At 38.4% G+C, this 72,089-nt stretch overlaps 4 gene segments (V, D, J or C); all 4 read right to left on the reverse strand.

Moving 5' to 3' along the window:
- Positions 1 to 10,755: 10,755 nt before the first annotated feature.
- LOC115819448 (immunoglobulin heavy variable 3-30-3-like) lies at positions 10,756 to 11,216 on the reverse strand. The segment is given in 2 exon segments: positions 10,756 to 11,066; positions 11,162 to 11,216. Coding segments are annotated over 2 exon segments (366 nt in total).
- A 19,319-nt stretch (positions 11,217 to 30,535) lies between these two features.
- On the reverse strand, positions 30,536 to 31,060 carry LOC115819449 (immunoglobulin heavy variable 2-26-like). The segment is given in 2 exon segments: positions 30,536 to 30,888; positions 31,015 to 31,060. Coding segments are annotated over 2 exon segments (399 nt in total).
- Positions 31,061 to 40,231: 9,171 nt separating this feature from the next.
- Positions 40,232 to 40,675, reverse strand: LOC115818027 (Ig heavy chain V region 914-like). The segment is given in 2 exon segments: positions 40,232 to 40,533; positions 40,627 to 40,675. Coding segments are annotated over 2 exon segments (351 nt in total).
- A 21,423-nt stretch (positions 40,676 to 62,098) lies between these two features.
- On the reverse strand, positions 62,099 to 62,568 carry LOC115817967 (immunoglobulin heavy variable 3-30-like). The segment is given in 2 exon segments: positions 62,099 to 62,397; positions 62,526 to 62,568. Coding segments are annotated over 2 exon segments (342 nt in total).
- Between the last annotated feature and the right edge of the window lie 9,521 nt (positions 62,569 to 72,089).

The following is a 72,089-nucleotide window of genomic DNA, read 5'->3' on the forward strand; positions in this document are numbered from 1 at the left end:
AAGGATACAATAACGTGATGCGCTTGCTGAATGTTATGTGTATCGGAGCCCATCTGGCTGTGTGCTCAGTGCAGAGGTCTGGGCATTTAGTATCGTTTTCTCGTTCTTGTTTGGACACATTTAAAAACGTGTGTACTGTGGACAAGGATCAGTTTCAAAACTGACAAAAAAAAAGGAAATTACCCGGATACATGTAGACAAGGCCACAGACCAAGCCAAAAGCTACATGAGGATGGCAGCACTCTCAGATAAGGGGGAAAAAATGGTGTTATGATGGTAATGGTGGTGACGTACTCAACATCGCGGTACACCTCCTAATACCGCGGTATGGCGGTCATGTGATTATTGTTGCAGCCCTAGGTGGGCATTTCTTTTTTATTTTCGGAACCACCAGAGGGTGCACTGAACGACAAGTTGCCAGCCATGGAGAGTGGACACACACATACACGCAAAACAGTAGAGATTTCAGATTCATTTTTCCTCTAACTGTAATGACTGGGTGGATCATTTTAAGGTACCTGAACCTAATCGTGTGTTCTGCTGACCTGCTGCATCAGCTGGGTTTTGATCTACCCTTGTAATTTGAAATTCTTCTAGCTTTCACTGTATTTTAGATTTTGTAATGAAACAGGAGGTTGTTCACCCATATGTCTTTTGCTGATTCTGACTGTTCATCACCCAGTCAAACAGTCACAGTGAGTACTTAAACTAAATCTATCAGTTAAATTATTAGTTTTAAAAATTCTGCGGTGGTATGGTGGATTACAGTCATAAAACGTCCTGTTCATTTCTCATTCCCCTAGTCACAGATGTTCCAGAAACCTTTAACTGCAGTCATTTTGCTAAGAGAACAAACACAACAGAAGTGACCTTCACACTCATCTGTCTGACATTAATTCCTTTCATTTTAATTCACTTGTCCCAGAAAAGCTCCTCTGATGTCTTATCCTATGATGACTTTTGAAAGCAGTAACTCTGAGTCCTGTTGAAAGAACAGAGGTCACTTTCCTCAGAGTCCTGTAAACAGAGTACTGAATTACTACATGAAATAAACCAGCAATGTTTGTCATGTAACATGATGGAATTAATGTTGTTCTTTTTGTTTCATTTTGCATCTGACAACTATAAATGGTACTGTGATTCAAATGGACATCAATATTTCTTCCACAATAACTTTTCTAGTCTTTTGAAAGTATTTTTGTACGTTAGTCAAAGCATTGGAAAAATTTTCATGTAGATGTTATTTATAGTCTATTCTGACATTTACTGACAGTGCAGGTGTTTCCTGTGGGTCATGCTTCAGTTATTCTGAACTGAGTCTCATATTTCTTAACAATGTTCTTAAAGTAAAAGATACAATTTACAATAACCTACTATGGGTAGATTAAAAGTAATGGGTGTGCAGTTATGAACTTCTATATAATTTAACATCAGTAATTGTACTTACAGGAAGGACTGCTACATTTTCATACATAATTGTACAAAGTAATGAAAATAATTAGAGTACACAAAGACAAGAAAAAACTGAAATTACAAAAATGATATTGATGTTGAGGGATTTTTAAAACATGTCCCATATAAACACAAAAAGAAATATGAAAGAAGAAAGTGCATAGTGTGATCTCAGATATTTCTAAAACAACTTCACATTAGAGAAGTGAGAGATAAAAAGTAATATAGTGAAAACAAGTACTGTTTGTTTTTAAAGACAATGAATTCCATTTCCCAGCAAGGCACTTAGGAACCAAGCCATAACCACATTTAAATGTTAATTAAAGGGTTTGGGGGGGAGCATGACAGTTAGACAACATTTTTGGTATTTCCCTTCAAGTAAATGTGCGGCAAATCAAATACTTTGTGCAAATATAATCTATAAAATTGAAGTGAAATGTTTATGTAAATGACTTGAAAACAGAACTGAGGGACTTCACCATGCTTTAACGCTGTGACTACAGCCAGCTGGTTTTAAGTCCAGCGATGATCCAGCAGGAATTGAATTTAATCATTTATGGTGGCAAGGCCATTTGGTTAATATTATAGATATTGGTTAGATATTGGGCATTTTGTATCTCATTTACGTGCTACTTCATTTACGTGCTACTCCACTGCACTTATTTCTCAAAATAAAAATGCTGATATATCTCTACAGAGTCTTTGGAGGGAGGAGGGGGGGACAATTAGGCCAAAAACCAAACTCAGGCTTAAGATCCTTCCACAAATAAGGACACATTTTTCATTGGGAGCAATTGATAAAAAAGATAGTAGAGCCCTATGGCTTTATTTTGCTAGGCGAATGAAGCCATAGAGCTCTTCTTTTAGGAGGCTTACTACTTGCTCTGAGTTAACTAATTCTGAGTTTTCACTAAACCCGCTTTCTGGAATACCCCCCAGGAACGTTTAGACTGTTGTTTTTAAATGTAATTGGAAAACAGCTACTGTCACACAGCTAGCCCTGAGTGAATAACAAACTGTTACATGATCCTCTCAGATATGGTCACTTTGTTTTTTATCAAGTGTGTGAAAAATCAAGTGAAATTACAAGCTGTCCATTGTGATGGAAATATTATGTTGATGAGTTTTGCTTTGATTATTTTGATCACCATTTTGTTTATGCATGTTTTCTAGGAGTTCCTGCTACATTCTAAGTTCCAAAAGACTCCTCTCATTGCACCGATTTAAAGGCACACATGTGAAACTCATATTTTAATGCTTTGCCACTCTCCAAATTATACCCATTTTCTGTCTATAAAAGAAGGGAGAGGACCAAAACAGGGAAGTGTCCTCTAACTGTCAGTGCTGCTTGGATGAATGCTGTGCTCCATGTTGTCTGCAGTCTGCAAACTTCAACAAGAACAAACATTGTGCACTGAGTATTTCCTAAGGGACTGTATATCTGACAAAATAACATGTGACTGAAAGCCATATGGAATGATGGTATTGTTTACTGAGGCTTCTTTTGGTATTTTTAATTAAGTGTAACCCACCCGATGTCACTAGGAACGCTTTCACCACAGGTTTAGCTATTCAATTAAATGAATAAAGGGAGAGAGGAGGCTCGTGTACCAGAATTAACTCACTTTAACAAATTACTATTCAAACTGAATGTGGGCTCAGAATTATATTTATTTATAATACAAAACACAACAAAAATGACAAAGAAAAAAAAAAGGAAAGAAATTAATACAGCTTTATAGAGTAAATCATAAGGCGAGCTTCATAAGGCGAGCTCCAACAGGTCAGCTGTGGCTAAGAACCCCCCAGAGGAAAGGCTAGGGATTACACTTGGAACATAACCTGCAATAAGGCAACCACATGGGCAATTCACCATACCTTAAAGGAGAGCCAAACCTCTCTAGCAATTCACTACACACCACACAGGAGCCAAGTCGCAATGGCAAATCACTACACACCAAACAAGAGCCAAATGGCAAGGGTTATTCAGTACACACCAAACAGGAGCCAAATCACACAGGCTATTCACTACACATCAGACAGGAGCCAAATCACACAGGCTATTCACTACACATCAGACAGGAGCCAAATCACACAGGCTATTCACTACACATCAGACAGGAGCCAAATCACACAGGCTATTCACTACACATCAAACAGGAGCCAAATCACACAGGCTATTCACTACACATCAAACAGGAGCCAAATCACACAGGCTATTCACTACACATCAAACAGGAGCCAAACTAGTCACTCAACTCACAGCACACTTAAGTGCAAAGGCCTAACGTACTTCCCCCTACAAGTCACCCCTCAGCCACAGCATAGACCAAAAAAATAAGGAAAAGAAAAGAAAACCTCGCCAAAATACAAAACAGAAGATGGAGGTGGTTTTACAGGTTTGTAGTTCTAGTATTGCAACAGGCTAAAAGCTAGTTAGCGCCTGGTAGTCTGCTAGCCTATCATGCATTTCATAATGTAATACCGCGGTGGGAAAAAACAGTGGTTACATCAACCGTCTTAATTTCCGTAGTCTGCCCTGGTTGTCTGGTTAAGCAGGGCCGACGCGAGTGTTGGTAGCCTCCATAATCTTCTCAGTTTCCCCTCTGTTCCAACCTCGCCTCAAGGAGACTTTTGAAGACGCTACTTCTCCCTGATATTATAATCCACTAGACCACAACCCCGTCTTAACTGGCTATTTTATCACCGCCGGCACAGCTATAAACATTGATGCTTTTTCCTCGGCGTTTGCCGCGTGAAATAAGATTTAAAACGAACAAAGGGAAGTCCTAAACGCTGTGAACTACCGGTGTCGTGTCATGTCACATGATCGCAGTAGAACCACCTGACACACGTAACACCTACTGCTAGGCACACCTCCCCCCGTCACATAAGGTACAGTGCAGTTTGAGCGGAATTGTATTCCAGGTCTCTATCATGCTTCTGGGGCTTCCCTGTTCACCACAAGGGGTTGACCAAACAGTAAGCATGCATAACCAGGTCAGGGACGTGCACATGTTTGTGCTACTGTTACCTGGGCAACAGCCCATTTGCCCTCTTTTGACCAAGCTGACCCTCTGAAGGATTTTGATAGCTGGGATTAGCCATGAGTAGCACTAGTGCATCATTGCTGGAGTTAGACCAAATTAAGCCTACATATTATTTTAGTTATTAGTTAGCTATTAGTTATGCACACACAGGGCCAGCATACGCATGAGTTTCATCATAGTTGTTGTTGACAAGAATGATATATTAGTAAGACAGTTCCTGATTGGTTGGGAGGGACAAGTTCCTTCAAAGGCGAATGTTACCTAGCTAGTCAGAAGAAAATGTTTGAGCAATGGTGATGACAATGACTGCAGATTGCTGTTGACTGGCTTTGCAGGCTGGAAAAATAACCAGTGAGCTTTCACTCGCTAGTTTGACATCTATGTAACATATGAAATTGGTCACGGTTTTTGTTCGAGCCAGCTAGTTAACTAGGTAATAGTTACATTTCAACATAAATTGTGTTAACAGTTAGCATAAGGTTAAATTAGAATTAATTTACACATTTTGCCACAATCTGACATGTGTTTTAGCAACAAGTGTTTTAGTGTGTATCAGGGTTTCTGCTAGGATTTTTTCTTGCCTGTCCAGTGTCTAGAAAAAATTTATTTTACTGGAAATAAATGTGGCCTGTAGTGCCACTGTCCCTCCGAACGTCTGCACGTTACTGAACCGGGTCCTGCTTCGAGTTTGTCTTGTAGATGTTGTAAGTGCCCCATCCGTACCTGGTAGCATAGTCCAGTCTGCACATGCGCTAAAATCAGCACATGCTCCGAATTTAATGTCTTTTACAACACTGCCCGATCCGTTCCATATGACATTTTACGTCGCTTTAATGGAATATGGTGTAATTAGGTGAACTGTTGTGTGTGTCAAAAAATGTATATCATTTAAGCAGTGTGTTGGTGTATGATCACATGTCTTTGATAACGTTTGAAGAAAAAAATCCTTATGTAATTGATGTTTACTTAAGTTAACTGTATAGTTGTTCTGACAACACTTGTGATCTCCCGAACAGTGAAGCTAGCTTCGAAAGCTAGCAAGATGAGCTTCTGCTCACCTTGTGAAATCGGTGACACATTAGCTAAGTGGCTTGCTATGTAGTCCTGTTATTTTTCACTGTTAGCAGACAGGTTAGAAATTTAATGGGTCTAAAGTTGTGGGTGAAATTCTCAGCCTGGGCCAAATGAGACTGAGTCCCAACGCCACACGATACCTGTTCTGAGACAAAACAATAGGAGTCTAACAATGAGTCAGATGCAGTGTAAGTTTATTGTAGAGTTCAAAAGGCATACAACAAACTGAGTCAGGTCCCGGGGAGTGACTGACTCCTTCTCACAAAGCACCGGCCTTTATACACGTTTTCTCAAAAAAGATACACATTACTTTGTCTCTTTGTATGTGGGGCACCTCGGCCAGCCCATCTTCAAAGACTCCTCTTATCGCCATTATTGTCTAGTTCCTTGACGTTTACCATATTTACTGCCCTGCTAAGCGGTGGAGCGAGATATAGCACAAACCAGGAATATTTCACCTTATTTCACCTCCATATATTATGACTGACCACAATACTCTGGCAGAGGCGCCAACCTTATCGGACACATGCTTTCCTCTATAGGGCCGCACAGGCCTTTTCTTTCTGAACAAAGAGAACTTGATGTTTCTTGCAATACAAAGGATTGTATAGTTATATAGCTGTTAATATAAACGATTACATTGATTCACCCCTATAATAATGAATACATTATGGTTACATTGTTTATCATGGTTACTACAGTGGTTAGCTTAAAGGAGAGTAGTATTTTTCCAACAAAGTCTTTACGGAGACCACATACACATGCATTTTATCGAACTGAATCGAGTGTGAGTCAAGCAGTTATTTTACTACCATGGGCGTTATTTTGTCAATTTTCCAAAATCCCCTTACTCATAGGGATTTATTTAACAAACCGGAACTTGCAAAAACAATAATCTGCAGCATACAAAATGACGACTGTCACTTGCCCGCTCTATAACACAGATATAGAAACGTTTACATAAACTCTCTGACGTCTGCCAAGTGTCCAGTTTCCATTAAAATGTTCACACATGCATGGTATAAATCAGGCAGCAATAAGTCCTGTTTCTGATCATGCAATGACACGCATGTGCAGAACGGTACTCAGTGTCTGCCGTCAAGTGTTCTGTTCACACATGCGTGGTACAAATCGGGCAGGAATAAGCTGCGTTTTCAGTTACGCAATTATGTGTGTGTGCAGACCGGATATGGATGGGGTGCTTACAGAGGTCACTGTATGTGGTGTGTTAATGGTAAAAGTTTTTTGTTTCTCTAGTATCACCACTACCGTTTTACTTACCGTAACACTTACTGCCAGATATTGAATTGTGTTTTGAGTTTTAGGCATTGATGTTTTAGTTAGCTTTATACTTTGGAAAAAGGAATATTGAGACCAAAAGAGAAATTCTTTATTTTGTTTTTATACTGAGAATATTTGGAGGTTGCATGAGGCACTGAAACTTTATCTTTCTTTCTTTATTGTAAATCAAAATCCATTCTTGAATCTATCGGATAAAACCCGAAAAAACGTATTTGTTGGTTTTGAGTGTTTATTGCCTGCCCACATGCTTATACACATTAAAGAAATGCATGTCTGCCTGCTTCAGTGGTATGACTCTGACGCAGACATAAGGTCATCACTGATACCTGTTATTTCTCTCCAAGTTACTGGGCACAAGAGGACAGCAACCTCTGTGAGGGGCATCTCAATGATATATGCTGAGACAAATCCTATGAAGCCGACCCACTTGCACTATCAGCCCACTACCAGATACTGGACTAGGCATGTCCCCAACTAAGAATTTACATAGTCGAATCTGATTGGTCAAGTCTTGCCTACCACAGACTAGTCGTTGAATACTGTTTTTTTTGTTTTTTTTTTGTTTTGTTTGTTTGTTTTCTCATTGATCCATATTCTCATTTATGACATTGGCTTCTACTTTTTCCACACCAGACAAAAGAACTGAAACACCCAATTGAACAATTTGTCTTCTTCACTTGGCATAAGAATTTATTTTATAAAGGGACATTTTCCATCCTCTTTCTCGCTTATTATTTTGAAAAGTCTGTGTTATCATGACCTTATAATGATAGTGAATATGCCCATTTAGAGTATAGAAGGCCTAAAGCTTTAAGTAAAAAAAGTAACCAGAGTAGGTAGGTACAAAACGTTTTGTGTTTTTTTTCTTCCACACACAGAAACAACTTGATAATTAAATGACCAAAACTGAAACGAAGCCGCCGTCAAGTGTCGGCATATCAAACTAAAATTAAATCGGCTAAAATTGCCTGCGTCCACTGCTCCTTTGACTATTTTCAAATTGTGTGCGAGCATACCATAAAGTGCAGAGCAACATCCATGTGAAAAAACGTAGAATTAAATGTAGAATTAAATTAGCATAGAATAATCCTACTCATATAAATATAAAATAAATACAATAAAAAATAACATTATGAAATGAAAGACAGAATCAAGTAGTTCGTCAGATGGCACATAACAAATAGTTTTTACACCACAGAGACCAAGCTCTAAGCACTGCAATGGGTAGCCTATCCAACTCTATGCTAAAGAAGTTGACAGTGTCCAAAAATCAAGAAAGAACTGGCTAAAATGTTTTGAAATCACTCTAGCCTACCTGATCAAACAAAAATAACCAGTCTTTCACCACACCTGTGTCTGCTTGATTCTTTTCAAACTGTGTGTGAGGAAAACCAGCTTGTTCACATTGCCTGGGAGAAGTGCACTCTTTGCTTTGCAGACAATAAAACCTGCCTTGCAGAATAGAATATCCTCTCTGATGATGTGGAGGTGGATGGGATGCTGTGGATTCTTTATGCGCCCCTGGACAGCTTTAGGTATCTATCCTTGTTCTTTTGCCAGCATTCCAGCGGTCCTATATTGCTTTTTGTGTTGTCCTTCATATAAGCCTTCATCTCACTGCCCTATTAATATGGCTCTTCCTCCTTTGCATAACTGGACAGCAGCATTGCCATCACCTGGTCTTTCTCTCTCTGTTTTAGAGGGCCTGTGGGCTCACGCTCCTCCGGCAAGTCACTGCCAGCACTTTCCTCCTGGAAAGGCCTGTCAGCTAGACTCTCAGCTAGATTTGCCACCACTGAATAAGCCTCGTCCCTTCGCTCATCAGTGAGAAGAGAAAGCTCCTTGAAATGTGGGTCAAGAACGACAGCTTTGATAGAAATGCTTCTCTCCAAGAATCACTCTTTGAACTCCCATCGTCGGTCAGTCTCCTCGGGCAGTGTAGTCTGAAGGGCTTTAATGACCTTGCTCTCATTGTCATGCACCACTGAATGTCCGCCCCACTAGTATTTAGGGCCATTGGTCACAACTGGAGATTAATTTCTCCAAACAAAACTAATACTTCATTTATAAATTTTTAAAATCAATAAATTTCGAAAAGGAAAAAAAAAAAGGCCACCACCGCCAGCAGTTGAAGAGAAACAGGGAACATTTTTTATGCTAATGCTGAGCTAGTGTGAGCTAATTCAGAGCTGCTACAATCAGAATACAATTGTCAACTGAGCAAAAATTAAAGTTTTAAAGTCATGTGAAGTTGGGAAGTATTTAAATTCATTAATCAAAACTAAAACAAACTTACACTGAAACATAAATATGAGGATTAAATAAAAAATATCTGAAATGTCTATCTTCTTCTTCTTCTTCTTCTTCTTCTTCTTCTTCTTCATCTGCTTCCTCTTCTTCTTCTTCTTTTAATTTCCGACAGACTAGGCACAGAAAATGCATTGATGCCTCCTGGCGATTAAAGACAACAACGTTTAACAAAGCTTAATGTGGCTTAATGTACCAAGACTGCGATCAATGATCACCAAATTTCTCTCGGACATCTCTTGTTAGAAACGCCTCCTCCTGTCAAAAAATCAAAACTCCTCTCCACTGACACCCATCATACGGAAACAGCTTAACGTGCCTTAATGTCCCAGAACAATGATCACCAAATTTGTCTCACACCTCACATGTAATAAGCACCAGTTCTAATTAAAAAAAAGCAAAATTAAAATTCAGTGAAAGGAGTAAAGTGTTGGAGATGATTTATGTGTTTAATTGCATATAGAGCGGGGAAGTGAGATCCGATCTCAAGTGGTCATTCGAGACACGGATTCTAAAGCCAGGTGTAAACAGACGTACTTAGCCATTCACTTGTGATCGGATCCCCAAAATCGGATCTTAATGCAAGGTGTAAACAGGGCCTTTGTGATTATAAAGGGTAGAATGGTTTGCCCTCCATATATTTAAAAGTGACAGCGACAGCAAATGTGTCCCTATTTTGTTGTTGTTGTTGTTGTTTTCTTAAAAGAGTTTACCTTCAAAAGAAAATAAAAAAAATTGTCAGTTCTTTTGTGTGCAGAAGTAGAAAAGCAGAGTTATAAGCTGGAGCTCAAAAAATAAAAAGGAGTATTTGAAAGAAGTGTTTATTCCATTTTTGTCATATTGGTAAATTATTACCTCAACTAAAAAAAAAAAAAGTGTCTCATTTTGCCAGAATATGAGATCAAACTGTTTCATTCACCACTGTCCTAAGTTTTGTCATTCACAGTGTGAAGGGGCATAAAAATCCTTTTTGTCTTTTCTGTTTCTTTATCTTTGAACATTGTGTTAATATTTTCTTTTTCTTTTATCTTCTTTGTGATTTTTATAGAATGACTTCGAATCATATATGACAGGTGAAAACTCAGTATGGTCTGTTTTTCACATTATGCACAGGAAATATAAAATGGTCATATTGGATGACATCATTGAAAGTGAAATTTGTATCAGACTCAAAGATATGATGTTGTTACCCTTTACATTTATAATGTATTGATTGCAAATAACAAAAAATAATATTTATGACTGAACTGTCCTGCATTTGACATCTCTTTAGACAAAGATTTTATTTCATTTGGACTGAAATCAGTGAATACACATGTTATATCAGTTCACATTTTTGCAAATGTTAGAGTGCGAAGATTTCATGGTTGATTTTACAGTTCATGGTTAGAATGTTGATGTTCATGGTTGAATAGGTGGAGGAAAAGGGAGTTAAATAAATGAATGACTATGTTTTGTTTTTGAGGTGAATTTATGAGTCCTAAGGGGGAAACATGTAGTATCATACATACAAATCTCCACCCACATCCTTCCCCTTTTAGTTTTGGTACAGCTGATTGTATAAGTTTAATCACAGTGAATCTCTAGCACAGTAATAAACTGCTGTGTCCTCAGTCTTCAATTGGTTCATATGAAGGTAGAAATTAGAGCTGTCCTTGGATGCTGTGAAGCGGCCCTGCACTGCCTGGGCTGTGCTCTTGATGCTATCAGAATAATAGAAAATGATCCATTCAAGTCCTTTTCCAGAAGCCTGACGGACCCAGTGCATGCTAGTGCTACTCACACTAAATCCACTGCAGGCACAGGTGAGTTTGTGGGCTCCACCTGGAGACACAACCACTGACTGTTCAGACTGTGTGAGAACAATCTGACAATGGACACCTGTAGGAACACACAGACAAATTTATTCAAAGAGCAGTAACGATATGATCATTTATGAATTTTTTACAACTATTTCACCAGAGCCAAGAACTCACAAGCCATGGCTGCTAACAGCAGCAGCAGTTGTGACAGCAGAGAAAAAGAGAACATTGTTTATGCTAGTTAGAGCTGCTCTGGAGGAGAACTTTCAGACCCTTGCTATTTAAATAGTGAACATAATGAAGAACTCAGTAGATTTGCATTAACATATGGGTGTCAACTATTACGCATATGAGCACAGATCAATGAACTGGCACAAACAGGATTTGTGAAACTGTAGGACTTACCAATGAAAACATCAGTGGCTCATCTGTTTTTTATTAGATAGACAACAAGTGCCCCCTTGTGGTCAAGAAGAGGCACTGTAGACAGAGTGAAAATTTTTCTTGACTCGTCATACCTACCTCAACAATTCAGCTTTAGTAGAAAGAGCTGTGACTCATCCGTTTTCTCCTGAAAGTTATACAATACTATAATCTTCATGTGAATTTCACATAATTTACTCATAGGCTCACATCTACAACTGACACCTATGCCTTACTTCTGCACTACTGAGGAGCACAACACAAGCTGTTTCAACAGAGATTTGCCTGAGAGGTCTGCTGTCTTTGTCTTTCACTGTGATTCTCCAGCACAGTAATCCACAGCTGTGTCTTCACTCTTCAGACTGTTCCTCTGTAAATACAGCTTACTGCTGGAGTCATCTCTGGAGATGGTGAATGGAGTTGACAGAAGCTACTTCGTAAATGTTGTTCACACAGACAGTGATGAAAAGGGACATGAGATGATAAAGGACTGAAACAAACCATAACTTTACATTGTCCTTCTAGAGACTTAAATAGAGACAGTGAAAATTTCTTTGAAAACAGTATGGAATCTGTAATGATTCTCTCATAATTCAAAGATAGATTATCAAAATCCAGCCATGTTTTTATTTGGCACTCATTTTATTAACAACAACAACAACAACAACACTACGACTAGTACAAGCACTGCTACTAATAAGAAGAAGAGGGAAGAAGAAATAAGAGGAAGAAAAATAAAAGAAAATGATGAAAGAAAGAAGAAATAAGAATACCCTCATCATCATAATCATGTACATGTAAACTGTGAAGAGAAAGGATCACCTCAGAAATGATGTGTGTGTGTGTGTGTTTAAAATATTTTTAAAGTGCAGGAATGAATAAATTGGATTAGAGTAGATTACAGATGCATTAAAGACTTTGCTGTTGAAAAACAAGAAAGTTATCATAAGATATTTAGACAGGGACATAGAATATATAATGTGATGAATTTGCTTTTAAATGAATGAATTCACTGCAAAGTGTAACTGCAGTTTTCATTTCATGATAAGCCAGTCATTTCACACACACATTAATGGGAGCCAACTAACACAAGTTATACAAAATGCAGTTAGCCCAGACAGGTGGTGTCTGTTCTGCTAATACAAAATGTTTGTAATACAGCAGGGAAAGATGTATTAAAATATGGTTGGCAATCTAGCTTTGTGACAGGCTAAATGTACATTGTGTAAGGTGTGGGACAGTGTGGAGGATGAAGGTGTTGAGAAAACACTTTTTAGTGCAGACAAACGCTCAAGTCAGTTTAATCATCATTAATCATGTAATGTAACTATTTAATGAGATCAGTTTTGAACTTCACAATCAACTCAGATGGGGCTAATTAACCTTCGCTGTAGCTCATCTTAGTGAAGGAAAACACTGATTTCAAACCTCCCCTACCTTGCGGCCATACCCACACATAGGAAAGGCTTCGGGAGCCAATCCTAAGGAAAAATCTGGAGCTGGGGTCCCTAAGGCTACGCGAGGCTGTATACAGCAATGATCTAGCAACACCTGCAACTGCACTGAAACCAAGTGCATCAGCTCTTGCCCTTCCATTGGACCATTTCAACGATGTGGAGAGGGGGGACTTGCTGCATGGGGAACAGCCTGTCCTCCATATACACCAACCCAGGCTTTGCACACTGGAGAGACCACTCCAGCTTCATAATGCGGCATCGACACAACACGTGATGCAGCAGTCTACCGGTTATAAGTGTCCAACTCAACTGGTATAGAGCTAGACGCCAGGGGCTGCTTCAAACAGTAGGAGAGGTCATTGCGTCTCACTGGGCAGCGTCCACCTACCTCAAGCTTTCCATTAACCTCACTGGGTGTGTGGGGTTTAGGGTGAAAACCAACAAGCAGATCGATAATGTGCACCAGGCAACAGGAAAAAGAAAACATCTGCCCTAAAGTTGGGCACTTGGAATGTCAGGATAATGACAACAGATTTCTCCGATGACCTGCAAGAAATAAACAACCTCATAAGACGGCAGTCATCGACACGGAACTGAGCAGACTACAGATGGACATTGTCGCCCTCTAAGAGACCAGGCTCTCAGGATCAGGATCTATGAGGGAGAGAGACTTGTTTTTCTGGCAGGGGAGACCACCAGATAAGACCAGGGAACATGGAGTGGGATTCAGCATGGTGGGATGTCACCCCACCCAAAGAGGGAACTGAGCAAATCTTGTCTCTCCAGCTCCACTCCTCAATGGGGTTAATCAGTGGCTATGTGCTAACACTGACTTCCTTGGCAAAAGCTAAGGACAAACTCTAAGCTGATCTTAGGATTGCCATCAGAAGAATCCCTGAAAAAGCACCACTGTTCGTACTTGATGACTTCAATGCCAGTGTGTCACATTTCCTGTTTGGATCAGTTTGGCACTGGGAGGATGAATGAGAATGGGCAACACCTGCTGGAACTCTGTTTTCATCATGGTCTTGACATGATTCGTACTAGGCGCTCCAGCCTACCCAGTGTCAAGCTCACATGCAGCAACCAGGGCTCTGTGATACTGACACTCCTTAGTGTGCAGCAGGGTGAAACTGTGAGCAAAGAAATTGTATCGCACGAGAAAGGAGGGCAGATCTCGCAGTAACACTAGAAAGACCCACGACCAGGAGAAAGTGGAGGAATTTGCATGTGCGCAAGAGGAATCTCTTCCGGGCCCATCAAGTCCTAACACCTGCAAAAGATGGGTAAATTTCAGGGATGTTCTTTACAGTGCTGCCATGTTCACCTCTGGCAAAAAGACCAGCAAGTCAGCAGATTGGTTTGAAGTGCTCTGTGTGGTAATGATACTGGTCATTGAGGAGAAGGGAAATGCCCTGAATGCATATGTAGCAGACAGGACTACGTCTGCCTAGTAGGGGTAGCAAACACCTAAACTCTCTGGATGGATGGAGTGCAAAAGAATCTGTGTCCCTCCCCCCCCACATCAATTTGCTTCATGCTCCGCCCTGCCAAATGGGATGGGTGGAATATCTTGGGCCCCAGGATTTGTCTGAGTCAGTGTTAAACTGAAGTATGTAGTCTGGGTCAAGTGCAAAAGGTAGTGTGTGTAGCTTACCCAGTACTCCCCCCTCTAAAACATCCTGCAGTCAGAGGGAGACGCCCCTATTCCAGAGAAGTTAGTCTCTCTCACTATGAAAACGGAAAAGTCACTTCTATTGCCAGAATGGACTGTAACACAGTATTCAATTTATTTATACCAATAGTTATAATTCTCTCCCCCCCGCCCCATCAAATACAAGTAGAAATTTAAGTTTAACACCAGGTTGTGGAAAACATACCAAAAAAAAAAAAAAAAAAAAAAAAAAAAAAAAAACAAACACACACACACACACACACACACACACACACACAACATAAAAAAAAAGGTCTAGTTTTAACTTCTCAAGACCACAAATCACAATTTCATTCAAGCTAGAACAAAAATTGTCGACTACACACCTCAGTATTTGCACATTCGAAATGTCTTCACGTTTGTTTGGTCTGCCAAGTGAACATTCGCCCCTTAAACTTCAACTTCTCTGACGGCAATAACCTTGTTTCCCAGTATGCAAACAATTGTAAAACAAACAATTCAAACACGTATTAAACCAGCTCTGCGATTCCAGTGCACGTTCGCCAACCCTCCATACAGATTGAAGGGTTGTATACAGTAACTCGGATCAACCTTAAACCCTTAATACTGCGTGAATCCGTCACAACCCGTTGTCACGCTGGTAGAGTGGTGCAGGACCCAAGTGCAAGACACGATGATGAAAGTGACAAAAGGAGGACTTTACTTACAAAATGAAGATAAAAATACAAGTGCAAACAGGAACCAAGCCGATAACAAAAAGGTGCAACAAAACAGTGTGTTCAAAACACAGACAACGATAGACAAAGGACAAGGCAAACACAAGGGCTTAAATACAGAGGGAGAACTAAACAGGGCAAAACATGATTGGTACAAACTAACGAGGTTAATAAATGAGACAAACAGGAACAGGTGAGGGGCGGAGACAAACACAGAACAGGAGCACAAAGACATATCAAACTAAAAGTCCAAGATGAGGTGCAGGCTGTGACACCCGTCACCATGTAATCAGTGAAAAGAGTCCTTTTCAGTCCAAGAATTCAGTTCAATTACAAGTATTAATGCTCTCGGTCCATGAAAAAAAAAAAAACAGCAGAAAAAAACAACAGTTCTTTAAAGCAAAGAGTAGTCCAAACCGCGTTATGATTATTAAACATACGCAATTCCTTCTCCCAGAGTTTGCTTAATATTCAATCAAATGACTGTCAGTCTTAGCCTAAATATCTTCTGAGTGTATGCATCGTTTTTCGGTCATTGTAAGTCTGCTGATAGGTTAAAAGTGTCTGCTAAATGCCAAATTGTAATTGTAATTGTTTAGTCTCAACATTGGTAGGGACATTTATGCACATTTGAATGCTGACATGTTTGTGCAAAACAATTGTTTATTGCGTTTTCCTCAATTCAGTTTTATAGTATTAGAGGATTATCCTATAGCAGTGGCGATTCAAGCTTGTATGGTGCTCTGGGGGTGACCCCCCGCCAATAACAACAAAAGCACCATTCTGCATTAACTGCAATCTTTATTCAGACTTTTTGAACAACACTAATTAATAACCATAACATTTAAAACTATAAATATAAAAATTTGTACAAAAATAATACTAATAAATATCAAAAAGCAGGAACAAAGACAAATGTCCATTTGTGTTGGTTTGGCTCTCGAGCATCAATACACTACCCATACCCCAACACTGTCAATCAAGAGTCAAGACTAAACCAACTCACCTTGGTGGTGTGCAGACCAGCGGAGAGTTTCAAAGTGGGGGGCAAGAACAAGGGGAAAGCCCAGACCTGTGGGGGGGTCTTCCCGTAGGGAATTTTTTCTTAATTCTGGCAGCTAAATGCACCATTGTCCCGCAGTTTGAGACAGAAATGGAAAGTCTAGAGGCAGTGGTGTTAACAGGATATCATAATGTATGCAAAATTGCAACATCGCAACTTATAAGTTGATGAAATCAATACTGTCAAAACACGGAAGCTGGAGCTGGAGCGCTGGAGCCTTCAGTGGGACAGCACCAGTGGGACAGGAATGTATTTTCAGCATCTAGGGTAGCCTACTTTAGATGGAATTACAAAGAAATTGTGCATCACAATCAAGTAATCTCTGTTGGTCATTCGGGTCCTACTAATTGCCACACTACACCACACTGTACCACACTACACCACACTACAACACACGACACCACACTATGCCACATTGTACCATACCACACCACGCTACACCACACTGTACCACACTGAACCACACCACACCACACTGTACCACACTGTACCACACCACACCGCACTACACCACACTGTACCACACTATAGCACACTACACCACACTGTACCACACTGTACCACACTACACCACACTGTACCACACTACACCACATTGTACCACACTGCACCACACTATACCACACTGTACCACACTGTACCACACTACACCACACTGTACCACACTATGCCACACTGTGTACGAAAACCAGTTGGCTTGAAAACCATTTGGGGCATAACACCAGGTTCTGTGCGAATCCACTCCTGACGCGCACTAATAGTTAGCTAACGAAATGCTGAGTTAACGTTACTGACAAAAATCCTTTCAGAAATATATGTTTTAATCTTGTCAGGTAAACACAGTAATATTTGTAAGGTCAGCGGATTCACGTAGGACGTGGTCCAAGTAAGATGAGGGGGGTGGGAATCAAGTGGTGACGATGGTCATCCAGCTGTTTCACATTTCAGACAATGCTATGTAGTAGAAGTAAAATTAACCTAGCCTACAACAATATGACATGTTTATCCTTTTAAGGCCAGTCTGAGTTAACCTAGTGCCTGTTTAACTGAAGCTATACACTGTATTTTATAGAGGAAGCATTTGGTTCAACTGTGTTTTTATATGCTTTGCAGCATATTCCACAAGCTTTTTATTCTACAGGTTCTACAAGCAAATCAGTGCATTCAGTAGGTTGTTTCAGAGCCTTTAGACTCTGTAAATGCATTGTTGCGACAATACAACAATGCGATGACATTAAAAAGAAAATGTACTTTTGAATACTTAAATAATTTTAAGTACTCAAGGACTCCAGTACTTTAACTCAAGTAAAAATTGAACTGAACAACTTTTACTTTTATTGGAGTAATATTTGACCAGGAGTATCTATACTTTGACTCAAGTAATGGAGTTGTTTACTTTGTCCACCTCTGACTGTGGTACAGTGGTACCGTGTGGTGTAGTGTGGTACAGTGTGGTGTAGTGCGGTACCGTGTGGCGTAGTGTGGTGCAGTGTGGTACAGTGTGGTGTACTGTGGTACAGTGTGGTATAGTGTGGTGCAGTGTGGTGTAGTGTGGTATAGTGTGGTGTGGTGTGGTACAGTGTGGTATAGTGTGGTGTAGTGTGGTACAGTGTGGTACAGTGTGGTGTAGTGTGATATAGTGTGGTGCAGTGTGGTGTAGTGTGATACAGTGTGGTATAGTGTGGTACAGTGTGGTGTAGTGTGGTACAGTGTGGTACAGTACAGTGTGGTGTAGTGTGGCAATTAGTAGGACCTGGTCATTCTGATTTCTAAATCAACAAAATACACTGCACAAACATTGTACGCTTCGCCATTCCTCTTAAACATTATCATGTTACTCACCTTGCAAAACTACATACATAAAAAAACTATACTACATACATACTATATACAGTATTATGAATGAATTGTGGTTTATTTGGTAGCACTTTGTAGTGTGACTGATTTTATTAATTGCATTAGTACTGTACCAAGATAGAGGTGCACTATTTGATGGACTCCCCCACTCCCCCTACCTCGTGCTTCCAGTGGGGAGACCTGACTTCAACCGAACGCTGCCCCCCTCCCCATCTCGTACTTCTGAGTGGGAGACCTTCCCAGGCAGTAGCCTACCTCGCTCACAAGCTAGAATCAGGGCGCCCACTCCGACAAGGTTAACTGAGCCACACGGTTACATGGTATGTTTGATGTAACACGCAAATGAGCAATAGAAAACCGATCGCGCAAATGTCACCATTCCGAATTTTTTGTACAGGCGCCCTGTGCCACCCCTGGCAAGATGATGCCCATGCCTAAATCCACCCCTGTCCTATAGGATAGGATAAATTTATCATTTATTTTATTAATAAAATAATTTTCATTATTTTACAAAATAGTATGGTCTCTTAAAATAGATAAACACTACATTAAAACTTCATGTAACACTCCAGAATGTAGTGCATATTTATTCACACCTCTGTACAATGAGTAAAAAGAGCAGTATGAGAATATAACAGTTGATGGAGTGTGATAAGTTAGCAGTAGTTTTACATACTTCTGGTTAAACCAGACAAGCTGTAAAGCAGGTGTGTGAGAATCAGTTAGTTTTACTTTTATACCTGGACAGAACAGACGCAGCCATCGTAACCTTCGCTCCTGTCTGCTACTGTACGCACATTGCATTGAGCCATCAAAGTGGGAGCTCAAGCTACTTGGTGGTTGTTAGAAAAGAACTCTAACAAGAAAGTCAGAATTGCGCAGGGGGAAAAGTGAGTATTGCGAGAAAAAAAGTAAGAATTGTGATAAATGAAGTTGGAATTGTGAGAAATAAAGTCGGAATTCCAAGAAATAAAGTTGCAATTAAGCAAACTTTTTTTTTTTTTGGTTAATGTGGCCAAAACGGGCTTCCACAGACTTCTGTGTGTCCACATGACCCTGCACTTGTATAGTCAAAAACAGTAAAAAAGAAAAAAAAAAAAAACACTATCTGAAACTCACTGGGCCTCATTCACAAACACCTTCCTAATTTTTTTTTCTTAAATTCGTCCTAAGAAAAAGTCTATGTCAGATTTATGACGTGTTTTTAAAACTCAGAATTGTTTGCATCTTTGTTTTTATGATGATGAATCCCATTGTCCTCTTAAAGTACCTGAAAGCACGTGCCAGTTGTTCCTAATTAGCATAGGTAAACGCCCTGCCAATCCCCATAAAAGGGCATAAGACTGCATGGTAATGTGCACATACAGAAGTCGATGGAAGCCCGTTTCTGCGACAAAAAAAAAAAAAAGTTTGCTTAATCGCAACTTTATTTCTTGGAATTCGCACTTTATTTCTCACAATTCTGAGTTCTTTTTAACAACCAAAAGTAGCTTGAGCCATCACTTCCGCTCCTGCTTTAATGGTTCAATGCAACGCTCATACAGTAGCAGACAGGAGCAAAGGCTACAATGGCTGCGTCTACTCTGTCCAGGTATTTTAATATTTATCCGCACAAGACAAGAGTACAAGGGTAAAATTAACTGATTCTCACACACCTGCTTTACAACCTGTCTGGTTTAGCAGTAGTGTATGTAAAACTACTGCTCACTTGTCACAGTTTCCATCAACTGTCATATTCTCATATCGCTCTTTTTGTTCATTGTACAAAAGTATGAATAACTAGGAGGGCACTGAGAGAGCGCAAACCCCCGCCAAGGCCAACAGTCCACTCCTTTAATTGCGGTGCAACACGCCATTCTCTGTAATTACGACAGGTTTGCCCATGCACGACAAGTTCAATTCATTTTGCCATAGACACCGGTGTTATGAAAGTGGAAAGTAATACACGGATCCACCCCGTGACTCGGATCTGCTCCTTCCTTCCTTGGCCCGTGCTACACCCTACCTCCAAGTTTCATGAAAATCGGCCTGGTATTTTTTCCATAATCCTGCTGACAAATGGAGAGACAAACCAACAAACAAACCAAGCAACAAACTGCACTGAAAACATAACTCCCTTGGCAGAGGTAAATATGCACTACATCCTGGGGGGTATTCCAGAAAGCAGGTTTTTTTTTTTTTTAAGCCCGCCACCACCCCTCCAACACGGGAGTCACATCGTACTTTCTCTTTTTTTTTTTTCTCTTGTTTCTTTTTATAAATTTTATTTGATTAGTCTACATACTTGTGTACAGAGGAGACAGGCGGACAGGCAAACGAACAAACATGCTGTAGAATGACAGACAGACAGACAGGTGAGCAGGTAGACAAGGAGACAGACAGAAGGACAAAATCAAAGAATGGTAATAAGGGAGTGAGGGATAAAGAAGAAAAGTAAAAAAGAAAAAAAACCCCAAGCAAACAAACAAAAAAATCTATATGTGGGACAAGACAAAGGGGTGATGCTATGATGGGGGAAGTAACAACAATAATTATAATACAGAAACATAGTAAGGTTTGGGGGTTTTGGATTGGTGGGCTGATCACAGAGGTATCCCCGAGCAGACAGAGGGAAGGAGAGAATGGGATGTTACAGTTCATAAAAAGTGATATTCTGTCGGTAACTTGTTTCCAAAAGTGGTAAGCTGGAGGGCACAACCAGGTAGAGTGGAAATAATTGTCTGGGGTGTTCATTGTGCAATGTGAGCATATGTCTGAATCTAGGAATCCCATCTTATACATCTTGTGCTGGGTGATGTGTGTTCTGTGGATTACTTTATATTGTATTAGTTGAAGATTAGTATTGTTTGTCATTGTGAAAGTGTTTCTACAGATTAGAGTCCAGAGGTCTGCATTGGTAGAGAGTGATAGGTCTTTCTCCCAGTCTTGGATGGGGAGGGATATTGTTTGGTCCGAGGGTGATATTAGTTTGTATAATTTGGAGATAGTTTTCTTAGTATTATTTATTTTTTCCATTTCTTCCACTAGTGGGGGTGGATGTACGTTGTTGTTAATTATATTAATTTTGGATTTTAGAATGGATTTTAATTTTAAGTGTAACGCCCCTAGACCATACGCCTGATACTAAAAGGGCATCCTGCGTTCTTTTAATGATTGTATAAATTAATTTATATGCCACTGTTAACTTAAAAGATAACTTTCTAACCCTAAACTCTTGTTCTACACTTATCTTAACAATAAAATCCAGAAACCAAACGATTTAAAGTTCAATGCCAAGCAATTTACTTATAAACGTTCAATACCAAACACCCAAATTTTGTATTTCAGAACTATTAAACAAAATTACCAATACCTTAGCAATGATCAATGATCTAATAACATTTTGCAGCAACACAATACATGGGCATAACATTCATTAACACATTCACACGCCGCGGACTCACACACACACACACACACACACACACACACTGATTAGACCTAAACCGGCAAATGACACTAAACAAAACCGTTGCAGGCCTGAGACGTTGCTCGGGTTCGCTGTGGCCCAGCACAAAATGGCCGCTTCACTCGGTAACGAGCAAAAAGAAAAAAAAACACACACAGTGCCTTATTCCAGCACAGTCTCGGGTGGTTTACCAGTCCGACAATGTCTGCATGTCCCACGTAGCAACAGCAACAAGCACAAAAATCCCGCAAAGATCCAAAATCCCGATGCAGTCTTTCCGCGAGTAGCAGCAAAGTCCTCCATAGCAATCCTCAACATGTTAAGCTAAACGGCAAGGCCCCGTCGACTTAATTCTTACCAACAACAAAAAACACGATACTATCTTTCTTGCTCTTTATGGGTTTTCTTTTCGAGTAACCAAAAACTAAAAGGCAGTATTCGAGAATTACAACGTTGTTCACGTTATACCTTTATACTTCACAAACTCAGGCTCTCTCTCGCAGTTGCGCTCCTGCTCTTCTCTCTCTCTGCTCTCTCTCTCTCTCTCGTCTATTCCATGACCTCGGGCGTCATAGGTATTAACTCTACTAATTATAAACTATATTTCTACACTGAAATAACAAAAATACTAGATTTTATACATTCACACAACATATGAAATCACTACATCCGAACAAATATTAATAAGAACTAGGAACACATATACATACACACATGCAATGCATATCCCAGAATTCCCAACAATGACCCAAACGAATTTTCCAGACAATTACATAATCTAAACTTATTGCCAATTTATTCATGAACTCTCTTTATGAAAATGAATTAACTAGTTCTAATGAATAACTAAGAACTATATCAACTTTAAATTACCTACTAATTAACTAACATTAATGTATCTAAAATACATTTTCCTCACCACGCTACATAAGTACCGAAAGTATTGCTCTTTCCCTATGTTATACTTTTGCACCAGGTCCTGGAAAGTGATGAAGGTGTTATTCCGAAAGATGTTTTGAAGCTGTGTGATACCTCTTTGTTTCCAAGTGGTGGAGTGGAGTGGTGATTTATTGAGTGAAAAGTCAGGGTTGTGCAATATTGGGGTGTATTTACATGGTGACATTGAGAATTTAAAGATTTTATTAATTTTCCACCAAGCTGTTAGGGTTGTTGAGATTACGGTATTTTTGAAGCAATCGTGGTGTTTTATGGAAGTGCTAAGGAATGGCAAGTCGGAGATTGAAATTTCATTGCATTCTGACTGTTCTATTTCAATCCATGGGTTATTCTGTTGGTTGGGATGAATCCACTGAGATATACTGCAGTTGATTAGCCAGGTAATAATAGTAGAAGTTTGGTGCTTCCAGTCCTCCTTGAGATTTATGTTTCTGTAAAGTTGCTAGTTTAATCCGGGGTGGTTTATTTTTCCAGTAGAATTTAGTTGTCATGGAGTTGAGTGAATTAAACCAGTTAGTAGTGGGTTGAGTTGGAGTCATTTTGAAGAGGTAGTTCACTTTAGGTAATATGGTCATTTTTACAGTTGCTATTCTGCCATTTAGAGAGAGTGGTAAATTTGTCCAATGGTTTAAGTCATTTTCTATTGATTTTAATAGTGGAGTGAAATTAAGGCGAAACAACTCTGACAGCTTGGCGGAGATATTTATGCCTAGATATTTAATATTACCTGAGGAGGTGAGTGGCGTGTTTTTCGCTGTAGCGTACGAGTCAACACCGCAGATGGGTAAAATTGTTGATTTTGTCCAGTTTACAGTGTAGTCTGATATTTCAGAAAATAAATTGATAAGCTTCATGGCTTCTTGCAGGGAATTTCATGGGTCTTGGAGGCAAAGCAGTATGTCGTCTGCGTAAAGGCTGAGTTTGTGGTGTGTGTTAGGAGTTTGGATTCCTTTGATGTTGTTATTTTGGCGTACTGCAGCAGCTAGAGGTTCAATGAACAGGGCGAAAAGTGATGGTGAGAGTGGACATCCTTGCCTGGTCCCTCTGTGTAGCATGAAACTCTGTCATGTCAGTCCGTTAGTAGAAACTGTGGCCATCGGTGAGTTATACAGTGTTTTTATCCATTGAATAAACGATTCCCCGAATCCAAACTTCTGAAGTGTTTTGAATAGAAATGCCCGGTTTACTTTATCAAATGCCTTTTCCGCATCTAACAAAACAAGTATTGTTTTTGTTTTACTTTTTTGGGATATATTGATTAAATTGAATAATCTGTGCATGTTATTTGATGAATCTCTTCCTTTGATAAATCCGGTTTGGTCTGAGTGGATTAGTGATGGGGTTACTCTTTCAATTCTGATGGCTAGCGCTTTACTGATAATTTTGAGATCCGTATTGATGAGTTATTGGGGGCGGTAGCTAGAACATAGGGTTGGTCTTTGTCAGGCCAGTAGTACTGAGAGGAGTGCTGTGTTCATATGTGGCGGGATTTTTGAGTTTTGTTTAATATCAACAGTCATTCTAAAGAAAAGTGGGGAGATTGTGTGCCAGAAGTGCTTAAAGAACTCAGCAGGGAAACCGTCAGGTCCTGGTGCTTTATTATTTGGTATCTGGTTGAGGGCATTATAGAATTCTTCCAATGTTAATGGTGCGTCTAGTTCATTTGCTGTTTCCTTGTTAAGCTGAGGAAGGTCAGTACTATTGAGGAAGGAGTGGATGTCTGTCAAATTTGGTTCATGATCTGAGGCGTATAATTCAATGTAAAATTCCCGAAATGAATGATTTATATCTGTAGGTGTTTGCATGGTTTCCCCTGCTGAGTTCTTTATGACCGGGATAATGGATTTGTCTTTGGCTCGTTTTAATTGGTTTGCCAGATATTTACCAGATTTGTTGTTGTATTCAAAATTGTCATGTTTTAGTCTTTGCAGTATGAATTGGTTTTTCTTGTTAATAATAGTGTTCAATTGAAAATTGGTTGTTCTTAACTAAGTGAAAAACTCAGTGAAAACTCAGAGTTTGTTAACTCAAAGTAGTAAACCTCCTAATAGAAGAACCCTATGGCCTCATTCTTCCAGCAAAACAAAGCCATAGGACTCTTCTATTAGAAGGTTTACTACTTGGTCTGAGTTAACAAATTCAGGCTTTTCACTAGACTTGCTTTCTGGAATGCCCCCAGGAGTGTTACATAAACTGTTAGTGTAGTGTTTTTTTTGCTTTTTAAAGACCATAATGCTTTGTAAAATAAAGAAAATAAATAAATAAATAAAAAATACCGTAATTTCTGGACTATTAAGCGCACCTAAATATAAGCCGCATCCACTGAATTAAAAAAAAAATATATTTATTTTGAACATAAATACGCCGCAGATGTCTATAAGCCGCAGGCGCCTACATTGAAACAAATGAACTTTACACAGGCTTTAACGAAAGACAGTGCCTGTAACACGGCTTGTAACAAAACAGTAGCCTACCTCATCCATATTTATGATGTCGTGCGGGCCGATGGAATGCTCCGCTATCTCTGCATGAGTGAATTTGCGGAAGTTTGAAACTTTTTCCTCGTAGTCGGGAGGGAGCTGCTGACACAGAGTCGTCCGTGCCCTGATGGACAGGCCTTTACGTCTCATAAATCTGAGACACCACGATGGTCCACCTCTAAAATCCTCAAACTTCATTGCGGTGGCGATTGTTTTGGCTTTCAGTCGGATCTGCACAGTTGAAACACCTCGGCCGTCTGCTCTCTGTGCGTTGACCCAGTCTTCGAGCTCATTTTCTAGTTCGGGCCATCTGCTTTTCTTCCCTCTGAAAGCTTTTGTTGTCTTTTTGCACTGAGTCAGTTCGTCACGCAGCTGTTTCCAACGTCTTATCATCGACTCATTAAGGCCAAACTCCCGCGCAGCAGCTCTGTTTCCTTTTCCAGCAGCCAGATCAATCGCCTTCAACTTGAAAGCTGCATCATATGCATTTCTCCATGTCTTTCCCATGATAAGGGTGTGTACATGACAAAATGACTACCTTAATCAGAATGATTCAGTGGGAGTGCGCTCGATTTAATGTGAAGAGTTTCATTGGATCACCTTAATCCATTCGGCAATTTCATTGGTCTAATGTTATGGAGCTCAGTTTTTTGGAGGCATGAAGCTTGTGAAAAATCCATAAATTAGCCGGTTCATTGTTTAAGCCGCGAGGTTCAAAGCGTGGAAAAAAAGTAACGGCTTATAGTCCGGAAATTACGGTGTATATATATATATATATATATATATATATGTGTGTGTGTGTGTGTGTGTGTGTGTGTGTGTGTGTCACACACACACACACACACACATATATATATATATATATATATATATATATATATATATATATATATATATTATAAATGACAAAAATATTATTATAATTTAAATTCTATAATATTATACAACTGTGGAATTAAAGAAAACACAATAAACAATCAAACATGTGCATAAGAGTACTCAAATGTGCATAAGAGTGCTCTTGAGTGTGCATAGATTCTGTTCTTGCCTAAGAACAAATCCCAAATAAGAAAATATTGGTGAATGTCAGAAAAATGTGTAAGTGGGTTTTAAGATCAAATTGTCCATAAGAACGGTTGGTGAATGAGGCCCAATGATTATAAAGGGTTGTAGTAGAGGAGGAATCTGCATAGTCTGCCCTCTAGAGGTCTAAACAGAGGAAATGAGGAGAATCTCTCCTGTTCTCTTTCACTCACTGGTCATTCACGAGAGTTCAATGGATATTCTGTTGGGGACATGACTAGATTTCATCAGTCATTAAACATAATGAACTTCTCTTTCTTTTGCTAAGATGCCTCTCTGCTGTGTCTAAACTTTATTGGGGTCCCACTGTCACTCTGGGGAAAGGCTGAAGTCCTCTCACAAACTGTCAGACAGGACTGAATTCAGGAGAATAAAGAGTCTATGGACAGGGGCTGCATTAAGATAATGTCACTGAATTTGGACTTTCATAAATATGAATAGTCTTGATACACAGAACATGAACAGTTCAGTTTCACTAAATGCACTGATTGGCCCCTTAATTAAAACACATTATTTTCCCAATAAAGTCAAAGCATTTTCTGAGGTGACTCTACAATGGTCAAAGCTGGTGTATTATTTGAAGTTTAACATCCTTTGTCATAGGCAGAGATGGAAAAATTAAAAACTAGTCAGTGATCCAGTAGCTCAGCTCACCACATGCATTGTTAACAGTGTTGGGAAGGTTACTTTTGAAATGTAATAGGTTACAGATTAGTAGTTAACCTGTTAAAAATGTAATAAGTGATGTAACTGTTTTAATTACTTCATCAAAGTGATGTAAGTTATTACATTTGATTATTTTTGATTACTTTTCTAATAAATGTTTTAAACTGGGCAATAAAGCTGAAAAGTACTAAGAACATACATTGCAACCAGTGTAAACCTCACAACAGTAGTCAGCCCTGACTACTGTCAAACCTAAGTAACCAAGATAAGAAAATATGTTGGCTTATGCTTTATGGTTATGCTTTTTACAAACTCTTACATAGACGTTTCTGTCCAGGACAACTGGTAATTTATAACTTTGTGGCTACTTGGCACAGTAATACACAGCTGTGTCTTCAGTCTGTAGATTATTTCCTTGTAACATTGTGTTACTGCTGGTGTCTCTTGAGATGCTGAACTTGTTTTTCAGAGACATCTGTCCACATGTTGACAAAAACTACATCTCAAACCTTAATGTCAGCATGGACTGCCATACAGCTTTAATTTTAGGGGAGCTGTTTCATATTAAAATACTTTCTGCTATATATCTGTGTGAGATTTTCTATGTTTTTAGCCGTTAGAAATGTAGCCCTATTGGGAGTAAGGTTATAGTTTAAAGTTGATGCATTTGTAAATAGTTAAAAGGTTAAAAACATTCAGTGTGATATCTTACATTCCGTGTGTATTTTGCGGAATGCATGTAATTTCATCGTTAAGTTCATGGATTGTATTGTTTACATGGTGTGAAATATATTTGTTGTCTAATACTAAATTTATAGTGATGGCAATGCTGTAATATTATTTTATATGGTACACAGAGAATGTGTAATTAATTGTGAAATTTGGCATTATTTTTAATTACTGAACCAATCAGAAGTGAGTTGGAGGTCATGGGGTTAGCAGTAAGTGGATGCCAGAGAGGGGGAGAGAGGACGAGAGCACGTGGAAAGAGCTACTGTGTGTGAGTCAAGACATAGCAGTGTAAATACGTTACCCACGTATTTAATGAGTATTTCAATAATGTAGGTGCACAACCCATGGACTTTGAGTTATAATACGAGACTGTCGGACTATGTTGAACAATTCTTCGGCGAGGAGTCGTCGTCCTGCCAGCCCACCAAATGAGGGCGACAACTAACTTTTCCTCCTGCTTTCAACACAGGATGGAGAGAGGAGTCGGCCGCGCTGCTGCGTACTGGAACTGCGTGTTTGTTTGGGGGTTTTTTTGTGTTTTTTTGTGTTTTTTTGTTTTCTTTTGCTCAATAGAGTGAAGGAGCCGCTATAGTGTAGGCTACTACGCACACAAGCTACATACCAGGCCTGTAACGCACTCGACTGGGGTACTTTATTTTGCCGGCTTCTTTTGATATCGGGCCTATCATTTAAGTTATTGATATTTAACCTTATATTTCATTTGAAGTGTATTTCACTTGATTTAGACACCTGTGGGATGAAGACAATGTAAAAGATGATTTGGTATGTTTAACAGCTATAAGGTAAAGCATTGAAATACTTTCTGTTTGTATTGCCAGACTGGTAAATAAGTAAATAGTTCATTTAAATTTAAAACCTCTTTATTGTATTTGATTGTTTATTCATATTTAAGCTTTATAATCTTAACAAAGCTCTGCACCAGAGAGGTAAGAGTGCAGTTCAATATAGTTTGAGTTCAATACATGTGCTTGGGGATCCAACACCTTAAAAGAAGTTAAAGGAGACAATAATATATCGTTTGATAAAAGAACTCAGGGTAGCTCCCTCAGTTAATGCCGCTACAGCAGTGGGGCGGTACAGAAATATTTTATATGGTCTGATTCTATATCTGTGTCCAATTTTATGGTGATGATATGTTAATGAAATGCAAACAATACCAGTGTATGATTAAAAATTCTCATAACTGTAACATTTTACTTCACATGTTCAAGCCATGAGGAAGTGGTTTTTGTATGTCTTCTCTCTCACTGTGAGTCTCTGGCACAGTAATGCACAGCTGTGTCTTCAGTCTTCAGACTGTTCATCTGTAGATAGAGCTGATTCTTACTGTTGTCTCTGGAAATGGTGAACCTTCCCTGAACAGCACTCAAGTAATATTTGCTACTACTGTCATCTGTAATTGTTGAAACCCATTCCAGTCCTTTTCCAGTAGCCTGTCTGATCCAAACCATCCAGAAGCCACTGCAGTGAAGCCCAGAGGCTGTACAGGTCAGATCCACCAGGTTTCATAATCTCTGCCTCAAACTGAATCAGTTTCTGACCCATTACATCTGTCAACAAAGAGAATAGCAATAACTAAAAACAATAAACCTGAAATTTAAGTATAGAATAAATTGGGATAATTAAGTTGATTAATTAAATTGACAAATATACAAATTCACACATCAAAACTTACATTTTTTAAACAACAGTGTGAGGATCAAATATAAAATATCTCTAGTCCACCTGTCAGCTTAATTATTAGTCCCATTGTTTTGGTGATTGCTCTACGTCATGTTGGTTTTCCTGCCGGTTAGCTGAAATCTACTTTCTATAAGTTTTAAGTTTCTTAATAAAGGTAACACTGACCTGCACATGTATCCAGCCCTCTTTACAAAATGTGACATCTTCTAATTATACAGCCACTTTTACGTTTCATGAGATTTAGCCACACATTTACTTGTAATTTTGTGAAATTGTAAAAATATTTGAGATGTTTGCTGGGTAAGTACACAGTAAGGTCTTTTTTCATACAAAATATACACAAAATATGGACGTTGGCGATATAACCCATTTATATTTTTCAGAAACTTGATAATACTCAGCTGAGATTATTGAAATGACTTCTAAGTTAACAAGGAGTCAGACACCTGTTTTTGTTAAATCAGGAGAATTTCTTGTATATTCTTTGCATTAATTTCTGTTCCAACACCACAGACTGAGAATGTCCAATAAGAGTGTACAGTGAGGCCAGTATTTACATCTGTATTTGTTGGGATGATGAAATTGTCTCTTCCATTTAAAAACAAACAAACAAAGTTTTCAGAAAATTTCTCATACTGTACAACTGGAAACAGTTGCCTCAACCCTTACACCGTAACCTAAAATGGAAAATGTATACTCACAATCACCAACCACAGCTTAGTGTACAGTGTTCTGATTTATTTGGTGTTCCAATAATTCTGGTGAACTGTACATGCATACAGTCTCTTACTCAGTTTGTGATGCATATTGAACAAATATTTCAAATCATAATTGAAATTAAACTAGTAGTCCTCTGGAAAACAATGTCATGCATAAGTTCATAGAACACAACTTACAGAATTGTGCTGTAAGTTGTGTTATGTTGATCTGTGTTTTAGTTCATATTCAGATTTCAGGTTTTTCGGGCATAAAATGTATGTCTTAAAAATTCACCTCATTGAATTATTTCCCCTAGTACACAAAATTACTCTCCACAACATGTCTAATTACAAAGTACTGACCAGCTATTTAAGATAAACACAAGACAATTAAAGAATATGAAGTGTTTGGTAATTGTTATATTGTTTATTAAGCTCTGTGTTTTCATTTAAAACACTTGCAGGTGTCTCTGTACCTCACTTTTCTGTAGTGAGGGGATTGGCTAGAGTGTGTAATTTTCTTGATGTATGTGTTTAACACTTCTGTTTTCAGCTGGAGTCCCAAAAGATCGCTGTTGTGCATTTGTCTTTAAGGGATTTTGTACATTATTGTCACTGGTTTGAAACACAGTGGTCCTCGAGCACAGTAATAAACAGCTGTGTCCTCAGGCTGTAGATTCTGCCCACGTAAAGACACTGTGCTGTTAGAGGCATCCTTTGAAATGCTGAACTTGTTTTTCAGAGAATCTTTCTGTCTGATAGTGCCACCTCCCCATATGTGAGTAATCCACTCCAGACTTTTCCCTGATGGTTGTCTGATCCAGGCTGTGGCATAGTTGTCATCAGTAACAGAATACCCAGATACTTTACAGGTTATTGTCAAAGACTCTCCTGGTTTTATGACCATTGAGCCTGGCTGAGTGAAGTCAACACATTTTACACCTGTGAAATAAATGAAATGTTAAAGGAAAGTGAAGAATCACAACCCACATGATCATTATACTTATCTTACATTCAGTCACAAATGTTGTGTATAAATTTTGTGATCACTGTTGTGATAAAACTCACAGGATGCAGCCGCCAGCAACAGCAGTTGTAGAGATACAGGGAACATGGTTTCTTTTCAAGCTGAAAATAGCTCTTTCTATGTCCACCTGAGAAAGAAGGAGCAGATAGCTCCTTTTAAAAGAGAGGGATGTTGCTGTAGAGAGTGATTTTGCATATAGACCAACAAAGCCATCAAAGCCTTTAGTGTCAAAACTGATTTCCTTTCACTGGTTTACATAAATGAATGAATTCAGTGTGTGATTATATAGGGTAGAATGGCTTGCATGATCTGCCCTCTGGAGGCCGAAAGGTGAAAGTGATAAATTGAGCAATTGCGACCAGTAATTCTTTTCTTTCTTTTATGAGTCCACCTGTACTCAAAACAAAATCAACAGAATTAATCAATTCTTATGTGAGCAGAGGAGAAGCAGCATGTGTGATTTAGAATGTTCAAACATACAAACTGTTGCTTACAACTGAAAAAAGAGGAGTATTTGACTGTTGTGCCTGTTCAGTTCTTTTGTCATTCAGTATATGTTTACTTTTTTTGAAAGTTTATATTGAAAATTTAAGCAAGAATATGAGATCAAACTGCTTTGTTTATTGGTATTTTAATGCCATAACCGTAGAGGGACTGTAACTATAATACTTAAAACACTTACCAACATTTACCACATTTACCATGTAAGACCATTGTGTGCCTTATAAGGCACAAGAAATTCTCTCTCTCTCTCTCTCTCTCTCTCTCTCTCTCTCTCTCTCTCTTTCTCTCAGTCTCTCTCTGTCTCTCTCTCTAAATCAATCAGTCAATTAAATTAAAGCTGCATATCCTAATTAGGTTGTTGGGGTTCTGGAGCCTATCCCAGCAATGGCAAAAGGCAGGGAAACACCCTTGACAGGTCGCCAGTCCATCACAGGGCAGACACACAGACAAACACACTCATTTAGTGTCTCCAGTTCCCCTAACCTGCATGTCTTTGGACTGTGGGAGGAAACTGGAGCTCCCAGAGGAAACCAATGCAGACACAGGGAGAACATGTAAACTCCACACAGAAAGGACCCCGGCCGCCCAGCCAGGAACTGGACCCGGGACCTTCTTGCTGTGAGACGACAGCGCTACCCACTGCACCACCATGCCCCCCCCCCCCCCCCCCCCTCTCTTTCTCTCTCTCTCTCTCTTCCCTACCATTATGTTAACGTGTTTTATCTTTCATCTGTTGGAATACCTCCATATGGTTCTCTACCTCTGCTTTCTTCTATTAGAATTTATTTAATCTTAAGTTTTTCTTTTATATGTAGTTCCTCAAGTTTTGTCAGAGCCAGATAATATTCATGATAGTGTTTTGATAGTGAATGATGAAGAGAGATGTCTCCAAAATCACAGCTGTACTTTTAAGCGAATTATATTACATTAGGACACTTTCTGCTCAGTATCTTTGTCAGTTTTGCTAGAAACACTTTCTATGTTCTGGTAGTATATTTGCATGCAGTTGTATGGTGATGATAATACATTGATGTAATACAAACAGTACCAATGTATGATTCATAATTTTCAAAATACTTTAACATTTTATTTCACATACACAAGACATGAGGAAGTGGTTTTTGTATGACTTTGTGAGTCTCTGACACAGTAATACACAGCTGTGTCTTCACTCTTCAGACTGTTCATCTGTAAATACAGCTTACTGCTGGAGTCATCTCTAGAGATGGTGAATCTTCCCTCAATAGACTGGGAATAGTAGATTAGATGCAGTCCATGCATAATACCTGTTGGCAATGCTATAACTGGCAGTCTCTAAGAATGCAATCCATTCCAGACCTTTCCCAGGAGCCTGTCTGATCCAAGCCATACAATAGCTACTGAATGTGAAACCTGAAGTTGTTCAGGTCAGTTTATGAGATCCACCAGCTTTAATGATCACTGGTTCAGACTCAGTCAGTGTCTGACCTTTCACACCTGACAACAGGAAACTGAAAAATTGAAAAGCAAGATTCATTGCCATTGCACATGTAGGTCTTAGCACACAAAGAAAAAAAGACACACCTCTTAAACAAACAGTTTACAGAAGTAGTTCTGTGAGAGTCATGGCTTTAACAGGTTTCTGGAGAAATCAGTATAAAGCCAACAATGCCCTCTGTCTGTGTGCTACTGGAGTGTGAAATATGGAGAAATAGTGAAGGAGATTCTGACAGTTTTGCATAAACTCCACCTTACTGCATCATGATCAGTGGTCATCATTTAGTTTTTTTTACAGTGACCTGTGGCCCACCATTTAACTAAGTAATCATTAAATAATTAATTCAGTATTGAAATGTGGATAAAGATTAAGCATTTAAATTTGATTTAATTGCTTTTCAAAGAACAGATACACCTCATTTTTGTTGCCCAGTTGAAGAATCATACTTTCTCTCCTGTTGTGAAGTTGTGCATTCAGATCCCCAATGTGGTAACAGTAAGAGGGATAAATATGAATTATTTTCTGTATGTGAGCATGTGTGTATGTGTGCATAACTATGTGAACATACCATTACTAAAGTTGTACTTTATTATCCATTTGATGTGTGTTCATGCACAGTCTCAAAATGAAATGGTCCTGTCAAGTGGACACAAGCAGGCTGACAGCTCCTTACATTAAAATAGAAACTGTTCAGAAAAAAAAACAAAAAACACATATTTATTATGTAAGTTAAAACATGCATTCCTATATGTTGTAAGATCACTGGGCAGGGATGTACAGTGTAGAACTGTATGAAAGTGTTGTTTTGAGGCTGTGTGTGAGTTCTGTACAACTCTACCACATGGAAATAATGTCTGTAAGGGGCACAGTAATACACAGCTGTGTCTTCACTCTGCTGAACTTGTTTTTCAGAGACTCTTTGTAGTCTAAGCCCCCACTACTGTAGATAAGTCCAATAAACTCCAGAGCTTTTCCTGCTGCATCTTGAATCCACGCTGTATTTTCATAAGTAACTAAATATGAGGGCTTGCAATTTATGGGCATTTGCTGACCTGGACGAACAATCTGAAACATGAGACGCTCAATCAAATACACTAAACTGTCAGTAAAATGAACTGCGAAATACAGCAGGTTTAATTTCTGTAATTAGACCAAAGAGACTCACAGTATGTGGCTGCCAAGAGCAGCATTAGAAATACAGAGAACATGACTGGTTTTGAAGGTCAATATTTGAGAATGGTTCCTGTAGGGCTCAGAGGCTGTTTAGGATTTAAATACAGATTGGTCACATGAGACAGAAAGAGGAAGAATTTGCATAGAGGAGTCACATCACATGAGCCATCCATGCTTTCTTCATTTTTTTTCATGTAACTGATTACATATTTTAAATGAGTGAGATGATTTAGGACTTTTTTTTTTCATTAATCTTAAGGAATGGTTTGAAAATCTGTCCACATGTTCATAAAATATACCTTTCAGAAATCACTGAAAACAAACAGCGTCACTTGAAGATGGAGATCATCCTCTTTAGGTCAACAACTTCACTTTACCTAAAGAATGATTTTATTTTCACACACTTTGTGGGGCTCTACCCCATCAGCCATTAATAGTTGTGTTCGTCTGTGTGTGTGTGTGTGTGTGTGTGTGTGTGTGTGTGTGTGTGTGTGTGTGTGTGTGTGTGTGTGTGTTAGTGTGTGTGGCCATTTGTGCACATCAGTGTTTCCTGAGGTAAGTCTACAGTGGAGTAGTGTTTCTTTAAATTCAGTTGCACATTTTATTATTGTTTTGTCCTATTATCTGTTATAGTAAAGACACATTTGTACACATTCATTAGTCAGTGATTTTAGTCTCTGAGATGCCTCAGTGACAAAGACTGTTATTGGAAATGGAACAAATATTCACTGAAAAAAAAAAAGACAGATAAAGAGGTTTTAACATGAAGTGTCTGTGTTTAGATAGGCTAACTCCTAATACAGAATCAGTTCTCTCTTCAGATAATCCTGATCCTGATTCAGTCAGTGTCTGATATCCACCATCTGTAACCAAGAATCACCAAATGTAGAATTACAACCACACACACAGAAAATCACATACACATTCTATACCGTACAGACTTCATGAAAAATGTTGGTGTAGAATGTTTATACAGATAAGAATATATCATTGAAAAGTATCACTCACTGTTTATGAAGGCCAGTATGAAAAGACACCATACATTTAGTGCCATTGTTGTTTTATTACAAAGAATAATGTGAATAATGCAGTCTACCAGTGACCAGCTGCTTTAAGCTCCAAACATGTTCTTATAAAGGACTGATATGAAACTGTTTTGCATAGTCCATCCACTGCACCCACAATCCTAACAGTAGAGAAGTAGAGAGGAGAAAAGGAGAGAGAGAGAGAGAGAGAGAGAGAGAGAGAGAGAGAGAGAGAGAGAGAGAGAGGGCTTGATTCCATAAAAGTTATGGAATGACAATAAAAAGCATAATAACTTGACATAATAATTATAACCAGTAATTACCATCCTGGTGGAAATTTGTGTAAAATTTGAGTCAGTCCTTTTAACATCTTTTTTTTTTCTTTTAATGTGTTCTTTTAGAGCATATAAATAGTTCGGGTTGAGGGCCGTGCCTCTCACAACATTGGGTGGTTCGATGGTGATTGATGCACCTGTTCACTTTTATGAAATTTTAGTACTTACCTGTTCAATACTCACCAGGTCTGATGCCACATGAGAGGCAGGATGTTTTAATTATCTATGGTTTGGTCATAGTGATAGTTTGAATTTGGTAGTTGGTTAATTTAAGTGCAGGATCTGTTTCAGTGTCCATTACAGTATTATCGTGGGACCATTGTTAATCTGCATGTTTGGTTTCACGACAAATGTGTGTTGAGCTAGTGCAAGGGACAAGGTCAATTTTTACACTTCTAATATTTTGTTTTGAAATACAACACTGAAATTTCATAGTTTTGAGTTGAGTTTCCTCAGTGCTTGGATGGGCAGCTGTAATTAGTCAATGCATCTTTTTGACTTTTAATTAAATCAGGTCTCCACAGGGGCAGCACTTAGTGTGTATAATAGGGGTCACCCTTACAGGTCTGGTGAGCATAATTCTTGTTAGTTTACAGAGTGCAGTGTTACATCTAGTGTACTGTGTGTATGTTACATTTGATTTTGATTGAATTTGTTATATATCTGGGTCATGCACTGTGAATTGTTTCAATATGTGTGGTGTAGTTGTATCTTAAGACTTGTGTTCTGTCTAAATAGGGCGCTATCTTATGTATCTGTGCCTTTGTGGTCCTGCTCCAGCCTCTTAGGTGTATGCCTAAAGCATTGTAATGTTGAAAGCATTGTAAATCCTTTGCCTCTTACTCACAATTTGTATTTCCATAAAGTTTCTCCCTATACCCTTCCTCCTTTTTGTTTACTTGCACAGCTGTATCTTATTATCCAGACTCTTTGACAAACTATGTAAGTAGGTCAGTTTTCTTCACTGGTTCTTTTTCATAGTAACTGAATAATTCTGAGAAGCATAAAGAAAACATGGTACCTTATGTTCCATCCCAAATAGGGTGCTATCTTATGTACGTGTCTTTGTGGTCCTGGAACTCCAGCCTATAGTAAGACCAGCAGGCTGTCCGACCCTTGGAAACCAGATGGAAATAATGTGTGTAACAGGCACAGTAATACACAGCTGTGTCCTCCGTCCGCAGATTGTTCCACTGTAATGTTATTGTGTTACTGCTGGTGTTCCTCACTGAGACATGCCTGAGTAGTTTTTGTTCAGCACTGCAGTTCTTTGTGTGACTGTGAGTCTCTGGCACAGTAATAAACAGCTGTGTCTTCAGCTTTAAGGCTTTTCACCTAAATACAGTTTGTTTTTGCTGCTGTCTTTGGTGAAGAAGAACTGACCCTGGAGAGACTGGGCAAATATTGTGCTTGTGCCAGTGTCAATGCGCCCAATCCACCCTAGTCCTTTCCCTGGTTTCTGACAGATTCAGTGCATTCATTAGCTGCTCATAGAGAATCCAGACACAGTACAGGACAGAGTGACAGACTGTCCAAGATTCTTCACCACAGACTCAGATGAGGTCAGTGACTGTCCACAAACACCTGGTAAAAAGAGAGGATTAACATCAAGTCATCTGAATCATTTTTAAGCCAGGAACACTCCATATTGCAGAACATCCATTTTTAACGAGTCAAACTACAGCAGTGTGAAAACTTGTCAGTTCTATAAGTATCTGAGACAGGCTGTATATAAATGATGATGTATATAAGTGGCTCTTAGTGTTCAAGACAAAATTTGCTTAGTCAGATTGTGAGGATGAAGATGGAAACAGGTAGTAGCTATTGGAAAAAAGGTATTCATTGTGTTCACCGAATATTAGTCACTCCATGACATAAAACTAAATCAAATGTAACATTCCATTTAGATGTAAAGCACCACATGGGAAAAGATCAGAGCTGATTTATTGTTTACGTTTAATTGAATCGTTGTTGTATGAAGCGTTACATGTTTGATTTGTTTGTGTTTTTTTTTTCTTTTACATTTAAAAAAATAATTCTGATGTAATCATAACATGAATATTTACATGTGTGTGTGTGTACATGTGTGTGTGTGTGTGTGTGTGTGTGTGTGGATACATTTATTATCTCTATCTGATCTCTCACAGTTGAGAAATGTGATGATAAACCGAAACGATAAACCTGGTAACTCTGATGTTTTTAATGTGAATTTATTAGTGACTCATTTTTGTTGTGACAGGGTGCAGCTGCCAGCAGTGACAGTAAAGATGGAGAAAACAGCTTATAAAACCAATCAGAAAAAAAGTCTGTATTTGCAAAAGAAATGAGTTGTAAGCTTTTGTGAACATATATTTTGAATTAAACATATGCAAATCATATTTGAAATGAAATTATCATTAGACCAGAACTGGACTGTGTTTACTGTAAATATTCCTTTATTTAGCAGAGTTGTTTTTTCTTCATTCTGTCTTCATCATGATAGTCACTAACACTTTTCAAGTGCCACTCATTTCTCATTATTCCTTTATCTTAATGATTTTATACACCTCTACCAATGGCTCCATCATGTTTTTGTTCAGCACTGTCTCCCTTTCCCCCACTGTGGCTCTCTGGCATAGAAATACACAGTGGTGTCTTCAGTCTTTAGACTGCTCATCTCTTTTTATTATAAGTTTTTAAAATGTAAAATTTATTTATTTATTTATTTATTAACAGTGGTTTTTCATGAGGTTGATTCATCTGTAAATACAGCTTACCGCTAGAGTCATTTGTGCAGATGGTGAATCTTCGTTTCACAGACTGGGAATAGTTTTTGGCAAACTACAGCTAGTAGTCTCTAAGAATGCAATCCATTCCAGAACTTTCCCAGGAGACTCTTATCGAAGCCATACCAAAGCTACTGAATGTGAAGGCTGAAGTTATAGGTGAAGTTTTCTAGCTTTGATCATTGATCACTAGTTCAGACTCAGACAGTGTCTGCCCTACTACATCTGAAAAGAAAGAGAATACAACAGTCAACTAAGTACCAAAATTACATTTAAAAACATTAGGTGAAATTGGTAAGTATTCAGGTTCATACATCAAACTAAATCAAACCTGACAGAGGTGAAGAGATACCTGTGATTATAAAGGACTGAAGTGGAGTATAACTTTGCATAGTCCACCATCTAGTTAAATAGATACAGTGAGAGGCATTGTGATCAGAGTTTTAAATCTGTGATGATTTTCTCATGATTCAAGGCTAGAATGGAAAATTCAGCTATGTCTGTTACATCCATATGAAGAAGAAGAAGAGGAAGAAAGACCATCCTCATCCTCATTAACAGGTCTCGTGTGTGATTATAAAGGAAAGAATAGTTTACATGGTTCTGCTCACTAGAGGCACTACAGTTATGACCAATATTTTTTCTTTCTTTTCTTGAATGAGTTCACTTGAATTTGGAACAAATTCAACCAACATATAAATATACAAACAGATGAAAACATGGAAAAGCATATTTATACACTGTAGCTCAAAAAATGAAAAAGGGAGTATTTGGTAGAAGTGTCTGTTCAGTTTCTGCCATTTCCGTATATTTCTACCTGATTATAAAGACTTTTGATTTATTATTGTGTCCTATTTAAACCAGAATATGAGATCAAACTCTTTTATTCACTACTGTAATGATGCCAAAACCATAGACAGACTGTATATGTAACTATACGACTTAAAACTTTTACCAACATTTACCACAATGTACCATTTCATAGCTGTGTGCTCCACAGTTATGTTAGGCATAAAAAGTGTCTTTTTGTTCCTTTATTTCTAGCCATTTTTGTTAATATTGTATATAACTCTTAAAAAAAATACTGGCTGCTCAGATAGTGTGAGAACAACCTGACACTGGAATACCACAAAAAGACCTTCTTGTGGGCAGCCTGTGGCCTAAAGGTTAGAGAAGCCGGCATGTGACTGAAAGGTCACCGGTTTGATTTCCAGGACCTGCAGGAAAACATCCACAGCTAAAGCCTCCTTGGGAAACCCTATCATAGGTGCAGGTGTGCTGCCCTCTGCTCCTGTGCCTAGTGTGTGGGGTATACATGCAGAGGTCAAATTAACTGTTCATTGTGTGTACAACCACAGAGGCTTAATTTTTCATTTAATCTTTAAAAAGGGGAGTCCCTGGCGTAAAGCATGAACAATCTTGAAAACTATTAAAGATTTTTTGAATCTTGAATTTTTAAAATTTGTTTTCACTAAAGCATAAATCCATTTTGTATGGCTGCTGACAGAAGCAGCAAACACATAGGCACCACGCTGTGTTGAAATGAACTGATGAAAGCTGCTCTCCTCATTCAGTTTTCATATCAGACCTCACAGAGTGCTTTTGGTATTATTTAAAGGAGTCAAGTATCTCCTCCTGTTATTTTAAGGGATTTTCTTATTAATTCAGGAAAAATTAATTCATGTTCTAGATTACAGATTGTCTATTACCTCTGACACAGAAATACAGAGCTGTGTTTTCACTCTTCAGTGACCTGTTAATCTGTATAAATATAGATCACTTCTCATTGTACATGTGTGTGATTATGTCTATACTTGTATCTGTGGGTGTTGTAACTATGTAACTTTTGCCATTCACATTTTTATATATCATGTTGACAAGAAGATTTACTGTGTAATTCTCTACAGTTCTCCACAGGCCTGTCTGACACTGATAGAGTTTTTGTACAGGGTGGCCTCTGATTTGTATCACTGTGACACTCAAGCACAATAATACACAGCTGTGTCCTCAGTCTGCAGGCTTTGTCCTCGCAGAGACACTGTACTGCTGGAGGTATCTCTGGAGACCTGAAACTTGTTCTTCAGTTGTTCACTGTGATATGTGCTACCACTACCACATGTTGCTCCAACCCATTCCAGTGCTTTTCCTGCAGGCTGTCGTATCCAGTGAGTACAGTAGCTGCTATCAGTCAGTGAATATCCAGAGATCTTACAGGACAAAGTCATGGACTGACCAGGCTTCACAACCATATAATCAGGCTGGTTCAGCTCAATACAATGGACTCTTGTCAGAGCACAAAAACAGTCAAATATGAATAATTTAATTCACATTCCCTCTACATTTTTAAAATACAGGTGAATTCACTGGTACTCACTGTTTACAGCTGCCAACAGCAGCAGCAGTAGCAGAGAGGAGGAGAACATGGTCTAAGAGGAGACAGATGTGTTTGGAGCTGGTCTTTCTCTGCTCACATACACTCAGACATGGTTTAAATATGAAGATGTGAGACAGTGAATTTGTTTAGAGCAGTGTCTCTCATCCACTTCACTACTGAGGGTCACATAGCTTTTATCAGTTAGACAGGTTCACTCCTAAAACCCTTATTAAAAGCTGAACAGTTATACCATATGTTCTAATTCAAGGATTATGCAATATTTCAAAGATATTTTTTATTTTTGTATTTTGAATCAAGATTCCAATGCAACACATTAAAGATCCTGATAAACGTGTTTAATTTGTAACCAGCCTTGTAATAACTGATGCAATGATTTGATCATTTATCAAATTCTGTACAAGAGTCTATTCTTTATCGCTTTTCTAATGTTTGGTCATTTTCTCATAGAGTTGATATTTCATGGTGTCACTCTCTAATGTTTAATCACATATCAACGTTATGATTTTTCATCATCTTTTTTGCATATTTGTCTAGACTCTGAGGTTACTTTGTATATATTGAGACAAAGATAGTAACAGACAACTGACTAACACTTGATTTTAAATGTTACATTTCAGTCCAACTTCACTGTTGGCATTGTGTTCCCCACAACCTTTAACATCAAATGAACATCCAAGTCTATTTTAGGCTGGGTATTCCCTTTTCTCTTTTAATAAAACTGACTGGCACCACTAGGGGGCACATTAAGTGATGAGTTGCCAACCATGGTGAACCATTAACCTATTCTATCCTTTGTTTACCTTCCAACAAAAAAAGTCAAGGAAAGTGTTGAAATGCTGAGCATTTCCAAAGCTTTAAATATTCTGAGGTGGTGTGGTGGATTACAAATGTTACACTTTCTTTTCACTCTTGGCCCCTCTGGTCACAGATGCTCAGAACAATCATTTTGCTCAGAGGACTAACACAACAGAAGTGACCTTAACACTCAGCTGTCTGTCAGAAATCTCTTTCATTTTCATTTTCTTGCTCCAGAAAAGATCCTCTGATGTCTTATCCTATGATGACTGTTGACAATAGTAAATGCGATTTCTGGTGGCTATTGGAGACATAAAGTGTGTCTTTGTTTTATAATAATAACTGTGACAATTATATGGCCATTTTTATGTGAGTTAATCAATGTAATCATCTGTATTAAGATTCACAATGACATAATTACTTGTATTAAAATAAATATTCAAGTTCTTTTTTATTCAGAAGAATCAGATCTGTGAACATAATGGTGGAAAAAGAATGATGGGGGAACATTTGCAGGTGCATAGTCATTAACAAGAATGTAGACGGTCAAATGTTCAAGGATTCGAGCAGTAAATATTGGTGACATATCATGGTCATTTTTGATTAAAATGTGGGCATGATGAAAATAATGGTACATTACAGAATGCACAGGGAATTTGCAAGGTGAGACAATGTATATTTTAGCTTTGGACATGATAAGAGTTTGTTATAAAAATTAGTGCTTTGTGGAGGTTGCTTTAGCTACTCCCCTGGGGACCAGCTCAGTTTGTTGTATGCTGTTTTAGATTCATGCAGTAAATTTATATTCAATCAGACTCCGTGGATTTGGATTGTTTATTTTGGGAGTAGGTGAACAGTGTGGTAGGGATCTTAACCATATCTGGCCCTGGCTGGGGTTCCTCACAAACATGGCCCAAAAGGCTCAGAGTCCTGTTCTAAGAACAGAGGTCATTATCCTCATAGACTTGTAAACAGACAGCTAAACTACTACATGAAAGGAAAAAAATTAAATCAGTAATTTTTGTCATATAACAATCGGGTATTGTTTAACTTTGTATCTGACATTATGTATGGAAAATAATTCTGTGATTCAAACGGACTTCAATACTTCTTCCACAATGGACTATATGTTTTTTTGAAAATATTTGTATACATTCTTACTAGACAAAGCACTGGCAAAAGCATTGGAAATTTGCTGAGAGTGCAGGTGTTTCCTGTGGGCCATGCTTCAGTTCTTCTGAACTGAGTCTCATATTTCTTAATGCTCTTAAAGTAAAAGCTACAGTTTACAGTAATAACCTAGTAAGGGTATATTTGAAGGAATGGGTGTGCAGTTATTAACTTCTATATAATTTATTAATTGTATATGATCTTGTAAGGAGAACTAATAAGTTTTCTTACGTAATTGTACAAAGTGATGAAAATAGTAAAATTAAATGATATAAAGAAAAGTAAAAAATGACTGAGAGAGATGTTGATGTTGAGGGATTTTTAAAACACGTCCCATGAAAAACAAAAAGAAAGAAAGTGCATAGTGTGATCTCAAATATTTCTAAAACAACTTACATTCGAGAAATGAGAGAAAAAAAACCATAATATAATGAAAACAAGTTTTTTTTTTTATTTTTAGAGGCATTGAGTTCCATTCTACTTTCTATCTTCTATCTTCATTCTATCTTCACACTTAGGAACCAGGTCATGTGGAAGTTAATTACGGGGGGGGGCGATACACCATCAAAGGGAATGAAGGTTATAGAGAACATTTGTAATTAGTAATTTGTAATTTGTAATTTTTAATGTTTGTTCTTTTCCTTCAAGCTTAAGAGTGACAAGTCAAATACTTTATGCAAATATAATCTACAAAGTTGAAGTGAAATGTTTATGTAAATGACTTGAAAACAGAACTGAGGGACTGCCCCATGCTTTAACTGTGTGAATACAGCCAGCTGGTTTTGAGGACAGTGATGACCCTGCAGGCCTTGACTGTCATCATTTACCGGCAAGGTAGTTTGGTGTTTAATATTATAGATTCTGGGGGGCATTTTGAGTCTCAACTATGTGCTGCTTTATTAAAACAACTGCACTTATTTCTCAAATCATTAATGCTGATTTATCTCTGCAGAGCCTTTCTTGATGGAGTGCTTGATATCAACCCTTAAATTTCATCATTTATGGAGCAACATCATGTAGCCTTTAATATGACAGTTTCTGGGGAGGCATTTAGGCCATAAACCAAACTCAGGCTTTAGATCCCTCATAAAACAGGGACACATCGTTCACTTGGGCCAACTAATTAAAAAGAAAGAAAGAAAGAAAGAAAGAAAGAAAGAAAGAAAGAAAGAAAGAAAGGAAGAAATACTCTTAAACCTGCTGTAAACTACAAGTTTCCTAGATAAATAAACAGATATTATGAATACCAACTATGTGGTGGTTTATTAAACAGACTGCGCTTACTTCTCAAATCATCCATGCTGATACATGCAGTGCCACTCATAAAGGAGTGCTTTAGATGATGGTATATTCATTCAATACAGTGAAAATATAATATTACTTATGAACATTACAGCATGCACTCAGAACCTGTATGTGTTTCTTGTTTGAATCTCTAAATCATCACTATCAAATACACACAGAAGAACTTGGAGTCAATTTAAAAATCTGTTGAACTGTGGAAACTTTTCAAAGTCTTTTCAAAGTAATGATATTCCAATATGAATATCAAGTATTTCATCGGTTTACTGAATCTCCCCAAAAGGTTTAGTTAGCTTTACCTTGCTGAAATGAAGAAGCCTGTATCAACCACCAGTTAGCTAACTTAAATGGTTAGCAAGCATCAGTCACGTTAACAGCAATGTTAAAGTTGATTATGGTTGTATAACCATGATTGCTAGTCAATGTCTTCATTGCAGTTATTTAATAGCACTTGCTTTGTTTACGTTAGAAAATCACTGCAAGTTAACCCTCACCACACAAAAAGAATTAGCTTGCTTACACATGAAGCAATATCATCACCAGTACCACTTGTCCTGTTAGCTCTGGATGTTGTCGGGTGTGGGGGTCAGTTATGATCGTTTAATTAGATTGTATATTTTCTTCTTTCATTTTGTTGTTTTTCATTTTGTGCTTTTGTTGTGTTTTTAAACAGGAGCGATTTTTTTGATGATTAGGCCCAGTAGGCAATTTGTAGGGGGATGAGAGGGGATGCCATCCCCCTTGCTAACCTGACCATTGGGCCATCCCCCTGTTAAAAAAATAACAAATCGCCTACTGAGGGTTCTCGGGCATAAAATGTTTGGTGAACTAGGATATTTGGATGCTGTCACCCCCCCTCTAACATGTTCACTCAGGTTTGCTGACGGTGGAGTGGGTGGCCACCTTGTGTCCCAGAGTGCCATCATGTCCGTATTACCTTCTAGCTCTCCCTTTTAACTATGCTGTAATAGCTAGTCTTGCTGGAGTCTCTGCCTGCACTCAGCACACAATGTATATTTTCCCTTAACCATTATGTGGAAATTAACATCTAACAATCTCTCTCTCTCTCTCTCTCTCTCTCTCTCTCTCTCTCTCTCTCTCTCTCTCCCTCTCTCTCTCTCTCTCTCTCTCTGTCGGGCCACACATGCTACTCCTGAGATAACAGTGATCCTGACTCCTCCCACCCTCTGGACTGATCCATCCTGGTGTTATCATATTTCATCCCCCTGTCAGCCTCCTGTCAGCATCGCCATCCCCTTTGTTCATGCTCCTTGCAATTGTAACTGCCCACTGGGTTGGCACCTATTGCACACCTGTCTGGCCAAGGAGGGGTCTCCTCTCTCTGTGGTCCTTCTCAAGATATCTCTCATTTTCCCATTTCCCTTTTGGGTTTTTGGGGAGTTTTTTCTTGCCCGCCAAGAGGATTAATGCAGGGGGTGCCGTCCTGTTTTGATTTTGATTGTTGTGGCCTATAAAGCCCTTTGAGACTGTAAACAGTGACATTGGGCTCTAAATAAACTTGAAACTTGAAACTTGATTAGGCCTATAGGTGAAATTTTGATTCACATAACATTGGGTGCCATTCTTGAACCAGCACCTTTGAGGATTATATTTGTGAGCAGGTCTGAGCGGTATGTCAGCCCAGTGGTTGGTTTTTAAGGGCAGTAAAGCTTGTTTGGCTTCAGCTGCAAGATGGTCCATCCTGAGCCCTCCAGAGTCACTGTTTGTTCAGTCCTTTGCAGAGACAACCTCCTACTCACAGGAGTGAGACCCCAGAATAGAATAGAATAGAATAGAATAGAATAGAATAGAATAGAATAGAATAGAATAGAATAGAATATCTTTATTGTTTTTGCACAAGTACAACAAGATTAAGTTTGCAACTTCCATACTTGGTGCTATTAAAAACAATAAATAAGGTAAAAAATAGAACAAATAAGATAAAATGGCAATGAGGTAGTAAAAAAGCAACAAACCGTATGAACAGTGTCCAGCAGTGGTAAATAAATAGTGCAACAGCTCAGATGTGCAATGCAGCAGCAGAACCAATACAGTATGTATAGTATACACAGTATATGGCGGTATAGACACTGGAACAGTGTCCTGCAGTAGTGTTTAGTGCCAACAGCTCAGATGTGCAAAACAGCTCAGATTTGCAAACTGCAGTATAAACAGTACATGACAGTATAGACAGTATAAACAGTGACCAGCAGTAGTAAGATAGTGCAAACAGCTCAGATGTGCAAACCACAACAACAAAACCAGAACTGTATGAAAATGTAAATAAAAAGTCTTCATAAAAACCCAATTTGGGTGCGTGTATTAGTCTTGTACACTAAGGTAATTAATTACAGCAGCTGTCACTGTGTTGATGATATGGATTATTGAATACAATATCCACACAATAACACAGAATGGATGAGAATTGACCCCTGTGTACCGTATAGCTTTTTTGGTGGCATAGTGCAATATGTACATGTATGTGAAGTCAGTTGTGCCAGACAGTTATGGGGTCAGTCAGACAGACTATGGGGGGAACTGATGGACTTTTTCAGAGCAGTTATAGCTGTGGGCAAAAAACTATTTCTCAGTCAGGAGGTGTGGGCGTTGAAGGACCTATAACATCTGCCACATGGACTTTCCTATCAGCTGCTGTGCAGCTGAGGTACCACACAGAGATGCAGTGTGTTAGGATCTTTTGGGGCAGACCAGCTTTCTTCAGCATCCTCAGGAGAAACAATCGTTGCTGTGCTTTCTTGATCAGAACAGTGGTTTTAGTGAACCATGTGAGATCCTCTGAGATGTGTATGCCCAGAAACCTGAAACTGGACACTCTCTCCACTCTGTCACCGTTGATGTAGATTGGAATGTACTCATCCACTGAATGTACTAAATCTACTGATGTAGACTTGAATGCACCCAGGGGGTCACTAGGACCCAGAGGAAAAATATAATGTGACGTTTCCAATTTAGACTAATTTAGCCAACTCTATAAGAGAGGTGTGGAAGGCACCCACTTCAGGTTTCTTTTTACATCATTAGGCGCTTTCGGGCGCGAACAGTTCTAGGGTCTCATTTGATAGGAACTACCCCCTGGGGAGCTTCCCCTAGAACTACATACGTTCTTGGGCCTTTTTTCTGTTTACATTCACACTGCCAGTAGGAAGGCTGAAGTGACGTAAGCTGGCTGACGGTACAGCAGCTGAGAGCTGTTGTTTACGACTAACCAAGGATAGCTGCACATTTTTACACTGCGTGAAAAGTGGTGTATTCGGAAATATCCGGACAAAGTAAACTTCCGCTAAACCTGCTGTTTTCCGGAGGTATTCGGATGCCTGCAGAACTTTGTCTTGCGGACCTGAAAACTCCCGCAAATGTCCGAATACAGCTGTTAGACGGCAGTTTTCGGGCATCCGTGTGACCACAGTCGTTAGCTGATGGCTTGGCCTTTCAAATGCTAATAACAGTCAGTGGTCTAGGTGAGACTGGGTATAGAAACCTGCCCCCCTTCCTCGCTGTAACTTTCTATCAGTAAGCCTATAATATTTAGGCTATATTTTGATAACCACACAAACTGGTTAGGTGTTGCATGGTGTATAATACAGCAGTGGTAGGCCCATGTAGCCTTTAATGTCATTGCTCTGTCGTGCAGCTAAATTACAACGGACACTTCAAATGGAGCATACAAAAACACACTGAAAACATAATTTAAAAAAAAGTCTAAGTGAGAGGTTCATTAATTACATATTTGATGGTTATGCAACTGTCCTTTACTTGGGGTCAAAGGTACAGGGTGACCAGATGCAAACAGACCAAATGGGGGACAAGTAGTAAGTTTGTGTGGGACAATGTGGGACATGTTACTAATGCTGAGAGATGATGTAAAACTTAGATATAATGTCAGTCTAACTGAATAAGAAACACCTGTGTACACTTGTATTGATAGACATCCAACATGCATTGGCCATTACAGGCCCATCAAAGGCAACTGTACTTAAGCAAAGCAGCAGGCATCATACAGCTCAAGTCTTTCAAGTTAAACCCCTGACCAAATCCAACTATAAGAATAAATAAGGCTCAAAATAAAATATTACACAAAATAAAACAATTTCAATGTAAATCTTTATATCAAGCCAAAATCTCTATTGGATGAGTAGCATGGTCAGAAGGGATAAAAGAACTTTTTCCTTTCTTTTGACCATGATGTCGGCTGACAGCGTTTACCTTCATACCTGTCAAGTTTTACTAAGTTTGGTTTTTGTGACGCAGCAAAGAAATTCGTCAGCCCCACAGCTGCACAGTTTGATTGACGGCCGCCACAGGCTCAATGCTCTCCTCTCAGCCATTTGGTGAAAGCAAGGCTTTTATTAAAAAAAAAACTCGGCTATGTTGCATTTTTACTGCTTTTGACATAGCGCTATTAAATAGATTAGAAACTATGCCGCAACGGCATAAGCGGCTCATGTGCGGGCGGGTAAAATAATGGATCCATATATTTTTTTATTTCTGACAGTTAAAAACCAAACGACCAGCGAAAATGCGGGGCATTGTCTCAGTATGAGGAATGCGGGACAAAAGGATACAGGAGGGGTTTTTTTTAAGTTTACAGGGCATAGGAGTTTTTGTTGCTGTTCCTCTCTTTGTTTGGAATGTTTCTCCTCAGTACGAGGACGCGCCCCGTTTTCAAACCACCCACTCAGAATCTAAGGTTGAGTCCTGTCCAATCAGTTTTCATGGCGTAGAGTGACAGTAACCAATAGCATTGTATGCAACTGCAGCGCAAAATTTGCTTTGGGGAAGGGGTTACCTGTAAGTAGGAAAAGCAACTCAGAAGGATTACAGAAGTTGTACTCCGTATTCTGTCAATAGTGTGCATTTTGAAGATGGCTTGCAAAAGAACACTTGAGTTTTCGAACGGACAGCGGAGAGGAGAGGCTACTCGTGCGCCGGGAATATCCAATTTTTCCAACGCCGAATCCGAACGAAAACAAACAACTGGTGTCCCCGTTAAATGCATTTTTAAGATGTCTGAACAGCAGTAAACGTTAATGGAGAATGTTATTCGGCGGTTGGACAGGATGGAGTCCCATCAAAGAGGCGCAAGAGGAGTCTGACCAAAAAAAGAAGACGAGCGGGAAATAACTCTGTCTCGGTAAGTTTATTTCTGTAGCCTTCTGGCTTTCGTCTGACTGCCGCGCATTCTGAAACATTCACATTTCTTTATCTGCTTTATCCCTTAATGTGGTTGAATTTAACTCTTGTATTAATTTTGCTTCTACAGGAAGCTGTGCGGAGAATGCATAATGCTGAAAACAACACGCACAGACATGATCCACGGACAAGGTAAGACAACGTGTTTTGTTGGTAGACTATATCGTCGCGATTGTGTCATAGCAGTGCCTGGAATTCTAAACAAACTTTTAATCAATCTTCCTTTCTTCTCCACTTTTCTTTCTCTGTTGCATCCTGCAAGACCTATTGAGTCTATTTGAAAGAGTTACAGGATGACCCAAGGAGGGAATATAGAGAACAAAGAGGGGGGGCAGGATCGCCACTCGAACGAGGCAAAGGAGGAGAAGAGTAAGTCAAAACACCATTTCCCCAGTAGTTCTTAGACTTTTTCTCCATTTGCTGTTTTCAGCGATCTAATTTCTTTTTTCATTGTGTTTTGCAGCAGCACAAGGCCAGAGCTAGTGTTCTTTAAACGGAGGAAGAGGTTGTCATATGGAGGACCGCATCAGTAGATATAATTTCTGACGAGGACGCCATCTTGGATGGAAGGCCAGCGTGGGTCCTCCCGCCTAGTACAAAGTTGTGAGGTGATACAGAATAGACTGGACAAAGACCAAAAATATGTTGTGAATCACCATGCATCAGCTGGTGTGGATAGATTCACAAAGGAGACCACGGAAGCTGGGTTGTTCTTGGGAATGCTCAACATTTAGTTTCATTTATGCTCCCAAAAAGCATTTGTATTATATACTATGATATTACAGTATATTCTGTTCTAATGTATTCTATTCTGTTATATGTTGTGTGTGTATGTGTGTGTGTGTGTATATATATATATATATATATATATATATATATGATTGTCAATTTATATGCCTTATAATCTATATTATACTGTATTTTCTTTATTTATAATAAAATTTGTGTAATTCATTTTTGTTTGCCAGACTATCTATACAATCTACCTATGAAGATAAAACAACACCACCACCAATAATAATAATAATAATATTAATAATAATATTCATAATATAAACCATATGAATTCATGTCTGGGGACCCACAATGGACCAATGGGGAAGGGTTTTAGAGGAGGGGCAAGACATTGCTCCACCAATCCAAAGAAAGACTTTTAACCAATTGCAGGATACCTGGTGGCCCAAGGTGTGAAGTGCAAATGTTCCCTTGCAAGCACCCCCAAGGGATTATTCACCATGGCAACTAAGGGCTCTAGGCAGACCCCCAAACACGGTACATATTCAGGAGTATTCCGTGCCGCGTAACAGAGCTGCAAACTGCCGGATACAGCTGATTATCTGTGGAATATCCGGGAATATACAGGAGTATTCCAGGCCGAATACACCTCTTTTCACGCAGTGTTAAGTACAAATTTAATGACTTTTAAGACCTTGTAAATAACTCCAAAAGGAAAACAATTCCATTACTGTGGCAAAAGAAATCGACATACTAGACTACAGCATAGACAATTAACCAGTTTTATTGAATTTGAATGACAGAAATATTGAGTGCGCATTAGATAACATATAACTGCCCCCTCATTAACGAAGATAAAACTATATGGCAATAGACCCAGTCCAATGGAAAAAAAATGTCCCCCTGCATTATTCATTTACCCCCGCAGCAGCAGTGAATGACTCAATGGGCATAGTACTTTTCGGATGCTAACATAGCGCTTGTGCCTGACACTTGCTCGCGGCATTGTGGTTTTTTTTTTCCTTTACCCTGCCGCAGCCCTCAAATTCTAAGCTGGATAAACACATTCTTATTTTAAGTTAAAATGCGGATCACAGCCACATAAGTGGACACACAAGCACCTACCGAAGCGGAGTGTACGCTACCTCTTCAATGTACAAATATACATTGGACGTTGCAGAAATGGTCATTGTTGGAGGATATAAAGTACCGGTAAAATAAAACATAAAAACCATGTCTCCCCTCCTACAATTCCAGACATTTCAAATTCACTGCTTACTGTTCACCGTGTGTTTGTGCAATCACGGAGAATTTACATTTACATTTACATGAATATCAAAAACTAAATGTTCTAAGACTTTATATTTTGCACGGATCTTTAAAAATGGCGGTTGCAATCATCGCATACCTGCGTCTGGACCAATAGCTATACAATCTACGTCACAAGGTTCCTACTGCGCTGCGAAAGTACCTACCCTGAAGTAGGAGCTAAAAAAGCCCCTCAAAACGGCGTTCTACGAACTATGATCGTTCTAAGTTCCTACGGTGCGAACACACGAAAAAGGGGGTACTTTCTCCAATAGTTCTAAGAACTATGGAAAAGTTCCTCCGGTGCGAAAGCGCCTATTGCTGTGGTTTTAGTTTGGAATTTGGGCTGAGCTAGATGAGTAGTGTTTTGGAAGGTATGTGTACGTGCGCATGTGTGTATTAATACTCTGGCTCTTGTGACGCGTGGCAAACTTGTAGGTGGTGTTTTGTAGGAATGCCGTAGCAGGAAGTAAGCAGTGACCATAGTTATTAACTCGATTCTTGCGGTGAAGAAATAAGAGACAGACTCGACACACAAAGGGGACATTTACACACTATACATTTTATTACCGACAAAATTTAATGGAGAGTTACAGCTCATAGAAGATCAGCCTATAGACAATAACAGCTTATGGAGAATTACGATTTACAGAGAATTACAGCTTGTAGAGGTATAGAGACCTTTACTGTCCAAATCATTTTCAATCAAGGCCAAACCTTACTATACCAACCCGGTTTATTATTAATATTGGTTCCCAGAGGAAACTCAAATAAAATAATAAGAAGAAAAACTAAAAAGTGAGGAATATATTTCCATTCTATGTGTAACCTAGTAACGGGTCAAACTAAACTCACACATGCAACTAAACAAAATATGGTTTTCATGGTTAAATGAAACCGAGCAGTCAGGATAGTCAGTTGTACAAAATAGATTTATTAAATACAGTAGAAATGTATGATTATCATTCACAATAAAATACCTTTATGAAGAAAAAAGAAAAAAGAAAAAACAAAAAAACAATCGAGCAGGGAAAGAACAGGGAGACAGACAGACCAGGCAGCACACTAGGACACAGTACAGGAGTGATGAGTGAGGGTGAAAGATAGAGAGAGAAAAAAAGCAACCAACTTACCACATCACTCTTTCTTTCTCTCTTTCTTTCTTTCTTTCTTTCTTTCTTTCTTTCTTTCTGGGAGGAACATAGTAACCATAGATATGAATATATGCTGGCTTATGGTTATGCTTTTTTACAAATGCCTACATGGAGGTTTTCATTCAGGATAGCTGCTTGTTCACAATACTGTGTGTAATAATTTTTGGCACAGTAATACAAAGCTGTGTCTTCAGTCTGCAGGTTATTCCCTTGTATTGTATTGTGTTACTGCTGGTGTCTCTTGAGATGCTGAACTTGCTTTTCAGAGATTATTTGTAGTATAAGCTCCTATCATACCAGAAAATTCTGATAAATTGCTTGATGTCGAATCGAAGCTGTACTATAGCTAGTAACTGAATATGAGGGCTTGCAATTGATGGTCATTTGCTGACCTGGACGAACAGTCTGAAAATCAGGCTGAATCAGCTCATCAGAGTGGACACCTGGAGGAGATTCAGTAATTAATACAAAGACATGAGACAGTCAAATACTCTAAACTGTCAGTAAAATGGACTACAAGATACTACAGCTTTAATTTTTGTTATAGACATAGGGCAAGAAACTCACAGGATGTGGCTGCCAGTAGCAGTACTAGAGACACAGAGTACATGACTGATTTTGAAGCTCAACTTTTGAGAATGGTTCCTGTAGAGCTTAGAGGCTGTTTAGGATTTAAATAGAGATTGGTCACATGAGACAGAAAGAGGGAGAATTTGCATTAAGAGTTAACTCATGAAGAGTTTTCATTAACTCATGTTAGTGTTTTCTCCAATTAATTCCTTCCTTACTTTTTTCTCCTTGTAATATATTACATATTTTGTCAACTTAAATTGGGGGAAAAAAAGAATAAAACAAAAATACAGAATCAAATTACAGTATCATCTGAATTAGATTAAATCTTGAATTTGTGACCTTTAATTCCTGTTATGTCAATGCAAATGAGTGGGATGATATTAGGTCTTTTTTTTCCCTCTTGTTTTGCTTCTTTACATGTATCTCCTCGATTTCTGTCAAGGCAAGATTAATACCCATGAGACGTTTTAAAGTGGTTTAAATTCTGGTCACATGTTCATAAAATGTACCTTTTAGACGTTACTGAAAACATGCAGTGTCACTTGAAGATGAATATTGCTCTCTTTAGGTCAACAACTGCACTTGACCTAAAGAGTGATTTTATTTCCATACACTTTGTGGAGTTTTGCCCCTTCGGACTCTGTTTTTATCTCTAAGGAAAATTATATCTCAAATTGTTAAGAATCCTGAATGGCTTGTTCTGTTCCTTGTTCACATCCAAACTACCCGTGTATAAGATATTCAGTGTGTCAGCCTGTGAGTACTCCAGAAAAACCTGCCAGCACGTGGTTAGTCCTCTGTCACACTCTCACACACACACACACACATTCACACCCATGTTTCGGAGGATATTGTGTTGATGGGAGTCAGTCATTTTCTCATGTAAAAAGTAGTAAGATTTTGTGTTCTTCATAGGTCATTTTATATAATTTGCTGATTACTTCAAATTTAAAACTGGGATCTACTTTGTACCGCTAAAGCCCATCCCAGCACTCATTGTACAAAAAAACACCCTAGACAGGTTGCCAGTCCTTTGCAGACAAGCTTTTTTGTTATGGGGAAATGGGTTTTGTATAGCCTTGTGACTCTTCTCTCTCACTGTGATTCTGTTGCAGGTTAATACAAAGACGTGTCTTCACATTGTTCATCTGTAAATGCAGCTTACTGCTGGAGTCATCTTTGGAAATGGTGAATCTTCCCTTAACAGATGGGTAATAGCAGGTGACATAGAAACAATCAGCTGTTCCTATCAATGCAGTCTTTTTCAGACTTTTCGCAGGAGCCTGTCTGATCCAGGCTAAATAAAGGTCACTGAATGTGAATCCAGAGATTGTACGGGTCATTTTATGAGATTCTCAAGGTCTTCACACAACTTGAAGACTGAGTGAATGTCTGACAGTCAATACCTGTCAATTAGGAAACCAAGAGAAAGGTGTCTCTCACTGTTTATGAAAGCCAATGTGAAGAGAAATTGTGTGTGATGTGCCTCTTTTTTTTCTTTTTTCTTTCTTTTTTTTAAGAATAGTGTGAACGTGAATAATGTTGAATAATGCCGTGCAGTATATTGATGACCAATAGCTTAAATCTAAAAGCTTTATGGAAGACTGAGGTATAATTATTTTAGATTATTTCTTCTCTTAACCCAAAATATATTGGTTAAAACAGACATATGTGAGGTATACTGTAATTACTCTACCCTCATACATCAGCTTTAAATCCATCCATTGCCAAATGTAGAAAAGAGAGAGAGAGAGAGAGAGAGAGAGAGATGGCTTTTTAGAAGCCTGCTTAAATGTTATTAAAGCTTCCAGTACATTACATTATTTTTGGTGATTAGAGTGTTTAGCCATTCAATCCCACTGATCGCAATTATGACTGAAAAAAGCCCACTTATTTTCATCAACTTTACAAAAAAAAAAAAAAAAAAAAATCTTAGAAAAGTCATGTAGATTATGTAGTTCAAGGAATAAAATTTATGGATACACCTAACTGTGAAAAATCCGTGATTAAACGGGTTAATATTAAAATATTCTTAATATTCGTCTTATTTTTTTTTTTATCATGACAAAACTTTTTGATTATGTGAGTAGCTGAACTGTGCTTATCAGTTCTTTTTCATAGCAGCTGAATAATTGTGAGATGATTTGTTGTTTAACTGTGTTTTTGGGTGTGTCATGTGACATCATGGATGTTTATGAATATGTCCTCATGAATATTTACAAGCCTATTTTGGCATTTGTATGATATCATATCTGTGTCTGTGGAGGAGAATGCCCTACCAGAAGATGAACTGTAATAAGTAAATCACTAAAACTAAAAAACAATATCAGACAGAGGAAACATCAGCAGTTAAATGAACAGAGACAATGAACTGTTACCAGCTCTGAACATGACATAAGTCTCTGAGTGAGTCATAATTCATCACTGCTCTATGGGTTTTATAGGAGACCACAGGAAAGACAGATCCACACTATAGACAGTAGGGATGTACCCAATTCCGAATACGGCATTCGGGAAAGCAGAAATACTGTGATGGAAACAAATATTTCTTCTACCTGAAGTTGCTCATTATTATTCTGGGAAAAAACATGATTGACATGTCTGTGCGTCAGTTGTTGTGTTTCTTCCGATCAATTCATATCATTGTGGATGGCCACAACCTAAAAATCCCCAATTCCCAATTCCCAATTCAACATCAGACTTTGATTTTACTATCTAGTCATTTCATATACTAAACAATATTGAAAAGTGATTGCTATGTTCTGTAGTCACCACCGCCAGGTCAGGTGTGGGAGCTAGCGTGACAAAAGCCTGGTCTGACAGCTGGATTACCCCTACAACCTATACATCAAAAATGAAGTTTAGAACCTCTAGTTTTTAGCTGTATGTGTTAATTTCCCCATTAAAAACCCAGTTGAAAGTCGTTTCATTTACAACACATTATTGAAAAGTGATCACTATATTCTGCAGTCGCCCCCACCGTGTCGATGTAAATTATTGTTGTAAAATAGTAATTCACGTTTCCGTGGCAAACTGCAGTAACTTTAACACTAGAGATGTACAGAGATGTCAAATGCAGCATCATTGGTATTCAAGATTACTCCCCTCAACTGGAGGATATTTTTCTATCTTTACTGAAAATAGTTTCTATTTCCAATGCAAAACAGAATCTTTCGATTTGTATTGTTCAATGCAAATTGAAGGGTTTGTTCAATGTTCAATGTCCCCCAGTTAAAGGGGTCTGCTGGTGGGGTTAAGACAGTTCATAAAACATAGTTTAGTTAAAAATGAAAATAAAAAATAAGAGAGAGAGAGAGAGAGAGAGAGAGAGAGAGAGAGAGAGATGAAAAGTACAGTATGGGGATACAATTATTGTAATTAATTACATGCCAATGCTGAATCAATTTGATGATTCAAAAGCACAAAAATTGCATTGCCAATGAATATTAGGTTAGAAAATGGTTAAGAAAATGGTATTAGGTTAGGAAATACAACCATTGCCCAATTTAATGTAACATCCTCTATAAACCACGCCCACTTCTGGTCTACTGTCCAAATACAGATACAGAGACAGAGAATTTTGTTGGTTGAACAAATACAGATACAGATGTAGATAATGGCATCTCTGTACACCTCTAAGCGACAGTGGACACTTGTTTACATTGATTGTTGACAAACAGAACAGCGCATGGCCAACTGGTCAAACAGCATAAAAACTGGTAGCGATAAAATGATCTGAGATGCTGAGCTGTTACCAGCTCCACTTACAGGTAGGCCCACCACCTATAGATAGATCCTCAACAATTAGTTATAGTTATAGTTTACATCAGTAATATATAACCTATATGTAACATAACTCATATTTATCTGCAGTAAAAACCTATATTTATCAAAGTATGAAATATTTAACCAATGAAAAGTATTAAAAAGAGCTTGTGAGGAAATCTCGTAAGTTCACTGGATCCCTCGCTCAACTGTAGAAGAATACACAGCAGTAGTAGGCAGTTGTTTGGAGACAGTCCCTGGTTGTTTGCAATGCAAGGTTAAATAAAGAACTGGTGGTTTGAATAAGTACAGCATTTTCTTTGTTCAAGAAACACTAAGCCTATAAAGGCTAATGTTTTATGTGTTCGAGGCCTTAGACATGTGGGAGCAAAGAATAGTGCAGGCAAATCATGGTAGGTTGGAGTGCAGTTCAGTCTTGCATTGGCCATCTAGCCATAGCCAGCACTGTCTTCAATAGTCTGTTCATAGCACTTAATCTTTTATAACAAGAGATTTTGGCCAAATGTATTCAATGACAGGAAAAACTGAGTCCACGCAGAGCTACAATAAACTTTGTCACGTGTAAGTTGATGACAATGCCATGTAATACACTGCCGTTGCAGATGTGGCCGTTCTGATCAATGACTGACAAAACCCCTGTCTCGACATTCGCTGGTCAGAACCCTCGTAATTCCATTTGAGCTTGATTTTGATGAAATACTGATAATGTAATGACACATGCAAGTATCTGACCATATATAAGGACGAAACACCAACTTTGATGACGTGGTGTTCAGTTATTTTAAAAATACATTTTTTTTTTCCCTGAGAAGTAATGAAGATTCCGTGCGACAGTGAGGATATATAACTTTAACAAATGTAAACACTCCATAATTAAAGTGAATTGATGAACATTACGTGTATGTGTAAGTGTGTGTGTAAGTGTGTGTGAATATATTCATTGCCCGTATCTGATCTCTCACACTTGAGAAATGTGATGTAAGATTAAAATGATATACCTGATAACTTTGGTTTTTAACCTGTTGTTTTTAATGCAATAATTTATTTGTGACTGTGTGTCATGTCTGTTGTGACAGGAAGCACCTGCCAGAGGTGACTGCAAAGATAGAGAAAACAGAGTTTTTAAAACTGACAAAACATATAAGCCTATATTTGCAAAACAAATCAGTTGTAAGCATTTGTGAATATTTACTTTTAATAAGATGCATGCATTTAATAATTGAAATCATATTATCATTAAACTTCATGTAAAACAAAGGACATGAGGTGATATTATTCTGAATTTTCACATAACGAACTGGACTGTGCTTACTGTAAATACTCCTTCATTTAGAGTTGTTTTTTCTTTGTTCTGTCTTCAGCCTGACAGTAATTCAACACTTTTTCAGTGCCATGTATTTTTTTTAAAATGATTTCTTTCTCTTAATGATTTTATACACTTACACCATAACTCCATCAGGTTTTTGTACAGCACTGCCTCCCTTTCTCTCACTGTGAGTCTCTGGCACAGTAATACACAGCTGTGTATTCAGTCTTCAGACTGTTCATCTGTAGATAGAGCTGATTCTTACTGTTGTCTCTGGAGATGGTAAATCTTCCCTGAATACCACTGGAATGAGCTGTCAGATAATCAGAACTGTCATATATGGCTGCCACAAATTCCAATCCTTTTCCAGGAGCCTGTCTGATCCAAGCCATGTAGCGGCCACTGAAGTCAAGCCCAGAGGCTGTACAGGTCAGTTTATGAGATCCACCAGGTTTAATGGTCACTGGCTCAGACTCAGTCAGTGTCTGACCCATTACATCTGTAAACAAAGAGAATATAATAAGCGATTAGATAAAAACTTAAATTTAAGAACAACATGTGAAATCAGAAAGTATTCAAATTCACTCAGCAAAATAAAATTAAATGATTAGAAATGTCTTACATCTGTTAATTGTAAACATGACAATAAAAAGTAAAATATATCTTGACTCCATAGCTGAGTGGACAGGAGCTGCTGCTGTAAATACTGTACAGACAGAAATGAAAGGAGACATGTTGACACCACTATAAAGGACTGAAGTTGAGAATAACGTTGCATAGTCCACCACTAGAGTCTTAATTAGATGCAATGAGAAGCAATGTGTTCAGAGTCAGGTATCAGAGGACACTTGCAAATGTTTAATTAAAAAGATTAATATTTATATTATGTTTGTATGCAGGAATAGTAAACCAACCAACCAGTAAAGAAAGAAAGAAAGAAAGAGTCATGAGTACAAAGATGAAATAGAAGTACAAATCGATCAATTTGCTGACAAACATAAAGAGAATAAATAAATAACCACAACCCTAACAAAATATGGTTTATTGAAATCTCTTGCAAGCTTATTTCTTTAATGATTTTTTGGCATGGACACAACGTGATATGGAAAGTTTTTGTCAGGAATGTTGGTCCTTGTGGACACTGTTTTTTTTTTGTTTTTTGTTTTTTTATTGGGTCATGAAGTTTTTTCTATTCCAAATAGCCAGTTCTCCCTCATTCCTCAGATGTTTCTTTGGACTGAACCATTCCTGTGTAGAATATGTCTCCCCTTTGTTTACTGAATAGAACCAGTCACCAAAGGTGGAGTTTAAGTTAATAGTGGTAGGTTTATCTCTTAATCTGGTACTATTCAACTGGATGAAAAAAAGCAGATTGAACTGATGATCAACATAGAAAGAAGTTTACTGCATGAATCTGAAACATCTGAAGTGGACTTGTTTATAAAAGAAGTGATATTAGCAGAGTACACATGTGAACCATAAAATATAAGGTATAACAGTTAAAGGCATAATAACCCTTTATAATAAATATATGCAGTAACTTGCTGCTCTGTATTGGTGTTAAATGAGGAAATGTGTGTAAATTTCAGTCAGTCCTTTTAACACTAATTTTAGATATAATTTTTTTCTGATTTGACATGTTAGAATAGCTAAGTCACATAGACATGCTTAGTATGTATAAAAACGGTAAGTTTCAGTACGGTGTTGTTTTTTACTCTTTTTGACTATACAAGTGGGAATCTGGTGCTACAGTTGATTAATCAGTCTCAGTCACTGTGACCTTAGAGCACAGTCATAAACAACAGTGTCTTCTGTTCTCAGACTGTTGGCCCCTATGTACTGTGTGCTTATGGAGACATCCTCAGTCAGAGTGAACTGGAGACTCTGCATAAATGATATCAGAACCGCTACCAGAATTAACTCATCCAGTCCACTCTAGTGCTTTGCCTGGTCTCTGTCTGATCCAGTGCATATAAGCACCAGTCATTTTGTAACCAGAGATTCTACAGGAGATCTTAAATGATTCTCCAGATTTTTTTCTCCACAGCAGGAGGCTGATCCAATCTGATGTCTTCACACCTGATGTCTTCACACACTGTTAAAACAAAGTAATAAAGCAGAATTTGAGCCAGTGTTCATTTTCTCAATCCACTCCAGTGCTTTGCCTGGTTCCTGTCTCATCCAGTGCATACAATAGTCAGTCATATCAAACCCAGAGATTTTACAGGAAATCTTAGGATCTCTTTTCACCAGAGCAGGAGACTGATCCAGTCTGACATCATCACAGAGAATATCTATTAAATTAAATTAAAATAAATAAATAAACAACAACATTGCAATATAATCCCTTGGCTGCAGTTATCTGGGATAGATGTGAAAATTAAAATCCAGACAATAATCAAAACTGATAAGCGGCTTCATGTGAAGCTGAGGTTTAGATGTCTCTCACAGTTTCTCTCTTCTTCTCTTTCCTCTCTACTTTCTGTCTTGACTATGTTGTTTTCTCTGTTATTAATTCGTTCTCCTGTCTGTGTAAGTGGTTGATGTCTGTGTCTTGCGGCATGGTGGTGGCTCCCATCTTTAGGTCAGCAGCCTGACTTTGTCTCCGTACCCTGCTGTCCCTGGCCCTGCTCTCCCTGCATGGCCCTGCTCCTCCTGCGCCTTCCACAGTCATTAGTTTGCTTCATTAATGCATTTATGCACTTTATTTTTCCTTTTCTTATTAAGTCCTGGTACCGCAATAATGTTCTCCTTTCCCTCCCTCATATTCTGTGTGCGTGTGTCTCATATGCTTGAGTATGAACGCCTTGTGTGAGTGTGGCTGTCTGCCCATCAGCTGTACCTTCCTTCCTTCGTCCTCTTCATCTCTTCATTGTATTCCCCCTCGTCCTGGCAGTTGAGGCGGCTTCATGGTTAGTCATCATCCTTTGCTGCTGTTGGTGCATCATCTGCCTCAGTTGAGGGCCCCTGCCGCTTATTGTTGTCTTTATTTTGTCTGCTAGTGTGTTTTCTTTTGCATTATGATTGTGTTGTTTGTAACTGGCCACTGGGTCGGCACCTATTATACACATGTCTGGCCATGAAGGGATCTCCTCTCTCCGTGGTCCTTCTCAACATTTCTTCCAATGTTTCCCTGTTACACCTATTTTTTGGGGGGGACGTTATGATGATTAAGTCAGGGGGTATCATCCTATTTTATTTGTTGTGGGCATGTAAAGCTCTTTGAGAGTGTAAATAGTGATATTGGGCTTTAAATAACTTGTTCAGTTTCATGACGAATTTGTGTTGGGCCAGTGCCAGGGACAAGATAAATTCTTACAGTTGTAGTATTTGGCTTTCAGATATAATATTGAGTCCTTGTAGTTTTGTCCTGAATTTTCACAGTGCTTTGATGGACAGTTGTAATTAGTCAGTGCATCTTTTTGAGTTTAAATTAAGTCAGGTCTTCACAGGGGCAGCACTTAGTGTGTACAATAAGGGTCACCCTTACAGGTTTGATGGACATAATTCTTGTTGGTTGCAGAGTGCAGTGATATATCTAGTGTTCTGTGTATATGTGACATTTGATTTTGACTGAATTTGTTATTTATTTGCATCATGTACTGTGAATTGTTTCAATATGTGTGGTGTAGTTGTATCTTATAATTTGTGTCCATCCCAGTAGGGTGCTCCTGTATATTATGTACGTGCCTTTGTGTTCCTGCTCCAGGATATTAGGTGTATGCTTCTGTGTTGAAAGCATTGTTTGCCTCCTACCCACAATTTTCACAATCCAGGCAACTGTTTTATGTTTTGTATTACTATACAAACATTGCAATAATCCATATGCCAGTTATGCATTCTTGATTTGTCTTGTTACTGCATATGTAGTGGAGAACTCCAGTCTATATTAGTACCAGAGGGCTCTCCCACCCTTAACAGCAATGTAGTTAATACCACAAGTCACATTGAGATTTTGTACAGCTCCTCTACCAGATGGACGTAATGCGTGTAACCCATACCCATACCCATACCACTGGATGCCATATCACACCTGGTACGTAACACTATCGCTGTCATACTCTACACTGAGGTTTTTGTACAAGACAGATGATAATTTATAACACTGTAGCTACTTGGCACAGTAATACACAGCTGTGTCTTCAGTCTGCAAATGATTCCCTTGTAATGTTATTGTGTTACTGTTGGTGTCTCTTGAGATGCTGAACTTGTTTTTCAGAGACTCTTTGTAATATGAGCTCCCAACATAGCTGATATATCCAATATACTCCAGAGCTTTTCCCGCTGGTTGTCTGATCCAAGCTGTACCATAGCTGGTAACTGAATATGAAGGCTTGCAACTGATGGTCATTTGCTGACCTGGACGAACAGTCTGAAAGTCAGGCTGAATCAGCTCATAAGAGTGGACACCTGTGACAGATTCAATTATAAAGTATTACAAAGACATGAGACATTCAGTCAAATACTCTAAACTGTCAGTAAAATGGACTACAAGATACTGCAGCTGCAGTTTCTGTTATTAGAGCAAAGAGACTCACAGGATGTGGCTGCCAAGAGCAGCACCAGAAACACAGAGAACATGATTGGCTTTGAAGCTCAGCTTCTGAGAATGGTTCCTATAGACAGGGCTGTGGAGTCTGAGTCGGAGTCGTGGAGTTGGGAGCAAATTTGGGTTACTGGATTTGGAGTTAGAGCCGATGGTGCCATAAATTGAGGAGTCGAAGTTGGATTCAGAGGTTTTGTGTACTGACTCCACAGCCAACTCCACCGCACTGCTTTGTAATAAAGCAGTGCTGTGGAGTCGAAGCCGTGGAGTTGGAGTTAGAAACAAATTTGGGTTAGTGGAGTCAGAGCATGTGGTACAATAAATCGAGGAGTTGGAGTTGAAGGTTTTGTGTAGTGACTCCACAGCCCTGTCTGTAGAGTTCAGGGGCTGTTTAGGATTTAAATAGAGATTGGTCACATGAGACAGAAAGAGGGAGAATTTGCATAAAGGAGTCTAATCAAATGTAGAGTTGTGTCCCTGATGCCTTACTCGTTTCTCCTTGTAATTTATTGAATATTTGTTTGTTTCTTTGTTTTTTAAACATATCATCTGAAATGCAACATAATGTGAATTATGTTAAACCCTGGACATTTAATTCTGGTTGTATCGATGTAAAAGGATGGAAATGATTTTCCTAAGAATTGTTCCTAATGTTCCTTCAAGGTCAGAATCTCTCAGATGTTGCCAAAAATATGCAGGTAATTAAAGATGACTCTTACTCTCTGTGAGTCAAGAGCTCCACTTTTAGGAGAGAGATTTTAAAAACACACACTTTGTGAAATTTTTCTTGTTTTGGCTCTCTCTCACACACACACACACACACACACACACAAACACACACACACAGTGGCAGATTTACAGTGGGGTAAATAAGTATTCAACACATCAACAGTTTTTTAATTCACCATATATTCATTTCAGCAATTCACATGAAATTTAGACCAAACACTGGTATTAACTCACCAGCTAAAGAAACTGTAACATTCCAATCCATAAAGAAAAAAAAAAGTTATGTGCAGTGAAGTGGAGTGAAACAGGAAAAAGTATTGAACATGGTAAGAAAAAGCATTATACCAGCTGATGCCACTAGTAGGTTCTTCTGTGCTAATTAGAATCAGCTGGGTTAGTGCATATTGGTGGGTAATTAGGCCTACTTGCACTCTTTGAATAAGGGTTGACCTCTGAATGCAAGTAAACAAATCATTTGTCACCAAGCTTTCCTACAAGAAACATCTCATGATGGGTAGAGGCAAAAAGCTCTACCAAGACCTTCGCAACAAGATTTTTGACCAGTATAGTAATTGCATTGGTTACCGAAGGATTTCTCAACTCCTAAATGTTCCTATAAGCACCAGTGGGGCCATTGTCCACAAGCAGAAGGAACATCATTTGACCATCAACCTGCCATGCACAGGAGCTCCTTGCAAGATTTATAACCGGGCAGTCAGAAAGTTAGTCAGAAGAGTGGCGCAAGAGCCACAGACCACTCGAACAGAGCTCCAGAAAGTCCTGAAAGCAGGTACAGTTGTCACAAAGAAAACAATAGGCAATCCACCACTACGGTCTCCATTTGCAATCATGGAAGACTCCATTACTGAAGAAAAGCACGTTGGAGCTCCTTTCAAGTTTGCTACACAACATTTGGAGAGGCCTGTAGATTACTGGGAGAATGTAGTCTGGTCGGACGAAACAAAAATCAAACTTTTCAGCAACAATACGACGCGCCATGTTTGGAGGTGAAATGGCTCTGCATATGATCCTAAAAATACCATACTTACAGTGAAGTTCAGAGGTGGAAGCATCATGGTATGGGGCTGTTTCTCCTCACACGGTACTCATGGAATCCAAATTGTTGAAGGGAAGATGAATGGAGCCATGTACCGGGAAATTTTTGAAGAATCTGTTGCCATCCACCAGGATGATGAAGATGAGACATGGGTGAATCTCCCAGCAAGACACTGATCCAAAACATACTGCAAAGGAGACTCTCAACTGGTTCATGAGGAAGAAAATAAAGGTGTTGGACTTGTTGAACTGAAGATCAAGATTCACCAGTGGGCCCCCCGAAATCTTCAAGATTTAAAGACTGTCTGTGTTGAAGAATGGGCCAAAATCCCACCTGATCACTGTAAGAGATTATAATTTTCGTACAGGAAGCATCTTGAAGCTGTCATTGTAAACAAAGGCTTCTCCACCAAGTATTAAATAAATTTCAGTTAGCGTCTTCAACACTTATTTCATGTGTCATTCCCCTTCACTGCACATATTTTTTTGTATGGATTGGAGTGTTACAATTTCTTTAGCTGTGTAGTTTTATTGAGTTAACATCAATGTCTGGTCTAAATTTCATGTGAGTAGTTGCGATGGAAATATGTGGAATTAAAAAACTGTTGACATGTTGAACACTTATTTACCCTACTGTATGTATGGGCAACATCAGCCGCCGCCTACATGACATGATATCATGTCACCGTGTGGGTCAGTTTAACCTTGTTGGAGTGATTGACGTTAGGTCTCCCCACTGGAAGTCCGAGGTAGGGGGAGTGGAGTGGGGGAATCTATAAAATAGCACGTTGACGACCATTAACAGTGCTGATTGGTCTCCAAGAAATCCCTGCACATGTCATTTCAGCAATCCTCACAAAATTAAAATATCCCACCTACACCCGATTATAAATGTTTAGGCCTGTCCAGGGTCCAAATGGTTTAAAATCTTCCTAAAGAACGACAATGAGTACTGTAATTTGAAACAAAAAACCCAACCCCCCAAAAGCATTAAACTCCAAAAATACATCGCTCTCTCTCTTGCCTGTTTTGGTCAACCCTCTTGTCTACACAGAGCTTTACTTACCATGGTAGCACCTATAGGTAGACTCCCAACAATTAGTCATATCTAAAGTCAATTACTTACACAACACTCAGGTCAGAAGGGGATCATAGCAAACCCAAGATATTTTTGTATTTTTGAATATTTGTATTTTCCTAGGTAACACAGTTGCAGAGTGCATATTTCAAGTACATTAAATTGATTACAATCAATTCAATGCATATGCTTGACAACTGAATGGCAAATACATTAAGAAAAGAATTGCCTGTGGCCAAGACTTAATTTTTTTTTATTACTTTTTTTATTTTACAAAATAACAAAGTAAACCTTCTTGCAAAGCTCTAGTAGAGCAATGTCTCAAATGTAGTGTCGAGAGGGTGGTGTACTGTGGGAGTTATGCCAGAAAATATACGTAAGTGTTGGATTTTATTAGTCTTACAATTATTCAAGTGGTAAGTTGTCAAACTGTCAGTTATGTTGATACTTTTTCTGAGAGCCTCTTTTTTGTATCTCATGTGGTAATGCTTCATCACGTCTTAAATCTGTTGCACAGTAAATATTGAACTGAAGCTTGACTTTAAAAAATATGGCTGATCAAATCGCAATCACAATATCTGTCAGAAAAATCGCAATTAGATATTTTCCCAAAATCATTCAGCTCTAATCAAAGCTGCTTTTGTAAACACTGTACAAACAGACAGAGATGAAGAGAGACAAGAGATTATAAAAGACTGAAGTGGAGTATAACTTTGCATAGTCGACCCTCTAGAGTCTTAAATCCATACATTGAGAACCTTGTGATCAGAGTTCGGAATCTGTGAAGATCTCTCTTTTCAAGGCTAAATTATCAAAAATTCAGCTATGTTTGTTACATTCATTTTAGTAAGAAGAATAGGAAGAAAAATAATCACCATTCTCAATGTCATTATCAGGTCTGGTATGTGATTATAAAGTGTGGAATGGTTCTGATGAGTGAACAGATCTAGTATGTGATTTTTAAAGGGCAGGATGGTTTACCTTCTAGATGTTTAAACATAACACTGACGGCATTGTGATCAGTATTTTTTGTATCTTGAATGAGTTCACTAGCACGCTAAAAAATATTTAAAAAAAAGAGTAATTTCTTATGTGAGCAGAGGTAGAAAAGCATGTGTTAGTACACAAATATATGAATATGTGGAAAAGAATAGTTATAAGTTGGATCAAAAAATGAAAAAGGAGTACTTCATAGAAGTGTCTGTTCCATTTCACCATACTGATACATTTTTACCTCAAGGAAAAAACAAGGGGAAGAAAGTATAAATAATTTATATATCCACTACCCATATAATATACATGGGTAGTGGACACAGGAGGAGACATTAGCAGGCAGACTGATTTTCTTATATGGCAAACTGAAGTGGTGTGGTGATGCTACTTTGAAGCTGCAATGCATAATCCATGTACTGTGACCACAGAACCAGGAATACAGTCTTTTGAAGCTTAGTTGAGAGGGATTTTAGTCTGACTGCTGACGACTAATTAGTACATAGCACAGAGTTCAGGCCTGATTCATATAAACACTTGAAGATTACTTGTCAACATTTTACATTATGAGCTTGACAGAACTGGTAAGACAAAAAAAAAAAGTCTGTTAGTTTAATGTGTTACTGAGAGTTTAATGTGTTACTGAGATGCTGACTGTCAGAGATGATACTGTTGTGGTTTATTAGCAATATATAAAAATGTGTCTCTAGTTTCTATGTTTACTCTTGTGGATGAACTCTGAAAACAGAGAATGGGAAAAATATTGGACATATATGTTACAACAAAGTGATGTGGTTCATTTAATTTCTGATAAGCCACTTTCTTTCTTTCTTTCTTTCTTAGATGAACATGAAGACTACGGTTTTGGGGGAGTATAGTAACTATAGATATGAATATATGTTGACTTATTGTTATGCTTTTTACGAACTCCTACATAGAGGTTTTTGTACAGGATAGCTGCTAGTTCATAATACTGTGTGTATTTGGCACAGTAATACACAGCTGTGTCTTCAGTCTGTAGGTTATTCCCTCGTAATATTATTGTTTTACTGCTGGTGTCTCTTGAGATGCTGAACTTGTTTTTCAGAGACTCTTTGTAGAATGAGCTCCCAACAGTGTTGATGTCTCCAATATACTCCAAAGCTTTTCCTGCTGGATGTCGAATCCAAGCTGTAGCAAAGCTAGTAACAGAATATGAGACTTTGCAGTTGATGGTCATTTGCTGACCCGGACGAACAGTCTGAAAGTCAGGCTGAATCAGCTCATAAGAGTGGACACCTGTAAGAGATTCAGTAATTACTACAAAGACATGAGACAGTCAAATACATTATACAGTCAGTAAAATGGACTACAAAATACAACAGGTTTAATTTTTGTAATTAAACCAAAGAGACTCACAGGATGCAGCTGCTAAGAGCAGCACTAGAGACACAGAGAACATGATTAGTTTTGAAACTCTGCTTGAAGAGTCTGTCCTGTACAGCTCAGAGGCTGTTTACGATTAAATAGAGATTCGTCACATGAGACAGAAAGAGGGACAGTTTGCATAAAGGGGTCTCATTACGTGAAGCATTTTTGCCAATTTCTTCCTCTTCCTCATTTTTTTCTCCTTGTAATAAATAAATAAATGAATAAATAAAGGTCTACTGAATCAATTTACATTGTCATATGAATTATGTAAAGCCTCGAATTTGTGAACTTTAATTCCAGTTATTTCTATGCAAAAAAGTATCAGGGTATCAGGGTTGTTGTTGTTTTTTTTTCTCACTTACACTTACTTACTCAAGTGAAGGCCAGATTAATATCTATGAGAGGTTTCAAGTGGTTTAAATTCGGTCGACATGGTCATAAAATTTGATCATCACCAAAAAAATGAAGTGTCATTTAAGGATAGGCCTCTGTAGTACAACAGCTGCACTTTTAGGACAGAGATATTATATTCACACAGTTTGTGGAGTTTTTACCTTTGGACTCTGTCTTTTATCTCTAAGGAATATCACATCTCAAATTGCTGAGATCCCTGAGTGGCTTGTTCAGTTTCTTGTACACATCGAATCAACCCATGTATAAGACATCCAATGAGTCAGCCTGTGAGTACTAAAGAAACTGCCAGCCTGCGGTTTGTGCTCTCTCTCTCTCTCTTTCCCTCTCTCTCTCTCTCAGTCACTCACACTTACACACATACACGCACGCACACACACACACGCATGCACGCACGCACGCACACACACACACACACACACACACACACACATATATATATATATATATATATATATATATATATATATATATATATATATATATATATATACACACAAACACCTACATAAACAAACGCACACACACACACACACACACACACACACACACATATATACACAAACCTCTTGTCAATTTAATCAATACATGCCACATCAGTGTATAATCATACTGTAGTGTTATAGTTTTCCAGCTAGTTTACGAACCAATGTATTTCGCATATATATTATATAGCTGTATTAGTGAATACAGACTAATACATATTTCACTAATATATCCTGGTGAAGTTGCACTTCATCTGACATCCAGCGGCATTTCTTAAGATGCAGTGTGTATACACAAAGGGCGACCAAGCCTTAATCCATGATGTGTTTCTGGTTGGAAAAATACATCGAGAGTGAGAAGAATTTCAAAGAGAAAGTGAGCAGAAGAAAAACTCCAGCGAACGAGTTTTGAGCTGAACCAACCTGGTTCTATAATTGTGAGACCTGGTCAGTTCACAACTTTTTGTCCTGTTAGGTCTCTGGATATTCACTGACTGACAGTAGCTACTGTACAAACTACAACAGCTTGCAGGAAAAACACTGAAGTGGATTGGTTATATCTGTAGTGATGGTAGCACAGGCTACAAAGACTCACTGAAAAACAAGTTCAGTATCTCGCAAGACACTTCAAGCAACACATTGGCTGTGTCCGAAATGGCATACTACATACTACTCGTATACTGATCTTGATGTAAAAGTAGTAAGTAGTATTCAGTACATGAAAAATAAAAATTTTGCAGTACACAACAGTTACCCGGACGATGTACTACTCTGGCGAAAATTTGCAATATACAACTGTATCCCATGATGCAATGTGGTGATTTCCAACTGTCAAATTTCTCAAAAACATGGCTGACAGCAACAGAAGCAGCTTCAACTTCAGCTGCAGTTCTGAATATAAATGTATCAGCTGCATATTTTGGTGTAATAAGTCTTCATCCACTTTCTTATAGGGCTATTTTTGATAGATATTTGTTGTAGTCGTGTGTCGTTCATTTTTTACAGCACAAATAGCCCAACTGATAGCAAACGTGTAGTACGCTACACCAAAGTTCTCATAATTGCGTACCATACTGTAAACTAGTGTGGGGAGAGTAGTGTGCAGTACGCAGTGTATACTTGGCCAGTATGCAGTACACTAGTATGCCATTTCGGAAACACGCTGGCTGTTAGCTAGTTACCTAGCTCACTAGTTTTAGACAAATACTCCTTAATGCCTCTTTAAAATTGCAGCTTTAGCCATTTTAATGAGGCATTACACTTGAAAACAAAATGCATGTGTCAAATTCACTGTGTGTAGGTATGAACATGTACTATTTGAAATATTGAAAAGTCACATTTTCTGCTGACTCCATGGTGAAGCTGCAGCTATTAATATGTTCATTCTTATGGGTAAATATATTCATTGTAGTAACTGAAGTGAAGAAATAGAAAAAGCTCCTTTGTTTGGTTTATGAATGATTCCAAATTATTTTTCTCATCACTAAAAAAGTGTACTCAAGTAAAATAGCAAGAAAGATTTGTGGGGATATATCTATTCTTGTTGTTTTGAGTTATGCCCCTTATTTTTGAAGTCTTTGGTCCTTTTTTTTTTTCTTACTTACTCATGCCTAGTGATGTGGAAATGACTGTTTATTAGTCACGTAACATCTCAAAAAATCAGGTCTTTTCTCTCTCGGCCTGATCTTAAGAAGGTCTCCCATGCTTTTATTTCATCTAGGTTAGATTACTGCAATTCTTTGTACTTAGGGTTGAGCCAAAACACTATCTCACTTCTTCAGTTGGTACAAAACGCAGCTGCTAGACTTTAAACAAACACTATAAGACAAGATCACATCAGCCCTGTTTTAGCCTTCCTTCACTTGATACCAGTAAGTTTAAGAACCGGATTTAAGGTTTGCACTTTTAAAGCACTTCATGGTCTAGCTCCCAGTTAACCTGTTGAATTACTGCTCCCCTATGAGCCAGCGCACAGCCTCAGGTCCTCAGCCAGGGCTCTGCTGGCTGTTCCTAAGTCCCGGCTCAAGACTAAAGGTGACTGGGCCAGACCTGGGGAAAGAAGATTGGTAGAAGGCATCAGGTTATTATTATTATTATTATTATTATTATTATTATTATTATTTAAGTAACTTTCTGTAGTAATCATATCAGTAAGATATCAGATAAAGTAATCATGTGCTACATTTATGCTCATTTTAACAATATGCTCATTTTTTTTTTTTTTCTGTCTTTTTAATAGGAGTAACTTGTAGAAGGGAACCTGTTCAACTCTGCCTGAATTTCCACACTCAGAGTGAATGAAGTCTACCATGACCTTCCCAGTGATATGGCTTCATTGATAACAACTATGGCTATAGCCAATGATGTACCTTTGGTTGACTCTGTGTTTGGAAAAGTGCAAGGGGGAAGCGTATCATATCATATGTATCATATCATATCACATGCCAACAAAGAGAGTGCCAAAAACTTGCCCACATACAGATGCACCTTCTCCCCCACAGCTGCCACTTTGTGATTACAGGCTGGGACCCCCTATGTGTTCTTTTGCTGCACTGAACATCAGTAGCTCCACATGACGTCCCTGGAAACATACTTAGGGACAGCACAGAAAATTGAAAAAAGTACAAGAGAGCAGAGTTCCTGCACTGAGTGGCACCAACTAAGGCGGTCCCGCATCACCTCTTCCAAATTCAGAGAGGTCTGTCACACCAGGGGACAGAGCTCTGCTGAAAATCTGGCAAAAAGGCTTCTGAGACCTAGCCATCAGACTGCAGACATGAGGAGGGGGCTTGACATGGAACCTGTACCAGTAGAGGAGTACTGCAGAGCAAGGGAGGTTAACCACTATCCTTGTGGGTTCTTTATCCACCCTGACACACCGTGGATGGGGTCATCATCTGATGGAATTGTGTATGACCCAAAGGAGCAGCCAGTGTTTGGCCTCGTTGAAATTAAATGCCCAAATGTAGCAAGCTATGTGGACTGTCCTATATTAAGATCAGTGAGGGCACACATACACTGAGGAAATCCCATCCTTACTTTTGGCAGATCCAGGGCCAGATGTTGATTTCTAGACTTGAGTGGTGTGACTTTGTTATCTATACACAGGAAAACATGTTTATTCAGAGGATCCCCCAAGACAAGGAAATCACAAAAACAATTAAAGAAAAAATTGACTATTTCTTTTTTTATTTTTACCTCTACGCTTCCCAAGATAATTAGACTAAGAAAGGAGTTGTAAATGTGTGAAAAGCTTAATTACCTATAAAAGATGACATTTAAATTATTGATTATTGTAAATAGTAGTAGTTAGTGGTATACAACTTAAACATGATTTTTATTATTATTATTATTATTATTATTATTATTACTATTATTATTATTATTATTATTGTTG

The sequence above is a fragment of the Chanos chanos genome, chromosome 8 (assembly GCF_902362185.1).
Source record: "Chanos chanos chromosome 8, fChaCha1.1, whole genome shotgun sequence".
Lineage (NCBI taxonomy): Eukaryota > Metazoa > Chordata > Actinopteri > Gonorynchiformes > Chanidae > Chanos > Chanos chanos.